The following is a 72,089-nucleotide window of genomic DNA, read 5'->3' on the forward strand; positions in this document are numbered from 1 at the left end:
ATCTGAGCTATTCGAAGTAACCTAGAACCAGGCAGGCGTGGGCGTGATCTCTGAACACGCAGCGTCAGTCTGGAAATTTCGTAGATAGCTTGTAAATAATTGTCAGGAACGCGGGCACTTCCATCATTTGTGCCGCGTTAATAATTGGTTAAGGACAAGGAACCTTGAGCGCGTCTGTAGTAAGGCTTCTGTAGACGGTGCTCGAAGTATTTTCATGTGGTAAAGAGATATACGCGTGTATTTCGTTCAGCTGCAAGCAAAAAGAAGACAGAAGCCAATAAATAATACGCGCTCTCGGAAGGATTTCCGAAAACGCGTTTGGAACTAATGGCGAGATTAAAACATAGCACGCATAATAAAAGGCGTCCAAGTGTAAATAGCTTCAAAAGGCAAAAGTTAAAGGCGAGCTTTCTTCTCATTCGAGCCGCTGTTTAACTAGTGTTACCCTAGTCATGAGCTTAAATTAAATTCACCGCAAAAGGGTTTAGAGCAGCTAAGGAAATTATAAATGATTTGCTGACACGAACCTTGGCATGTAGCACCCCCTGCTGCCCTTAAACAAAATTAAAACTAGTGGGAAATTTTCAGATTTATTGAAGTGATACCACATGCTGGTAATTCTGAGTCTGCTAATTAAAAGAAGGAACAGGATAAATAAGTCAGCTATAACAATACAAGGCTTCGCTTTCAGTTCGTCACTGTGAGTAAACCAGTAAGAAGGGAATTATAGAACCACACACATTACTAGACAATAAAGAGTTCATACTCACCAATTTATTCTTACCTCATGACAGTGCAGAATTCAGGAGCTGAAGAAACCTGAAAGAGGCAAGCAAAAGAACTGAGTGAAGACTTCTCTAATAAAAGCCAACACACTTATGAGAAGTAAGAAGAGGGGCAAGCCCAAAAATCCTTCCTGGTAAAATAAGTAATCCATTGCCTGAAAATAAAAGTAAGTTAAGGTACACAATTGTTATTGATTAATGTAAATGTTATAGCCTAGACGGAGAGTAAGAAGAAGACGAAGCTGTTCTGGCGGAGTTTTGGAGCTGTCTCTTCTTTGTCCCAACCCCTTTTCCCCCCTTAGGACTTACCTGCGATGGAATCCTAAATACCTAGCAGGGAAAGTTCTGAGAGGGGCATTGGCACCTAGCGTCATTCTGCTCCTGTGCGGTTACTCACTAATTGGAGGTACCGACCTGACAGAGTGAAGTGCCCACGTTGTCATAAGCACCCGAGCAGATTGGCGGAAGGATTAGATCTAAAAAAATTAGGGGAGATTCCGAGCAATATACAAAGAGACTTGGAGGCAGTCAGAGAGGAAAATAAAATATTAAGACAAGAGATCATAACCTTTAAAACAGGAGCCTCAGTTCAAGGTACTAGTCAAGGTACCACACCCTTCGGAGCCCAGAATCTCAACCCTAGTACTTCGACCCTTGCCCCCACTCAAGTCATCCACTCCTTATCCCCTGTAATTCTTCTTTGTTCAGTAATTGGGATATATCCGCACCTCTTGGTGGAATTTTAACAACTGAAACGACTGTCCAACGAATGTCATCCTCAGTATGGCCAGTACTCTCAAAATGTTCTACCAACGGTGCATTAGGCGTTTTGCACCTCAGTCTGCTTCTGTGTTGGCAGATTCTGATCCGGATTTTTTGTGTTGTTTGACCTATGTAAATCAATCCGCAGGGGCATAAAATTGCATAAATGACATTACAGGTGTTACAGTTACTGAAGTGATTATGAGGTTTACGTATGGTGCCAAATACGAACTCTTTACAATCAGTAGTGAATTCACAAACAGAGCAATTGCCGCATTTGTTATGCCCAACAACAGCCGGTAAGGACCAATGGTCAAGGAGTGTGCCGTTGTTCTTGGTGTCAGGGAGTGCTGCTCTGATCAAATGGTCTTTAATATTTTTGCTTCTCTTAAAAGCAAAAAGAGGTCTCTCGATGTTCAATATTCCTGCATTCAACACACCCCAATGTTTGAGAATACTTTTGCGTAATTTATTGGAGGAAGGACAGAAAGTCGTGACGCAAACTATGCGGTTCTCCCTTTTCTTAGTTTTAGGTTCCAGAAGGACATCCCTTGGACAGTCCCATGCTCTCTTCAAGGCACTGCGGATCAGCTTTTTTGGGTATCCTCTAGAAGTTAGTTTATTGCTTAGTGTTTTTGCCTCCCTGAAGTAGTCCTCTTTCAGGGTACAATTACGTCTAATACGTAAGTATTGTGAATAGGGAAGGGAGTCTCTTAAGGCCCTGGGGTGATTGCTATTGTACTTTAATAGAGTATTTCGCTCTGTGGGTTTCCTAAAGAGGCTGGTGATCAGGTGTCCATCATCATGTGTTATGTTCAAGTCCAAAAATGGGATAGATGTATTGTTGTGTGTGAGTGTGAATTTGAGACCTCCACAATTATTGTTGAGCCAGTGTAGAAAATTCTCAAGCATGGTTTCAGTGTCGTGCCAAATAAAAAAGATGTCATCTATATAGCGTTTCCAATGTGTCATTGCAGAGTGGAAGGGATTCTCTTGGACCATTATGTGATTCACCTCAAGGGCATTCATGTATAGAATGGCCAGATTCAGTGCAAAAACTGCTCCCATGGATGTACCCTTGGTCTGTTGGTAATAATGGCCGTCAAATAAAAAGAAGTTTCTGGTCAGGCAGATCTCTAGGAGTTGTAAAATGAAGACAGTTGGGACAGCGTGTGGTCTGATGCGGCTATCTAGAGTAGTCTCAATGATAAGTAATGCGTCTCGCTGGGGGATGTTTGTGTATAGTGATTCCACATCTAGGGTGTAGAGTATGTCGGTTGATGGATTGAAACTGTGATTTTCTACTAGGGTAATCATCTGCATACTGTCTCTAACGTAATAAGGAGTGGATGGGACAAAATTTTTTATGAAGTAGTCCACATATAGACCCAGTGGCTCTAGGATAGACCCGCAGCCTGATACAATGGGCCGTCCGGGTGGATTCGAACTGTCCTTGTGGATCTTTGGTAGAGTATAAATGACTGGTATGCGTGGAGCCTTGGCATTAAGAAAATCGTATTCATGTTTGGATAGGAAGCCTTGTTCCAGACCTGATTTAGTTGTCTGCTGTATAATTTGTTTAAGTTCATTTGTAGGATTGGTAGGAAGTTTGCAATAGTGATCTGTATTGCCTAGTTGCCTCAGTATTTCGTTTCTATAGGTGGTGGTATCCTGTAGTACTATTCCACCGCCTTTGTCGGCAGGTTTGATGACCATCATGTTATTGGACTTGAGAGTTTGCAGTGCTGTTTTCTCTTCCAGTGCAATGTTGTAAGGAATGAACTGGCGTTCTGTCGCTAGTTGAGAGAGGTCATTTAGGACCAATTTCTCAAAGGAGGAAACCTCAGGTGGGACCATGCTTGCTGATGGAGAAAAAGTGGATGGAGGTCTAAGGGGGGTATTAGATGTTTTGGATTAGGATTAAGTAAGAAATAACTCTGTAGTCTAATCTTCCTGAAGAACCTGAGTACTTCAGTCTGCAGGTCGAGAAAGTTGGTCCTAGTTGTGGGTACAAATGAGAGGCCCTTGCTAAGTATGGACAGTTCACAGTCATTCAGTTGATACTTAGTAAGATTAAATATGGGGAGTAGAAGGTTGGTTTGTGTCTGGTTAGAGGAATTACTACTATATAGTTCTGAGGGACAATTTACCAACGGTAGTAATTGCGTCGGGTTTGTCGTTCTCCTGGAGGGTTTTGCCAGTGAGCATGTTTCAACCCACCTCTTCTTGGTGGTTCGTTGGGGCCGCGGCCTAAAAAAGAGGGCGCTGAGGATTGTGGATTGGGGAGTGCCCTGTTCGCACTGCTAGTCCCTTCACCGGGATCTGAGTTATCGGACGAATCAACTGAAGTGTCAGAAAATCCGACTAGGGTATTTCCTCTGTTAAATCTACCCCAAGGGCGATTATAACGTTGATTGTTGTAGGACCTGTTGGTATAATAATCCTTAGTCAGGTAAGGGTAAGTGCGTTCGGTGGAGTAGGATTTTATGTCTTTTTTAACTTTGATGGATTTTTTGTTCTGTTCTATTCTGTAGAATTCGTCCACTGTTTTCTGTATTTGTTCTAGCAGTTTCTTGCTATCTGAAATAGTGTCACTGGTTGTAATTTGTCTTTCAATGTCTGTTATCTCATCCAGAGTTTTTTTGAGTTCTTCTGTCGCTGTGTCTATGCCTAGAACTAGCCAATGTCTCGAGCAGGTTGTACTAATATAGCTAAAGTTAGTGATGTATTTTGGGATATCTGTGAAAATACCAGGTACGTTTCTAACTTGGAGGCCGGTAGGAATAATATTCGCTTTTAAGTACTCTGTAAGCATCCGTATCATGAGTTGTAACCTGACAGACTTTTTCTTGGTTTTTTCCAGTTGTTCAGACAAAGTGGAACTGATTTCTTGGGGAACATTAGTGGAGTCAGTAAAGAGGGAAGGGCCTTCTAGAATTCTCTTAATGTATTCATCTGTGTAGAGAGGTGCGTGATCTGACATGACAAGGAAAGGGGAGAGAGTGGGGGGAATCTAGATATGGTAGTCAGAAGGAGAGGAAAGTGACCCACTTTCAAAAGGAAGGGAGAATAAGAGCGTGAGCCCTTGCAATCCAGCGATTGCGCTTAATCAGTAAAAGAAACACAAGGGCACCCAAAGCAATAGGACAGGGACCTTGGGGAGTAACGTATTATAGGAGACACTGGTCCCTGAAAGCGAGGAATATTAACAAAAAACAATGAATATAGCCAAAATTGGTGCTATATTATAGCCTATGTCCATCCGGACAAGGCAACTTTAATAAGAAACAATAGTTAGCAGTGATCAAAGGGATGTAAGCAAAAATGTTGGTGGGACACAAGCCTGTATCCTGTGGCTTACATATCAAGAGGACATAATGTTTCAGAAAAACATACAGGCAATTGCAGTGATTTTTCTATGTCAGAGAATAATAGGTAGTGAAACATCTTAGTATAAAACTTGCCACCTTCACAACATTTCATACACATAGATTGTTAATGTGTAAGGTGAACCACAAATGAGAGGCGCTTGCTAAGTATGGACAGTTCACAGTCATTCAGTTGATACTTAGTAAGATTAAATATGGGGAGTAGAAGGTTGGTTTGTGTCTGGTTAGAGGAATTACTACTATATAGTTCTGAGGGACAATTTACCAACGGTAGTAATTGCGTCGGGTTTGTCGTTCTCCTGGAGGGTTTTGCCAGTGAGCACGTTTCAACCCACCTCTTTTCCCTCGATAGATACCGCATCAAAGTGTTGACTCGATTGTACCTTCATTGCCCAAGGTAAGCCTGTCACCCCTTAGACACGGTCCCTCTCACTTTTCCTACTTCGATTTTTTACAATTCGAATTTCCTCCGCAAGCTCATTGCTTGGAATCTCTAATTCGCTCAGGTCATCGAACCCAGACGAATTCCATTCTTGTTTTAAACTCCTCCAACTCGAGGTAAATTTTTCCCGCTTTGTATTCGCCCCACCTTTTTCACCATTCCCGCCTCGGTTTTTACATTTAGAATTTCCTCCGCAGGCCGATCTTTCGGAACCCTAATTCGTTCATGTCATTGGACCCAGACGAATCACCAATTTTTGTAACTCGTCGCAACCCGAGGTAACGCTTCCCGTCTTACTCACAATACCCCCGCTCCACTCGCCGATACCATCTTGCCGCACCTGTATTTTTAATTCACCGTCTTTCACACACGTTATTAAATTGCCTCCGGCGCGCATTACCCTGAGAGCATGTTCACCACCACTTATTCCTTTTTCCATTGTCCATGAAATTGAATGCTACAATTCAGTCATGCTGTATCCATATAGAGATTGGTCCGTGTTCTGACAGTTTTGTCTTATGTTGTATAATTAACTTAATTTAAATTAACCCTTAACCACCATGTTTCCTTTTTCTTTCTCCCCATTTTTCTCCTGCCTCATTGTTTATGTTGTTTTTTGTATTAATTGTGTTAATTCAGGCATTTCTAAATTGGCAATTCATCCTAATTAGTCCTGATGATGATCCTAAAAACCCCCCGTTAAGGATCGAAACGTCGTCGACTATGTGGTTCACCTTACACATTAACAATCTATGTGTATGAAATGTTGTGAAGGTGGCAAGTTTTATACTAAGATGTTTCACTACCTATTATTCTCTGACATAGAAACATCACTGCAATTGCCTGTATGTTTTTCTGAAATATAAAGTCCTCTTGATATGTAAGCCACAGGATACAGGCTTGTGTCCCACCAACATTTTTGCTTACATCCCTTTGATCACTGCTAACTATTGTTTCTTATTAAAGTTGCCTTGTCCGGCTGGACATAGGCTATAATATAGCACCAATTTTGGCTATATTCATTGGAGCTCATTTATGAGCCCCTGCGTCACTTTTGCGCCGCCGGTGCGTCACTTTTTGTGACGCACCAGTGGCGTAAAACATGTGCCATGTTGCGCCATATTTACAAAGTGACGCATCTAGGTAGATGCGTCACTTTGTAAACCCCTGCGCCACATTATACCTGCGCCAGGTATAATGTATGCAAGGGGGGCGTTTTGACGCAACAAAGGGTCGTAGAAGTGACGCAGTGAAATCTACGAGATTTCACTGCGCCACTTCTAGGGTGCAAATGCGTCAATTTCTTGCGCCTGCCTCAAGGCAGGCGTAAGACTGACGCAGGCCCTTTCACATGGGGCTTGCCCCATGTGAAAGGACACATTGCTGGAGTTGCGTCACTTTTGTGACACACTCCAGCGATGCGTCACTTTTGCGCCTACAGATACGTCAGAAATACTGACGTATCTGTGACTCCTTGCGACATGATGCGTCATACTGTAAATATGACGCATCACTGGAGTCGCAGGGAGGGCGCAGTGAAAAGTGGCGCATCACTGTTTTCACGCAGTGATGCGTCACTTTTCATAAATGAGGCCCATTGTTTTTTGTTAATATTCCTCGCTTTCAGGGACCAGTGTCTCCTATAATACGTTACTCCCCAAGGTCCCTGTCCTACTGCTTTGGGTGCCCTTGTGTTTCTTTTACTGATTAAGCGCAATCGCTGGATTGCAAGGGCTCACGCTCTTATTCCCCCTTCCTTTTGAAAGTGGGTCACTTTCCTCTCCTTCTGACTACCATATCTAGATTCCCCCCACTCTCTCCCCTTTCCTTGTCATGTCAGATCACGCACCTCTCTACACAGATGAATACATTAAGAGAATTCTAGAAGGCCCTTCCCTCTTTACTGACTCCACTAATGTTCCCCAAGAAATCAGTTCCACTTTGTCTGAACAACTGGAAAAAACCAAGAAAAAGTCTGTCAGGTTACAACTCATGATACGGATGCTTACAGAGTACTTAAAAGCGAATATTATTCCTACCGGCCTCCAAGTTAGAAACGTACCTGGTATTTTCACAGATATCCCAAAATACATCACTAACTTTAGCTATATTAGTACAACCTGCTCAAAACATTGGCTAGTTCTAGGCATAGACACAGCGACAGAAGAACTCAAAAAAACTCTGGATGAGATAACAGACATTGAAAGACAAATTACAACCAGTGACACTATTTCAGATAGCTAGAAACTGCTAGAACAAATACAGAAAACAGTGGACGAATTCTACAGAATAGAACAGAACAAAAAATCCATCAAAGTTAAAAAAGACATAAAATCCTACTCCACCGAACGCACTTACCCTTACCTGACTAAGGATTATTATACCAACAGGTCCTACAACAATCAACGTTATAATCGCCCTTGGGGTAGATTTAACAGAGGAAATACCCTAGTCGGATTTTCTGACACTTCAGTTGATTCGTCCGATAACTCAGATCCCGGTGAAGGGACTAGCAGTGCGAACAGGGCACTCCCCAATCCACAATCCTCAGCGCCCTCTTTTTTAGGCCGCGGCCCCAACGAACCACCAAGAAGAGGTGGGTTGAAACGTGCTCACTGGCAAAACCCTCCAGGAGAACGACAAACCCGACGCAATTACTACCGTTGGTAAATTGTCCCTCAGAACTATATAGTAGTAATTCCTCTAACCAGACACAAACCAACCTTCTACTCCCCATATTTAATCTTACTAAGTATCAACTGAATGACTGTGAACTGTCCATACTTAGCAAGGGCCTCTCATTTGTACCCACAACTAGGACCAACTTTCTCGACCTGCAGACTGAAGTACTCAGGTTCTTCAGGAAGATTAGACTACAGAGTTATTTCTTACTTAATCCTAATCCAAAACATCTAATACCCCCCTTAGACCTCCATCCACTTTTTCTCCATCAGCAAGCATGGTCCCACCTGAGGTTTCCTCCTTTGAGAAATTGGTCCTAAATGACCTCTCTCAACTAGCAACAGAACGCCAGTTCATTCCTTACAACATTGCACTGGAAGAGAAAACAGCACTGCAAACTCTCAAGTCCAATAACATGATGGTCATAACATGATGGTCATCAAACCTGCCGACAAAGGCGGTGGAATAGTACTACAGGATACCACCACCTATAGAAACGAAATACTGAGGCAACTAGGCAATACAGATCACTATTGCAAACTTCCTACCAATCCTACAAATGAACTTAAACAAATTATACAGCAGACAACTAAATCAGGTCTGGAACAAGGCTTCCTATCCAAACATGAATACGATTTTCTTAATGCCAAGGCTCCACGCATACCAGTCATTTATACTCTACCAAAGATCCACAAGGACAGTTCAAATCCACCCGGACGGCCCATTGTATCAGGCTGCGGGTCTATCCTAGAGCCACTGGGTCTATATGTGGACTACTTCATGAAAAATTTTGTCCCATCCACTCCTTATTACGTTAGAGACAGTATGCAGATGATTACCCTAGTAGAAAATCACAGTTTCAATCCATCAACCGACATACTCTGCACCCTAGATGTGGAATCACTATACACAAACATCCCCCAGCGAGACGCATTACTTATCATTGAGACTACTCTAGATAGCCGCATCAGACCACACGCTGTCCCAACTGTCTTCATTTTACAACTCCTAGAGATCTGCCTGACCAGAAACTTCTTTTTATTTGACGGCCATTATTACCAACAGACCAAGGGTACATCCATGGGAGCAGTTTTTGCACCGAATCTAGCCATTCTATACATGAATGCCCTTGAGGTGAATCACATAATGGTCCAAGAGAATCCCTTCCACTCTGCAATGACACATTGGAAACGCTATATAGATGACATCTTTTTTATTTGGCACGACACTGAAACCATGCTTGAGAATTTTCTACACTGGCTCAACAATAATTGTGGAGGTCTCAAATTCACACTCACACACAACAATACATCTATCCCATTTTTGGACTTGAACATAACACATGATGATGGACACCTGATCACCAGCCTCTTTAGGAAACCCACAGAGCGAAATACTCTATTAAAGTACAATAGCAATCACCCCAGGGCCTTAAGAGACTCCCTTCCCTATTCACAATACTTACGTATTAGACGTAATTGTACCCTGAAAGAGGACTACTTCAGGGAGGCAAAAACACTAAGCAATAAACTAACTTCTAGAGGATACCCAAAAAAGCTGATCCGCAGTGCCTTGATGAGAGCATGGTACTGTCCAAGGGATGTCCTTCTGGAACCTAAAACTAAGAAAAGGGAGAACCGCATAGTTTGCGTCACGACTTTCTGTCCTTCCTCCAATAAATTACGCAAAAGTATTCTCAAACATTGGGGTGTGTTGAATGCAGGAATATTGAACATCGAGAGACCTCTTTTTGCTTTTAAGAGAAGCAAAAATATTAAAGACCATTTGATCAGAGCAGCACTCCCTGACACCAAGAACACCGGCACACTCCTTGACCATTGGTCCTTACCGGCTGTTGTTGGGCATAACAAATGCAGCAATTGCTCTGTTTGTGAATTCACTACTGATTGTAAAGAGTTCGTATTTGGCACCATACGTAAACCTCATAATCACTTCAGTAACTGTAACACCTGTAATGTCATTTATGCAATTTTATGCCCCTGCGGATTGATTTACATAGGTCAAACAACACAAAAAATCCAGATCAGAATCTGCCAACACAGAAGCAGACTGAGGTGCAAAACGCCTAATGCACCGTTGGTAGAACATTTTGAGAGTACTGGCCATACTGAGGATGACATTCGTTGGACAGTCGTTTCAGTTGTTAAAATTCCACCAAGAGGTGCGGATATATCCCAATTACTGAACAAAGAAGAATTAAAATGGATTTTGAAAACGGAAAGCATACACAAAGGATTAAATCGCTTAGAGGATTGGACATCCTTACTATGATCTCACAGTCTCCTCCCTATGGACCTGTCCGTAACTCATGGAGCAAACGCAGAGCCTCTGCTCATCTGAAGAACTATGACTTTACCTTTCGCACCAGCTGAACTATTGAAAAAGTCACGCTTACTATGTTAAACAACTGTTTTATTATTATTTATGTTCTTTTACTCAATATGGTTGCTCCCTCAATTTTCCTTTTCCTGACCTTTTACTTTTGTTACACTGTCGGTCTTTCTTCTTGGTATGGGTGTTATTCAGCCTTTTTGCTCTCACCCAATATGGCGCCCAAATTCTCCAGCTCTCCTTCACTTGTCCTCACTTCCTAGATCACATGACCACCATGTGATTGATCACCTGATCCTCCGCACTCACAAGATAGCGGCAAACGAACTCCCTCTTCACAGCCTATCCGGGATTGTCCGACCGCGCTGTCCTGCAGACCCCCACTGAACGCATCTCCTTCATTGTATCGAGGTATGTCAACCACGATCTCGATGCCGGCTACTCACCACGCCGTCACATTGTGAGACCCTCTCTCATTTTCCCTTTTCCCTCGATAGATACCGCATCACCGTGTTGACTCGATTGTACCTTCATTGCCCAAGGTAAGCCTGTCACCCCTTAGACACGGTCCCTCTCACTTTTCCTACTTCGATTTTTTACAATTCGAATTTCCTCCGCAGGCTCATTGCTTGGAATCTCTAATTCGCTCAGGTCATCGAACCCAGACGAATTCCATTCTTGTTTTAAACTCCTCCAACTCGAGGTAAATTTTTCCCGCTTTGTATTCGCCCCACCTTTTTCACAATTCCCGCCTCGGTTTTTACATTTAGAATTTCCTCCGCAGGCCGATCTTTCGGAACCCTAATTCGTTCATGTCATTGGACCCAGACGAATCACCAATTTTTGTAACTCGTCGCAACCCGAGGTAACGCTTCCCGTCTTACTCACAATACCCCCGCTCCACTCGCCGATACCATCTTGCCGCACCTGTATTTTTAATTCACCGTCTTTCACACACGTTATTAAATTGCCTCCGGCGCGCATTACCCTGAGAGCATGTTCACCACCACTTATTCCTTTTTCCATTGTCCATGAAATTGAATGCTACAATTCAGTCATGCTGTATCCATATAGAGATTGGTCCGTGTTCTGACAGTTTTGTCTTATGTTGTATAATTAACTTAATTTAAATTAACCCTTAACCACCATGTTTCCTTTTTCTTTCTCCCCATTTTTCTCCTGCCTCATTGTTTATGTTGTTTTTTGTATTAATTGTGTTAATTCAGGCATTTCTAAATTGGCAATTCATACTAATTAGTCCTGATGATGATCCTAAAAACCCCCGTTAAGGATCGAAACGTCGTCGACTATGTGGTTCACCTTACACATTAACAATCTATGTGTATGAAATGTTGTGAAGGTGGCAAGTTTTATACTAAGATGTTTCACTACCTATTATTCTCTGACATAGAAACATCACTGCAATTGCCTGTATGTTTTTCTGAAATATTATGTCCTCTTGATATGTAAGCCACAGGATACAGGCTTGTGTCCCACCAACATTTTTGCTTACATCCCTTTGATCACTGCTAACTATTGTTTCTTATTAAAGTTGCCTTGTCCGGCTGGACATAGGCTATAATATAGCACCAATTTTGGCTATATTCATTGTTTTTTGTTAATATTCCTCGCTTTCAGGGACCAGTGTCTCCTATAATATCGATGTAAACTATAGCACATCGATCAATGAATTCACTTAAGACATCGTTAATAAAATACTGGAAGGCTGCGGGTGCGTTACAAAGACCGTACGGCATTACCAAGTATTCGTAAAGCCCAAATTTGGTTCTGAATGTGGTCTTCCACTCATCACCTTCTCGGAGTCTAATGAGATGGTACGCCCCTCGTAGATCTAAGCGAGTGTAGATTTTTGCTTCCTTCACTTGGTCAATCAGAACTGATATGAGAGGTAATGGGTATCGATTTTTGACGGTTATCCTGTTGATTGCCCTAAAGTCGATGCAAGTCCTGAGATCCCGCCCTTCCTTTGGAACAAAAAAAAGGGGGGAAGAGACTTGGGGACTGAGACGGTCTAATAAATCCATTCTCCAGGTTTTTTGTTAGATATTCCTTCAAGTGGATATTTTCCTTCTCAGTTAAGGCGTACACTCTGCTACAGGGTAGGTTAGCTCCCGGCTCCAGGTCGATTTTGCAGTCATAAGGCCTATGGGGAGGTAGTGTCTCGGCCTTGATTTCATCAAAGACATCTGCGAAATCTTGATATGGTTCTGGTATCTCAGTTGTTTGAATCACGCATACAGAACTGCCATTAGTGCATAAGTGAGTAACCGCGCCGGGTAATGTAGGAATTGTTAAATCTTCAAAACAATGTCTTGTACAGTATTTTGAATTTAATTGAATAGTTCGGGCTCCCCAATTAATCAATGGGTTGTGTTCGGTCAGCCATGGAAGACCTAAAATGAGTTGAAATTGGGGGGCGTCTATTAAATTAAACTGTAATATCTCTTGATGTCCTTCAATTGTAGTCATATGTACTGATTCTGTGTGACTAGTGATTGGTCCTGAAGTTAACTCAGTACCATCCACTGCACGGACCTTTTCGCTTTTCTCTTTTTTGACAACTTGTAATCCGATTTGGCCGGCAAATTTGTGGTCGCAAAAGTTTCCTGTAGCTCCTGAATCCACCATGACGATTACTCCAGTTAAAACTTTACCTCCGAACCTTAACGTTACAGTCATTACCAAATGGGGTGAAGAGACTTGTAGTGTGGTTGCCAATTGGTGACTTATTGGAGTTGTTGTTCCATTCGCATCCACAGGTCCAACTCCGCCTACCTGTGGTGCCTCTAGTTTCCCTTCTCCTTGGTCGGCAACTTAGGTCTTTTTAAACAGTTCTCGACAAAATGTCCACTTCTGCCACAATACAAACACAGCTTATTTAATCTTCTTTTTTCTTTTTCCTCCTTAGAAAGTGGACCTCTGACTACTCCGATCTGCATTGGCTCAGTTCCTGAAGTACTCTCTGTTGTCCGCGTGGTTTCAGTCTTGACTCGGTCGAAGCGAGGTACACTTGATCTAAACTCCCTCTTTCGTTCTCCTCTCCATTCACTTTGCCTATAATCAATCTCTAGGGTTAAATCCACCAATGCAGAAATGTCTGTGGGACGATTTGGAATTTGCGATAGAGCGTCCTTCAGCTCCTCTCGCAATCCCCTGTAAAATACTGCTGCTTTTTTATCTTCGGGGAAGTTGGTCTCTACTACAGGGAAAGGAGAGTTGGAAAGAGAGTCAGGTGATTCTTTTTTCTTACCGAGAGAGGCTTCAAGAGAAACATTGAGAGCTTCAGAGGAGAGTTCGGATTCTGTAAGAGTGCCTGAAGTTCCAACAAGCAGTGGAGAAAATAAAGGAGGAAAGAGGAAAGAAAAGAGCAATTCCACAGAGACTACACCTGAATCAGATGAGGAGATTGAGGATCCACCTGAGATTACTTCTGGAGAAGTAGGGTCAGAAGAAGATAGAGAGGGACAGATTGCGGAAGACCCCCGAGGAGGTGTAGGGAACATTCCTGATAAGCTAGGTGAAGGGACAAGTAGACAGCAAGAAGATTGCGTGTTGGAAACCCGAGGAGGGACAGTAGTAGGGAAATCTCAATCGGTGGAGAAGAAGTCAGTGGAGCAAAAGAAAATTGTTGATGAACAAGAGGCAAATGAGACAGAATCAGATGAGAGTGAGAATGGGAAATCAGAAGGTCGAGTTCTGAGAAAGAGAACTTGGATCGGAGAAATAAATAATAAAGAAGTGAGACCGAAAAGGAGTGTAAAGGGAGATCTTTGGCCTAACAAGATAAAGAGGCTGAGGTACAGACTGACACGAGCGAATTCATCAAAAGCTGAACAGGTGAACGAGGTGTCGAGTCAGAATCAAGCAAAGGGTGAAAAACAAAAGGAATCAAAAGAACCAGAGGAGATCAAGAGAATCAGAAAGCCCAACCAGAAGTATAGGTCACCGGAATGGACGTATGTAGCACTGTCTGCAGAAGAAGAGGCAGAGAGTCAAGGAAATCCAGAGGGGACCTTACGGGAAGTGGTTGAGGAGGAGAAAACTGTTGGAGTCCTGAAAGTTATCTTGACTGACATTGGAGAAGAGTCAGATGCTCAGGATATTGAAGATCTGATACAATTTGATGTTGCTGAAGAAGAAGTAAAAAGTGATGAAAATCCAAATTGAGTGAACTAAAAGAGACACTTGGAGAAAAGTGAAGAAGAAGAGTTTTAAAATTAGCAGATTGAAATAATCTAGTGTTCTAGTGATTCAGTAGTGGAGTAGTAGAGGCTAAGTCAAAAGACACTGCCAAAGTAATAAGATGCCTAACACAGAAAATAATCAAAGTAGATGTACCTTCTTGAAAAGATGGTGTAGAATGTGCTGCTGCTGTACAGGATTATTAATGCTACTATGGAGTGTGCTTGCTTTATTAGTTACTTTTAGGGTTACAATAGACACTTTTGGAATACATACTGAGAATATGACTAACATAGGGAAGAGTTCACAGAAAATAGTGCCAACTAGAATTAGTAACATTTACATACATAAAGATAGATCGATTAATGATTTTTCTAGCAATGTTTTTTCAAAGTTGTTGTATGAATACGTAAAGACAATGGAAGTAAGGGATTGCTACGTCTGTATGCAATTGCCTGCATCCGTTTCAGAGGGAGTTACTTATCATCATCTTCCAGCTACGTATGGGATTTCATGTAGTGTGTTGAGTAGTATTTTCTATCTGTTAGGGAAAATAGATTATGAAATGTCTAATAAAGATAACATTTTTGGGCAATTGCCTATGAATAGGAAACTGAATCCTGCAAAAGAAGCTAACATTTTTGGTGAGATTTTTATTGAGACAGAAGAATTAACATTAGATTACATTTTTAGAAACAATTTAACTTGCAGTTTGAAAGAAGAAGAAAAGGCTTTCCTAGACATGGTAGAGAAAAGGAGAATGAGCATGCATGAAAAGGCAGGAGAATATAAAATGAGTGAGACAGTGTGGGACATTGAGATGGGAAAGGAGTTGAAGAATGGGGCCAGTCCAACTTTGGCTTTAGATGCACCACAGAAGGGTAAATTATGCGTTGCCAGAAGGAAATCCCAATATGATAGCTATTTCGTTGGGACTAGTGAGTGTCATGATACATACTTTATTGCAACAGGATGGAGATTCAAGGGAGGAGAAGATCCAGTTTTCCCGGGAGTGTACTATATTTGTGGGAATAAGGCTTATTACAGGTTGCCTGACCATTGGTATGGCACATGTTATGTTGGCCTGGTCTTTCCAAAGATTTTTCATATAGATAAGATAGAGGATGTAGAACAAATTAATTTACTAACACGCTTTAAGAGAGAAACTTGGTCAGAAATTGTAGGAGATATTTTTGGAGCTTTGATTCCAGCAGTGGGAATTTCATTAAATGCATATGGAATTCGGAAGCTGTCAACAGTGGTGGATCGCTTATCGACAAGCACCGCTGGAGGGTTTCTATTGGTAAATACGGAGATGGTTGCCTTACGCGCCATGTCTATGCAAAATCGACTTGCCCTTGATATTCTATTGGCCAAAGAGGGTGGAGTCTGTGGAATGCTGAAGGTTCAACATTGTTGCACTTACATTCCTGACGAAAGCAAAGATCTAAAGATCTATATAAAAAATATTACTGATTTGCATGAAGAATTAGTACCACTGGAAGCTGAAAGTATCTGGACTAAAATGGCTAATAAGATGATTGCTGTTAAGAACTTTATTGCTAAGATAGGTAGTACCATATTTGGTAAGATATTGTTTTCATTGACATGTGTGATTGTTGCTTTATTGATACTTAGATTAGGGTGTTTGTGTTGTAAAAACAGGAGAGGGAAAAAGAAAATAATAAAAGAAAATACTGAAAAGAAACAAAAGAGGTCAAAGAGAGACCCACAAGAAATAGAATTAGAAGAATTTAGGGAGAGTGTGTACCTAGAATCGAAAAGAGATGATGAAAGGGAGACTGGTGTGTAGTGTAATACAAAAAGACATTTGAATTTCTCCTAAGAAATGGGGACAACATTTTTTTTTTGGGTTGGTTTTTTGTGGTGATAATATATCACCAAAGGGGGGATTGCTGGAGCAGGGTTTTCTGTTTAAACCCGAACATCAGCTTATATTTTTATATGTCATAATTAAAATTACTAATAATTAATTACTAGATATTCATTTTGTCGAAGTTTCTGACTAATCAACCTTACTAATGAAAGAATTACACGTGGGAATGCATTTGTGTTGCTTTATTAATACGTGAACTAAGTTGATGAGCAAATTAATTAAATATGTGTGGCTAAAGTGCTATTTGTTATGTGTTTGCGCTTTGAAATAATACGTTTTAATGCTTCTTTATGTCGCAGATGGCTAGATAATTACATACACATAAGGGTATTAGTGGGAATTAACACTGTATCATTACGATGTAGTAACATTGTTTTGTGTTTCTTTCAATTAAGATTGTCCATTCTGGCCTAGTGAAAGATGGCCGATATTTACAGCCTGCATTTTAGTAGATGAAATACGAAAAGAGGCCTCGCTGAATATGGTTGAAGATCTGACCTCGGCCTCTGTCTGAATTAAAAGTTTCCGTGTGGACAGCAGCTCCGGGCTCGACGCCAGTTATCCTTGGGAGAGAATAAGAGCCACAATGAACATTTGATAAACTTGCGGTGGCTTCACTATGATTCCGAGGAAGAGCATTCATGGATGTTGCATTTTTTAGTTTGTGCTTCCTTCTTCCGTGTTTTTATTTTTGAGATATTCGAGAGCGGAGGTTTTTTTCTAAATGTTGCGAGCCAACATCCTTTCCTGCTCGCTCTGCTCAACGGACGTTTAGAGCTTGTTTGTAACTTTTAATGTGTACGTTTTGCTATAAATATTGTTAGACTAGAGAGGGTCTAAGGCCACTTCTTCCCGAACCTATGCTCGAGAGGATTGACGCTGATTGAGAGGACGGCGACTCGGGAGACTTTACTGAGAGACCTGTCCTGACCCAAATACAACATTTAGCTAGAATAGGTAACTTTGAGAATAATGACTTTGCTATTGATTGACTTTCATTTGAACTAATTTAGATAAAATAACCTTTTGTTTGAATCACAGTGTCTGGTGGTTATTTCTTTGTCAATTTATTAAGATCTTGGATATGTTCTTATTGTTTAAATCATGACTCGAGACAAATCAATTAGGTTACATTGACCTCAGTTTAGATGCAGATTGATTTAGGTTTTCTCTCGTATATTCAGTGTGGATAGGGTAATAGTATGAATGTTAGTGTGATGGGCCCTAGCGTATGGTGAGTGTATGTGCGTATGACTGTGGAATTACTCTGTCCGTGGAAGTAGGGAGAATTTATATGCTTCGATCTGCAACACTCTCTGTTGTCCGCGTGGTTTCAGTCTTGACTCGGTCGAAGCGAGGTACACTTGATCTAAACTCCATCTTTCGTTCTCCTCTTCGTTCACTTTGCCTATAATCAATCTCTAGGGTTAAATTCAGCAATGCAGAAATGTCTGTGGGACGATTTGGAATTTGCGATAGAGCGTCCTTCAGCTCCTCTCGGAATCCCCTGTAAAATACTGCTGATTTTTTATCTTCGGGCCAGTTGGTCTCTACTACTAGCTTGTTAAATTGCGCTAGGTAAGCCACGAGTTCCCGGTTTCCCTGTTTCAGCTCTAACAATTCATTGTCCGATGCCTGAGAGGCTGTTCTTTGGTCAAAAATTCGAAGAAATTCTTTTTTGAAAGCATCCAAACTATACAATATTGGGTCATCCTTGGTCACCAATGGCATGGACCATGAGGCGGCGTCTCCACTAAGGTAGGATAAGATGAATGCCACTCTGGACTGAGCATCGGGGAAAATCGTGGGGCGGCACATAAAGTGGAGTGAACATTGTGTCAAAAAAATGTGGGCCTTTTGCGGGTCTCCATTAAATCTTTCTGGAGGGGCTAGAGGAATTACAGGGGCTAAGGAGTGGATGACTTGAGTGGGGGCAAGGGTCGAAGTACTAGGGTTGAGATTCTGGGCTCCGAAGGGTGTGGTACCTTGACTAGTACCTTGAACTGAGGCTCCTGTTTTAAAGGTTATGATCTCTTGTCTTAATATTTTATTTTCCTCTCTGACTGCCTCCAAGTCTCTTTGTATATTGCTCGGAATCTCCCCTAATTTTTTTAGATCTAATCCTTCCGCCAATCTGCTCGGGTGCTTATGACAACGTGGGCACTTCACTCTGTCAGGTCGGTACCTCCAATTAGTGAGTAACCGCACAGGAGCAGAATGACGCTAGGTGCCAATGCCCCTCTCAGAACTTTCCCTGCTAGGTATTTAGGATTCCATCGCAGGTAAGTCCTAAGGGGGGAAAAGGGGTTGGGACAAAGAAGAGACAGCTCCAAAACTCCGCCAGAACAGCTTCGTCTTCTTCTTACTCTCCGTCTAGGCTATAACATTTACATTCATCAATAACAATTGTGTACCTTAACTTACTTTTATTTTCAGGCAATGGATTACTTATTTTACCAGGAAGGATTTTTGGGCTTGCCCCTCTTCTTACTTCTCATAAGTGTGTTGGCTTTTATTAGAGAAGTCTTCACTCAGTTCTTTTGCTTGCCTCTTTCAGGTTTCTTCAGCTCCTGAATTCTGCACTGTCATGAGGTAAGAATAAATTGGTGAGTATGAACTCTTTATTGTCTAGTAATGTGTGTGGTTCTATTATTCCCTTCTTACTGGTTTACTCACAGTGACGAACTGAAAGCGAAGCCTTGTATTGTTATAGCTGACTTATTTATCCTGTTCCTTCTTTTAATTAGCAGACTCAGAATTACCAGCATGTGGTATCACTTCAATAAATCTGAAAATTTCCCACTAGTTTTAATTTTGTTTAAGGGCAGCAGGGGGTGCTACATGCCAAGGTTCGTGTCAGCAAATCATTTATAATTTCCTTAGCTGCTCTAAACCCTTTTGCGGTGAATTTAATTTAAGCTCATGACTAGGGTAACACTAGTTAAACAGCGGCTCGAATGAGAAGAAAGCTCGCCTTTAACTTTTGCCTTTTGAAGCTATTTACACTTGGACGCCTTTTATTATGCGTGCTATGTTTTAATCTCGCCACTAGTTCCAAACGCGTTTTCGGAAATCCTTCCGAGAGCGCGTATTATTTATTGGCTTCTGTCTTCTTTTTGCTTGCAGCTGAACGAAATACACGCGTATATCTCTTTACCACATGAAAATACTTCGAGCACCGTCTACAGAAGCCTTACTACAGACGCGCTCAAGGTTCCTTGTCCTTAACCAATTATTAACGCGGCACAAATGATGGAAGTGCCCGCGTTCCTGACAATTATTTACAAGCTATCTACGAAATTTCCAGACTGACGCTGCGTGTTCAGAGATCACGCCCACGCCTGCCTGGTTCTAGGTTACTTCGAATAGCTCAGATAACAGACCAACGGAATGCCTTAGGAAATAATAGGAATACTACTAGGTCTTTTCCTACCCTCCTATTATCGCATGTTAACCTTATACCTACAGGAATTCCTCACAGAATTTTAGTTCTTAAACTAATTTAAATATGCTGGTTCTGAGAATGTAAGTTGACCGGCGACTCCAACCCCGTGAATTCCGCGACTACCCTGACTAACTTCCACGACGCTTGGGTAACAGGTGCTCTTCCGATGAATCCCTCAAGTGAAGTGCGCAGTGGAATGTTGACGCACACTCCTCAGGCAATCAATGCTAGAAGACTAGACCGCTAAACATCGGAGTGCTGTTGCAGTGTCAGGATGTTGGCAGCCATGTTGGAATTTCTGCGGTGCCAACTAGCACTCCAGCTAAAGGGATTATTTGCTCTTTGATAGTTTGTAGCGAGAAAGTGGTAGCCACGGTGGGGGTAGAGGGAGGAAACCTCCAGTGATTCCTGACACCTGAGGTTTAGGTTTAGGTACCAGCACCACTGAACTGGCCCATGGACTCTCAGATGGTTCAATTACCCCCAATTCCAGCATCTTAGCAACCTCCGCTTTAATGCTGGCTCTGACATGGTCAGACAACCTGTACAGATTATTTTTGACAGGTAGGCTGTCACCAGTGTCAATGTGGTGCACACACCACTCAGTGATGCATGGGGCCAAAGAGAACTGGCCAGCAAATTACTCCAGCACTTGCTTACAGTCTCTGTCCTGCTGGTCTGTCAATTTGGGAGAGAGTACAATTCCCTCCACTGACCCATCTTGCACATTAGTGGAGAGGAGGTCAGGCACAGGCTCAGTTTCCTCCTTCACACCCTCATCAGTGACCAGTAACATGGTCATGTCTGACCTGTCATGGTGGGGTTTCAATCTATTAACATGCAGGACCCTTTGAGAGTTCCTGAGGGCGCCAAGGTCAACCAAATAGGTAACCTCACCCTTCTTTTCTAAGATCGGATAGGGCCCACTCCACTTGTCATGGAGGGTCCTGGGAGCCACGGGCTCCAACACCCACACCAAATGTCCTGGAGTATTCTCAGGCATATTAGCCTTTTGATCATACTAGTACTTTATGAGCTCCTGGCTGGCCTCCAGTTTCCTGTTTGCCTTGTACATGTACTCTGCCATTCTAGATCTCAGGCCTAGCACGCAGTCAAGCACATTGTCCTTAGCTTCTTTAAGAGGCTTCTCTAAAGACTCTATTAGCAGGCTCAATGGCCCACTCACAGGGTGTCCAAACAACAACTCAAAGGGACTGAAACCAACCCCTTTCTGTGGCCCCTCCATGTAGGCAAACAGTAAGCATGGGAGGAGAACATCCCATCTCCTCCTGAGTTTCTCTGACAACCCGTTGATCATGCCCTTCAGGGTTTTGTTGAATCTCTCAACAAGACCATTTGCTTGTGGGTGATAGGGGGTGGTGAACTTGTAGTTGACACCACACTCATCCCACATAGCAGTCAGATAGCTGGACAGGAAGTTCATGACCCTATCTGACACCACCTCTTTTGGAAAACCCACTCTGGTGAAGACATCAAGCAGTGCTCTAGCCACCGCAGGAGCATCAATGGTTCTAAGAGGTATGGCCTCAGTGTATCTAGTGGCATGGTCCAATTCCACTAAGATATACCTATTCCCTGATGCAGTAGGTGGGTCCAGGGAACCAACAATGTCCATTCCCACCCTTTCAAAAGTAACCCCAACCACTGGCAGTGGTCTTAGGGGAGCCTTTGTCTTGCTCCCTGCCTTGCCACTGGCCTGACAGGTGGCACAGAAGCTGCAATACTCCTTTACCTTTTCAGACATATGGGGCCAGTAGAAATGGTTCACCAATCGGTTCCATGTCTTTGTCTGTCCCAAATGTCCTGCCAAGGGGATATCATGACCCTAAGTCAGGATGAACTCTCTGTACTTTTGGGGCACCACCAACCTCCTGGTGGCCCCCTCCTTGAGGTTTCTGGCCTCAGTATAAAGCAGTCCATCTTCCCAGTAGAGTGTCATCCCCCTCCTCTTGCTTAGAAGCAATCCACCTCAAGCTCTCAGGGGTGAGACAGTCACGCCGTTCCTTACTGAACTCCCCTCTGGAGGGTCCACTTGCTCCTGTCAGTTCTGCCAAATCTGACAACTCTGGCAGGGATGGAGTCCCTCCCTCAGAGGCCAGATCCTCCCCATCAGAGTGTAACGCCCTGAACGTCTCAGGATCGTTTAACAGACACGACAATGAGGACGCAACCACTAGTGAAGGGTTAGTTGTTTTAATGAAGGCAAATATAATACAAAGAATAAACAAAAGTTATAGTCACTGGAATCCTCCAGGCTAAGTACGTTACCAGCCCACAGCACGGATGGTCCTAACCGTCCTCTGCATATACGCCGGTCCCGGCGTATGCCAACAGAGGGCAGAAATGAAATGGCCGACAATGCCAATCGGTAGGCTGTGAGGGGCACGAAGAGTGTTGGGGAGAATCGAGGAGTCAGGGAAACACCCAGCCGGGGTCTCTACCTGAAGGGAGCAGCCGCTCAACCTCTTCCTCAGACTGCACCGGGACGCGGAGTCACCTCCTGGTGATGCGTCACCGATACCCCAATCACAAGCAAGAAGACTGAACCGAGAGCAGCCGCTCGATCGATCCTGTGGACTTCCGAGTCTGTAACGCGGCAAACACCTCCTGGTGTGCGTTACAGCTGGCAGTCCCTGTGTCTCTGGTCGGGCTGGGAGTTACGACTCCAACCAGCAAAAGCGCCACTGCGCTTGGACTCAGCCGAGTCAAAAAGCGAAGCTCAATGGTTGACCGGTAGAGCTTCCGGGTCCTTCACAGGTGACGATGGGGCAAGACACGGCCCAGGGAGTAACGACTCGACCTACCTCCGTTCTTGCCTTACTGGAGCACCACTCCGGAACACTGCTCTTCACGAAGCAGGTACGTCGGTGTGAACACAATATCCGACAGCGTTGTACCTCCCGGTTCCTCCCTTTATAGGGAGTGTTTTCCTTGAGTTATGTAACAGCTCTCCTGTTTACATAAGGGCGTGTTTCCTTGAGTTATGTAACAGCTCTCCTGTTTACATAAGGGCGTGTTTTCCTTGAGTTATGTAACAGCTCTCCTGTTTACATAAGGGCGTGTTTCCCTTGAGTTATGTAACAGCTCTCCTGTTTACATAACCTCTCAACCGCTAAGCATCCTGGGAGATGTAGTCCGTTTTCGCCGGTTACCGTTTTCCTCCCCTCGTATGACAGGAATTCTTGACACAGAGTTAGATTTTTCCAGCACCTCTAGAGTTCCCTGGGCTGGCTCACCAGGCCCAGTAGCCTTGTCCTTGGCTGCTTGACCCTTTGTTCCAGGGTCCAAGTGTCCAGCCCCTCCCTTCTGGCTAGTCTGTGACCTAGTCACAGCACATACCCACTCAGGGAGCTCCAATATTTTCATATGGAGTCCTCTCTCCACCTCTGACCACACAGAGGCTTCAAGATCATTACCAAGTAAACACTGGACTGGGAGCAACTTTGACACAGCTACCTTCATAGGGCCTGTCACACCTCCCCATTCCAAATCCGCCACAGCCACAGGATGGAGTTTGATAGTGCTGTCTGCATAAGTCACCTGGTGAAACTCACCAGGTAACAACCTCTCTGGAGGCACCAGCTCATCCAGGACCATAGTTACACTAGCCCAGGTGTCTCTGATAGCCTCAACCTCAGTCCCATTCACTTTAGGCCTCTGCCTGTACTTGTCCATGTTTGAAGGTAAGGCAGCAAGGGTTGCAATATTCACCCTACCCAGGGACACTAAGGTTGCTCCCACCACCTGACTACCCCTCTCTAGGGCACCACTCTCCACCCCTACACTGACACTGGCAATCCCTGTGGATCGCCCCTTAGGGGGGAGCTTCTTGTCACAGACAGCATCTCCCTGCTTGTGCCCCGGCTGGTTACAGTCAAAGCACTTACCCACCTTTGAGGGATCAAAGAACCTACCAGGCTTTCCCTGAAACCCCCCTCCCTTTGAATTTGGGTTGGCTCTGGCCCCCCTCCTTGTGCAGGTTTTTGAGGGTCTTTGGAGGACTCCTTAGGTTTTTGACCTTCACCTTGGGAAAGGACCTGTCCTTTCTTCTGGTCACCCCACTGGTGCTGAATGGAAACCCGGGTTCTCACCCGCTCACCAGCTGATTCCTCCAACTCTCTGGGGTCTGTCAGCTTAGAGTCCACTAGATACTGGCGTAACTTCTCTTCTGCACAATGTGTCAAAATATATATACAATCCCTCATATGTGTCAACTTTGTTACCAACAATCCAGCCTTCCAGTGCCTTTACTGAAATGTCCACAAAGTCTACCCAAGACTTTGAACTCAATTTCTGGGTGCCTCTAAACTTCACCCTGTACTGTACTGGAGTCAGACCAAATCTCTTGACTAAGCATGCCTTCATCTGCTGGTATGATTCTGCATCCTCTCCCTTCAGGGTCAGGAGCCTATCTCTCCCAGCTACTGGAATCAACTCCCACAGGAGTGCACCCCAATACCTAGAATGGACCCTACTCATTTTAAGGGCCCTTTCAAAAGCTGCTAGCCACCTATCAATGTCCTCCCCCTCTGTGTACTTGGGCACTATGCCCTTGGGAAGTTTAGGTTCAAATCTACCACCCCTGGACATCTCAACATCTTCTTCACTTTTGCTGCCACCATTCCTCTTCTCCTCTTCCCTCTCCCATTTTCTCCTAGCCAATTCCAATTTCTCCATCTCCAATGCAATAAACTTTAATTGAGCCTGAAGCTGTCTCTCTGCAAGAGATGGTAGTGGTGCCTGCGTAAGGGACCCTTCCCCACTCCCACCACCACCTTGATTCACTTGGCTAACACTAGTCACAATGGAAGAGGTCTCATCCTCATCCCCCTCATGGGTGAGGTTGAGGGGAACATCCTCCCACCCCCCTAGGTTCTCCTCAGCTGCCCCAGCCCAGTCCTGTAGGGACTCAAGCAAACCCTGCCTTCCTCATCTTCTTAGTGAAAACAAGGAAGGCTTGCGTCCTGTACTCCCCAGAATGGACCACCCAAATATTGAAATCACAGAAAGGTGTCAAGGGAGGTTAATTTTAAATATTCGCGATAAACATTAGACCACTAATTCTGAGGTTTTTGAGCATTTATTCTGCTTAGTTTTGATAATTCAAAAAGACATTCATAAATCAATTGGACATGTCTTTTAAAAGGAAACACCACATTAGTAAATCACACAATTGTAACACATTTGTATGCGTGATTTAGAACCATTTCTTTTGTGAGTCAATATATACAACACATACATAACACCAAACGTTATTTGTGACAAAAATATATACAACAAACCAATGATTACAAGACAAACATCGATACATTATGTCTGCCATTCTGAAATTAATTTCTATTCAGTCCCTTCGTTGGACACCCTGTTCTACCGTCCCCCACACTCAACAGCCAACGCGTTTCGGATTCTCTCCAGGACTCGGACTTGGTTTGGTTTGGTACAGGTATATCGACGATGTTTGGTGCCTGTGGGAGGGGCCCGCCGACATCCTACAAGAATTCCACACATGGTTGAATGATCGCTGCCCAGACATCAAATTTAGCCTTGAATACAGCAAGCAGATTCTTGGTTCTAAATCAGGCATACAAATGTGTTGCAATCGTGTGATTTACTAATGTGGTGTTTCCTTTTAAAAGACATGTCCAATTGATTTATGAATGTCTTTTTGAACTAGCAAAACTAAGCAGAATCAAAGCTCAAAAACCTCAGAATAAGTGGTCTCAGGTTTATCGCGAATATTTAAATAAACCTCCCTTGACACCTTTCTGTGATTTCCTCATCTTCTTGGCAGCAGGCAGCCCCCTAAGCCTACACTGTGCCCTAAAATCCGCTATCTTAAACTGGGACAGTTTAGCCAGGTCATGCTCCATGGTTCCCTAGTTTTGGGTCACTAAACCAGGCACAACAGACAATTTGGAAAAAATCAAAACCATGGATTAAAAACTGTTTAGTTCAAATTCCCAAAATCAAACTCAAAAGTTTTGTTCTAAGGCAATTTGGAGGATTTTTAGAATCTTAAAACATTGAAAGGTGTACTTTTTAAACCCAAGTCCTCATCCACACCGCTGAGCACAAAATGTTGGAAAGTGGCTTATTGGTAGGGGCAAATGTAGATCTGCCACTGGTAAGAAGGCCACTAACACATGGAAGAACGTGCTGTGGCTGCGAGCAGACAGGCTTCAAAGACAGGTATGTAAAGCATTTAAAAACACCATTTCAGTAAATAATTAAGATACAACACATAATGAAAATCCAATACAACCCATAAATCCAGGCCAGCACACGATGGAAGGCAGGAGGCTTGGCGTTCGCAGTTGCTCCCGGTCACCTTTCCTACAAGCGGACTTAGAAACTTTTCTGGAACTTTTTCTCACGGGGTCTCTCGATGCTCCTCATGTTGCCAGATCCGGTGAGGGTTCTTCGGCTTCAGTTTCTTCTAGTCCTGGTCAAACTCTGGAAGTTGGATCTATGGAGCTTTTAGCGGGACGAACCTGGATGGCTTGGCCGGCTCACGGTTGAAGTCAGGAGGCCTGGCTGGCCAGGTTGAGTCAGTCCCTCTATAGAGCTTTTTTTCAGAGTTGCTCCAAAGATCTCCAAACTTCTTAAAATTCTTTCTGAAGTTCCTCAATGGGTCTCAAAGTGTCTCAAACTCACTCCAAGGGTCTGGAAGCTCCAAGATGGTCCTTGAAAGTTGAAGACTTCAGTTCCCACAATCCACTGGTACAAAACCCTTCCAAATCCACTGGTAGTTCTCCAAGGTGTAGATTTAGTTGGAGATGTTCCAGTTGAGCTCTTTTAACCTGTTGCTTTCAGGGAGTCCACTCTTTAGTTATTTTTCAGCAAAATAATCCACAGAGCTGTAGTTTGCCACTGGTGCAGTCTTCAGAGGTCAGGCCTTAGAAATCTTTGCACAGCAAAACTTCTCAATAGGGCACTTCTTGATTCAGTAAGTTTCAAGCAGCAGATCTGGAGGGCTCTGCCCCTCACAGATACTTATTCATAGTTCTCTAGGTCAAGCAGGAGGTCACTTCTGACCAATAGAAGCAGGGTAACTCCTCACATATATGACCACAGCCTGTAGAGTGTGCATTATTTTGTCCCAGAGTGCATCAAATCTTCCAAATCCATAATGGCTGATTTTCCAGCACGGAGGTAAGAGCTGGCTAAACACACCCTTAGGATGGCTAATTTACTTAGACTCTCCCCCCTGTATTTGCTCATACCTTCCTTAATCATACCATCTGCTTAAGGTGGGAAGTTCAGAGCTGTAACTGACACTGGTCTCTACTCTACTCTTTGAAGAACATAGTTTACGACTCCTCCCTCTGGCCTGGCATTCCTATGGAACAGCACACTGCCCTGCCAGCAGAGCTGGTTAACCCCAGAGGCTCTTTATCACCTCTTCGAGGCAGCCTGGCTAATCAACTTAACTCTGACCAATCAGGCAGACCACTGGAAGGCTGAATTTGGACTTACAAACAAGAAAGTCTTATAACTTCTTGTATGTACACTTTAGGAGAAATTCAACACTATGATATTGTTTGATTTAGTAATGCCATTCTTGGAAGTCTTTGAATGTCATCTCTAGCCCTCTCCTATCAAGATGTATTAATCAATAACATCCTCCCATGTTAACCTATGTGACAGGGGATTTGCAATGGGAAAAATGACTTGAGCCATTTTTCCAGCACCAGTACTTACAAATACATATTGTATAAGTAATTGTCTTACATCCACAGTGCTCCTAGCATCAAAGTCGAACTTGAGCAGTACTTTACCACAATGTGGGGAGTGAAATGTAAAATGTCACTTTACCCAGGCATATAAAAACTCACTTTATAAGGGTGTACCTTATAAATACCTGACCCCCACCCCTGGGATAATTAGGGGAGACCCTCGGGGTCATTGTAGGTTATATCCATGTTTAAGTGCGCCAAACACCAAAGTCGAATTTAGGGAACAATTTACTTTTTTAACAGCAGTCCAGGCACCCAGGGCTGTTTTTAAATTGACCTCAGGCTTCAGCAGTGCACACATGCAGGGAAGAAGAGGTCCTTGCTATATTATCTAAACTTCCAGCCGGCAAAGCGCCTGGGCTGGATAAAGTCCCTGGTGACCTCTTCAAACATGAACCCAAGGTTTGGGCCCCTTATTTAACGGCTCTATTTAATGTAGTCCAGAGGGGCATGGTGATACCCAGTACTTGGCTGGGAGCTGAGATAGTCCCAATCTTTAAGAAGGGCTCACCTCTCCTCCCAGCCAACTACAGGCCTATCAGCCTTATTGATGTACCTCAAAAGTTTTTTGCAAGGCTGATCTTAGATCGCCTTTGGGACTGGATAGAAGAGTATTCCATTCTGAGCCCTTACCAGGCTGGATTCAGGAAAAACGTGTCTACCACGGATCAGATTTTCCGCCTGACCCTGCTATTTTGGAAAATTGTTCAAACTGAGGGTGGCTCGTTATACACTGTCTTTGTGAACCTCCGTGCAGCGTTTGACCTGGTTCCCAGGGTCAAACTATGGTCTGTCCTTTTACAACTGGGCATTCCTGTCCCCCTATTGAGCATGATAATCCGACTGCATAAGGGAAATTTCGCACAGGTCAGGTGTGGGAAAAATGGTGCTTTAACATCAAGATTTCCCGTTGACAGGGGAGTCAGACAGGGGTGTGTTCTGGCTCCCCCCCTGTTTTGCCTCTATGTCAACGGAGTATTTACACACCTGAATGAGGTCATAAATAGTGATGCCCCCAAGCTTGCTGGATGTCGGGTTCCTGCGATTATGTTCGCAGATGACACCCTACTACTCTCGAAGTCTCCGATGGGCATTCAACGAGTGTTGGACGGTTTTGAGATATTTTGCCTCGAGCGAGGCTTAGAAATAAATACTCTCAAAACAAAATATATTATCTTTAATCCACCAGTAACGACACGCCCTAACCCGACCATAGGGAGAGTTAGTCTGGAAAGGGTTCAGACCTTCGAGTACTTGGGGCTCACTCTAAATGAAACGATGACATGGGTGCCACACCAAATTAAAGCCCAATTTAAACTAGCCCAAGCTGCGGGGGGATCATAAGACTCCTAAATAAATCATGTGCCAAACCAATTGGCCCACCCCTAGAAATATACAAACTACAGGCAAGGGGGGGGGGGGAGTAATCTATGGCGGTGAACTCTGGGGCTTTCATTGCGGTCCAGAGATCACAGTCATAGAAAATAAATTCTTAAGGCAATTGTTGGCCCTCCCCCCTAGTACTCCCTTACTGCCTCTGAGACTCGATCTGGGCCTCATATCTATAGATGAAGAACTGGGTCTCAAACCTCTAACATTCTGGCCGAGGATTTGGATCACCCCAGAGTTTCGAGACTATAAGAAATAACTTTTGGAAGTCCTAGGGCTCCCTAATGCAGGGAAACACCCTTGGTTGAGGTACGTGAAAGAGGAATTGGGGAGAATAGGCCTTCCGCTGCTCTGGTCTGACCGGGTGACAGCATGTACCAGTGTTTCACGTAAGCAGTTGGTAAACTTGTATTACGAAACCAAACTCACTGCCTCTACACAGAAATCCCAATCTTCCACTTTAACACAAACCTTCTTAATGTTCAAAGATTTTTACTACTTTGAGGATGTTTTAAATGACATTAGACCATATTTTGCTAGAAAATTGTATTTGCAGTGGAGATACGGCACTTTACCATTAAGAGCCTTTACGAGTAAATGGTCTCCGCTTTCTCCCAAAAATTTTCCTGGTTGTGATGCCGATCAGGAAAATGATCTTCACATACTATTTTTCTGCCCTGCTTACAAAAATATTAGAAGGTGCTGGATTGTTCCCGTGTGTAAACATTTGGGGCTCACGCACTGTATGCACGCTTATCGAATTTTTAAAACAGATTTAACTACCGTAATAGTTTGTGCTGTGTCATCATTTCTGGCAGCCATGTGGAGGAAAAGAAGGATTTGCGATATCTCTGCTTGAAACTATATCCTCCCATTATATTATATTATAGTGTCATAGTTGCCATGACGAGGTTCCCCGCCGAAATAATTGGTCTATGTATATTCTTATTACATTTTAACTATCATTCAATGATGCATGATCTTGTTTATATGCACTAATTTCATCGTTTTTTAATGTTAATTGTATGGATACTTTTATGACTATTGTCGAAATAAAGTTTGATGATGATGCAATGGGAAAAATGACTTGAGCCATTTTTCCAGCACCAGTACTTACAAATACATATTGTATAAGTAATTGTCTTACATCCACAGTGCTCCTAGCATCAAAGTCGAACTTGAGCCGTACTTTACCACAATGTGGGGAGTGAAATGTAAAAGTTCACTTTACCCAGGTATATAAAAACTCACTTTATAAGGGTGTACCTTATAAATACCTGACCCCCCACCCCTGGGATACTTAGGGGAGACCCTGGGGGTCATTGTAGGTTATATCCATGTTTAAGTGCGCCAAACACCAAAGTCGAATCTAGGGAACAATTTACTTTTTTAAAAGCAGTCCAGGCACCCAGGGCTGTTTGTAAATTGACCTCAGGCTTCAGCAGTGCACACATGCAGGTTCAGAAAAAGGCTGCTGGCCTCTAAACTGCCATGCCCCAGGGTACTGGGGATTCTAGGTAGTTTCAATCGCCCTGCCCTATTATATACTAGGGGCCTATAGGGGAGGCCATGCCAATCACAGGGTTACCCCACCATACCATTGTGTACCCTAATGTATGTAGGTGTTTTAACTGTATTCTATTGTGTCTCTTTCAGCATAGCACTGGCCCTGGGCCTGGTTAGGCAGAGCCCAGGGTCAGTCAGAGTCAGTTACCACCAGTATCAGTCTGCAAAAGGTTGGAGGGTGCCCAGGGCACAGGATGACTTTGCAACAAGTATAAACTCCAGACTAGAAAAGTCTGGATCTAACAGCCACACAATTATCTATCCTGTCAACCTCTCCAAAAATGCGATCAAAACTCTGAAACATAGACTCCTCAAAGTCAATACAGAAACCCTTATCTATGACCCCTACCTCTGCCCAAAAAATATACTATTACAAGCAACCTGATCTTCTGCACTAAAAGAAGAGCTCAGTGGAGATCTACGTTCCACTCCCTATTCGGAATCACTTCAACCAAAAAATTACCGCACGGTCTGCAACTTTTGGTCACAAAGTCTCGCACTTTTAGAGCAAATGCCACTATATCCATCTACAACAATGGGACTATACTCATTCAGTCCACCTATCGGAACCTAGACATCTTTGATGACAGGATTGCACTCTTTAAAAGATCTCTGGTCCCTAGCGACTCCCCATCTCAATCCAGGTACGAACTTTCCCTTACCCCATTTCAGGAGGCCCCTGATCTCTCTTTAACGGACCACAGCCTGAAGACTGCCTCACCTACCCCGATCAACACATACTGGACCATTGCTCCTCCAACACCAGGCTCCCCTAACTCACCCACCGTGCCACGACCTGACCAGACTTTGGCCAATAATCACGGTGTACTCCTCTCTCGCTCCGTCCACCTCTCCCACACTTTCCCCACCCCCTCTCCCAATAGCCCTCACCTACATTACTCCCTCACTAGACAGCGGGCTTGCTCACTTTCCAACAGTAACTCATTCAACCTGCCTTCCCTTAACCTCCCTTACATCACCCACTCGCCTCGCGCACCATTACTTCGGAGAGGGACCTCTCCATTAGTGGACTTCCCCCATACCTCCCGTTCACCTGCACTGATCTCCCCTCCATCCTCCCCATTGACCAACCCTCCTCCTCCCCTCCACGTGACCCATAATCCACACTCTGATCCTTCTTCTAAACTCAAGAAAATAAATCTCACATATGAAACCCACTGCCCAAAAGTCGAACACCACTCCCTACCCTAATGCCCCGTCTAGACCTGCCAGATCCTCAAATCCATATTCAGAAGCTGATATTCTCTCCCTCCGCCTTGACTACACCTCTCCATACTCAGAAGCTGATATTCTCTCCCTCCTCCTTGAGTACGCCTCTCCTCCTTCGGCCATCTCAGGCCCTGCAATATGCTCTCAAACAGCCCCACTCATTGCATCTAACTCGACACTCCCTAAACACGCTAATGCAGATCCCATCCAAACCATCACGCCCAACCCCCATAGAGCGCACAGACTCAACGCCAATTCCATAAACATAAATAACTTCTTGCAGATCCCCACTACACAACCCGCGCCCACAGACACCCTGCATAAATCACACCTGAAAAGCATGTCACTTAACTGTAGATCAGCAGTGAAACATGCCACAGACCTTGCCGATCTCTTCCTTTCCCAAGATCTGGACCTCCTTATCCTCACAGAAACTTGGCTCAACGACTCCTCTGGCCCTATCCTTGACCTATTAGTCCCTCCTAGTCACAACATTATCAGACTTGACCGAGTTAAGAAATTGGGAGGTGGCATAGCCTGTATCTTCTGCAACTCTCTCACAGCAAAACATTCCCCTTCAGCTAATCTCTCCTGTGAATACCTACGCACAGATATCACTAGCACACACAGACCCTTATGCACCCTTCACATCTTCTACCATCCCCCAGGTGATAACCTCAATCTAATCGAACAAGTTATGGAAACCATCTCCTCCAACTTGGGCTGACACTCCCCCCAGATCTTCCTTGGTGACTTCAATCTCTACTGGAATGACCTGCACAATCTGGCGGTTACAACACTCAAAAAATTCCTAACCAACCTATCTCTGACCCAACTCTGCGACAGCCCCACTCACAACTTAGGCTCGACACTGGATCTCATCTTCTCTAACCCCAACTCCATTCATCTCGAATCCATTCTCCCCTGTGACTGTTTTATCAACTTCCTGATAACTGAAAGTTGGAACCACAAAACTGCTCAACCACTGAAACTAAAACACTGTAAAAGACCGCTCCATACAAACGTTAATGAGTTCACAGAGCGCTGCAATCTCTCCCTTCCACCGCCTTTTAACATGATTGACGTTCACGACCTCACCGACCACTATAACAACACCATGCTATCTGCCTTGAATGATTCGGCCCCCCCTTCAACTAAAAAGAATTCCCACAATAGACTCCAAACCGTGGTTCAATGACAGACTAAATGCGGACAGACACAGTCTTAAACTAGCTGAACGCAAGTGGAGATCCACTCCCTCCACGGATCTTCTAAAAACTCTAAGATCCCATAGAAGTGGATACAACAAACTCATTAGATCGGTGAAAGCCAACTTCCTCAAATACCAACTTGACAAAGCCAAAAATCACCCGAAACGACTTTTTGAGCTCATTAAATCACAATCCAACAACACATCTACCCAATCTCAGCACCCCGCTCGCCCGCAACCAAACTGCAATGCTGTGGCTGAATTCTTCCTCAAAAAGACAAATAAAATTGAATCATATTTAATGTCTGCTGCACTCACTCTCTCGCCCTCTCATGACTTCTCTTTCTCCACACCCCTGCCCTCGCCTCAGGGTATCTCACTCAAAAACAATGCGTCATGGAGTCATTACACTCCCCTCAATGACATTACCATCCTCAACATTCTCTCTACCCTTAAACCCTCAAATCACTTCAATGACCCCCTTCCCTCCTAACTTCTTCACAGAAATGATAGGTTCACTAGCACCACTCTGGTCCAAGATCATCAACGCCTCACTTCTTCAAGGTGAGAACCTAGACTGTGGAAGGCGGGCCTAGTGCTCCCTATTCTCAAAAAACCCTTGGCTGACCCTGCTGACGTGAACAACTACCGCCCAATCACAAACATACCCATCCTGGCTAAACATTTGGAGAAATGTGTTCATGAACAACTACGCAACCACATTGAGCAATTCCAGCTTCTTGACCTATTCCAATCGGGCATCCACATTGGCCACAGCACCGAAACGGCCAACACTCACATTGTAGATGACGCTCTCACTTTACTTGACCAAAATGAAGCCTGTCTTTTAATTCTGCTCGATCTCTCATCGACGTTTGACACTGTCAAACATGACAATCTACTCTTCCTCTTGGAACGTAGGAAGGGGCTCTCAGGGACGGTCCTTAAATGGTTTGCCTCTTTCCTCAACAACAGAACACAAAGAGGCAAATCCAACCAGTCTCTACAACCCTTGTCCCTGCACACTTGATGTCCCCAAGGATCCTCACTCTCCCCCACACTCTTCAACTTTTTCCTGGATCCACTGACTGTAATTCTTAAAGCCTCTAACATCCAACATCACATGTATGCGGGACGACACCCAACTCTACATGAAAGTCTCCTCCCCTGTAGACATTAAATCTCTGAACAGAACCCTGCTCAAAACCCTTAACTGGCTAACCCCCAACCATCTCAAATTAAACACCCTCAAGACGGAATTCCTCCTCATTGCACCTGCTAGGCAAACCCCCACTGTGGTGAAATTTCTCTGTAACCTCACTGCCCTGAACTGCACACCTCACATCAGGGACTACAATAAATCACTGGAAGTTTTGCTAGACAAAAACCTAAACATGCAAGACCAGATCAGATCATCGACCAAAGGAGCGAACGCAAGTCCTATCCTCACCGCTGACAACCAATGTTAGAAATGGGATTTCTGGTTGGCTAGGACTTGCGCCTAAGCCAGGCAGAAACCACCACTTAAGTCAGGGAAAGGGAATTACACGCTGAAGATAACCACTGCTCACCCCCTTGGTAGCTTGGCACGAGCAGTCAGGCTTATCCCAGAGGCAATGTGTAAAGCGTTTGCGCAACACACACACAGCAACAACATACTAGGCACACCAAAAAAGGAACTCCATACAAGGTTATATATAAAAATAGCCTTTGTATGATCACCAACACATTAGAATAGTAATAATAAAATATACACTGTGCCAACTGGCACTAGGCAATATTTACAGGGGATATTATATACACATGACAGGGCCAAATGGGCCACTGTCAGAACCATCACAAAGTAAAGATAGTAAATGTAGAACGAAATATTAGATAGTAAATGTAGAACCAAGTACCACTGTACTCAGCATTATCCTGCAACATAAATCATATTATGCATTCTGTATCACATTAGGCGTGAAATACATTCTGCGCCAACCTCATAAGCATAAACACTTTATGCCATAACCTCATAAGCCTAAACGCATTAGACCATAACCTCCCAGCATAAACACAGTATGCTATCACCTCATAAGCATCAACACATTATGCGAAAGCACCTAAATCACATGGATCACTGACATAATATCGACTACAAAAATATAGACTTACAAAAATATCGATGCCAAAATATAGAATACCAAAATATCGACTCCCTATCTCCAAACAGGAAACTACAAAAATATAGAATCCAAAATATCGTTGTAAATAATATAGTTAGTCAAAATATCGAATTTTTTAAATGTTTTAAAAGTAATGTAAAATTAATGAAATAATACATATAATTAACTGACACATACTTAAAAATACTTAAATAACATTAAAATTAATAAATAATTAATGTAAGTAAAAAAAAAATTTAATACATATATATTGACGTAATATTTATTAAAAATATTCAATATTTTCTGCGTAGGATAGCGGGCGGGTAAAATTTACTATTACCACTCCAGTAAGTGCAATAGTAGGGAAAGCGTTGGATAGCGGGAGGGTAAAAATTACTATTCCCACTCCAGAGAATGCAACAGTAGGGAAAGCGTTGGATAGCGGGAGAGTAAAAATTACTATTCTCACTCCAAAGAGTGCAACAGTAGGGAAAACGTTGGATAGCGTAGGGGTAAAAATTACTATTCCCACTCCAGAGAGTGCAAACGTAGGGAAAGCATTGGATAGCGGAAGGATAAAATTTACTATTCCCACTCCAGTGAGTGCAACAGTAGGGAAAGCGTTGGATAGCGTAGGGGTAAAAATTACTATTCCCACTCCAGAGAGTGCAACAGTAGGGAAAGCGCTGGATAGCGGGAGGGTAAAATTTACTATTCCCACTCCAGCGAGTGCAATAGTAGGGAATGCGTTGGATAGCGTAGGGGTAAAAATTACTATTCCCACTCCAGTGAGTGCAACAGTAGGGAAAGCATTGGATAGCGTAGGGGTAAAAATTACTATTCCCACTCCAGAGAGTGCAACAGTAGGGAAAGCGTTGGATAGCGTAGGGATAACAATTACTATTCCCACTCCAGAGAGTGCAACAGTAGGGAAAGCGTTGGATAGCGGCAGGGTAAAAATTACTATTTCCACTCCAGAGAGTGCAACAGTAGGGAAAGCATTGAATAGCGTAGGGAGAAAAATTACTATTCCCACTCCAGAGAGTGCAACAGTAGGGAAAGCGTTGGATAGCGGGAGGGTAAAATTTACTATTCCCACTCCAGTGAGTGCAACAGTAGGGAAAGCGTTGGATAGCGTAGGGGTAAAAATTTCTATTCCCACTCCAGTGAGTGCAACAGTAGGGAAAGCATTGGATAGCGTAGGGGTAAAAATTAATATTCCCACTCCAGAGAGTGCAACAGTAGGGAAAGCGTTGGATAGCGTAGGGATAAAAATTACTATTCCCACTCCAGAGAGTGCAACAGTAGGGTAAGCGTTGGATAGCGGGAGGGTAAAATTTACTATTCCCACTCCAGCGAGTGCAACAGTAGGGAAAGCGTTGGATAGCGTAGGGGTAAAAATTACTATTCCCACTCCAGAGAGTGCAACAGTAGGGAAAGCATTGGATAGCGTAGGGATACAAATTACTATTCCCACTCCAGAGAGTGCAACAGTAGGGAAAGCATTGCAAAGCAGTAGGGTAAAAATTACTATTCCCACTCAAGTAAGTGCAAAAGTAGGGAAAATAATACATTAATATTTTGTTAACAATTAATTATTAATACCAAAACAAGTATTACAATTAATTACCAATCACACAAGATTTAATAATTGATTATTTATAAATACCAATATATTTTTGTTTAATTAATTACCTATTAATAATTAATTAACAACCAATTGTTTTTCAATAACAAACATTAATAAATGCTAATACCAATTAATCATTAATTAATAATATATTGATTAACGATATACACAAATTATTTAAATAATTAATTTTTTACAATTATATTACTTCCCACCATATTCCCCTATAAACACACTACCCACTACAAATATTAAATAAATACAATTAATATAATTATCAATTAAACAATTAATACAAATTAATTACCAATTAATACAAATTATTTACCAATTAATAATTAATCAACCACCAATTAATTTTCAATACCAATTAATAATTAACTAATAACAATTAAATTACTTCCCACCCTATTCCCCTATAAACCCACAACCCGCTACAGAAGTAAAACGCTAAATTAAATTAAAGATATATTAATTAACAATATACACACATCAATTAAATAATTAATTATTTACAATTATATTACTTCCCACCATATTCCCCTATAAACACACTACCCACTACAAATATTAAATAAATACAATTAACATAATTATCAATTAAACAATTAATACAAATTAATTACCAATTAATACTAATTATTTACCAATTAATAATTAATCAACAACCAATTAATTTTCAATACCAATTAATAATTAACTAATAACAATTAAATTACTTCCCACCCTATTCCCCTATAAGCCCACAACCCGCTACAGAAGTAAAACGCAAAATTAAATTTAAAATTATTAATAATTCCAATAAATTATTAAATTACTTCCCACCCTACTCCCCTATAAACCCACAACCCGCTACGGAATTAAATTACACAAAAATAAAATAACATAAAATTCATTACTTTAAAAATATTCTAACATACATTACAATATTAATACATACTTTTAACACATATACTAACACTTAAAACACTATAAAAAATTCGATATTTTTAACAACTATATTATGACTGTCGATATTATTTACTTCTATATTATTGCAATCGATATTTCTTACCTGTTTTTCAATATTCTTCACCACTATATTTTGGTAATTCGATATTCTGTCCATTCTATATTTAAAACTCGATATTCTGTCCACTCGATATTTTTTTTTCGATATTATGTCTATTTACCAAATCACATTAGGGCCTGACGCCCTCTCAACCTCACACAATCTGTCTGGCCAACTGGCCTTCTCAGAGGGCTCAAATGTCCTATGTCTATAATGTCAGGGCTGCCAATGCAGTAGGAACCAAAAGTGCGCAATTGCGCTGGGGCAGAGGAGAATATCTCACTCCTGTCTCATCCAAAATGCCCCTAAAGAAATAATAGCCTAAACGATGCAGCTGCCGCTAATTGTTGTGCAGCTGTGATGAAGAAAATTAGGCAATGGCACCGACTGTGCCCTGAAAGCCCGAGTTGGACTCTATAAACAACTATGCCAAAACTTTGCAGCTGCCCGCGCATGTGCAGCGCAGCTGTGAATAAAATAAAGGGGCCCTGGCACGACTGTGCCCTCGGGGCCTCCACTGGGGCCCTCTGAAGAAAACTGCCACCATCGCTGCCGCTCCCCTCTATTAGGCGGGGCAGCTGTGGAAAATGTCCTGAGTCCCACTCTGGGACTCGCATTACAACAACTCCCAAAGTAACCTTTGCCAACTTTGCAGCTGCCCTCTGTCTAGTGGGGCAGCTGTGAAGGACAATCAGCGACTGGTACCACCCGGGCCTTAGGAGCGACCACAGGGGGTGGCCACCGACAATCTGCGCCGACATACCACCCACCCACTGGACTCCCAACACGGCTCCACTCACCGGAGTCTTCTTTGTGGCTTTCTGCCTCCTCCGGTCACCGACGATCTCAGTGGCCTTCCTCCCCTCTGCCAGGTGGGGGAAGGCTAAATCACCGCCACTGGAGCACACGAGGCTTCGTCCTCTCTTTACCGGGGCTTCCTCTGGCCATTACCACGGGGCTCTCCCACTCTCACGGGATCCCCGCACAGAATTCTGGCCATACGCTGCAGGCCCGCCCACAGTCAGGCGTGGGCGCCTGTCTTCCGGTTTTGGTGCCGCGGCGGTGATCTCATTGGCAAACGCGGGGTGGGCACCCGCCGTAATTAAAGAAAACACCACATGCAGGGTGGGCACCTGCCATTAAAGAATCCCATAAGCGGGGTGGGCACCCGCCAACATAGCTGCAATGCGGGGTGGGCACCGTTGAAATATTCCTAAAGCGGGGTAGGCTTCCGTTCGGTTGTGCAAAATGTTGGGGAATCTCCACGTCGGGATTCCCTCTGAAAGGGTTGCAGCTCAGCGCTGCGAAGCACACGTTTTCCGTTCTTTAGGAAAATTAGAATATAGCACTCACAGGGCGCAAGGATAACAAAAAGTCCTTAGAGATGAAGGAGCAAGGCTGGGCCCAGGGAGGCAAGCCCTCATGATGGTTCCTCTTGGACCCCAGCAGCAGCACGCCCCAGCAGGGGAACAGCCATTACAACGCGGTTTTTACCACGCGCAGCTTTTACATCGCATGCGTTACAACGCATGCGATGTTACAACGCAATGCCATTACAACGCAAGTCTTTACATCGACTTGCGCTAGATGGCGTGCTACCATTACAAATAGTGTAGTTTACTATCCCAACACCTTCCCTACTGTTACGTGGACTGGAGTTGGAATAGTAAATTACACTTTTCTAATGTTAGCACGCCATCTAGTGCAAGTCGATGTAAAGACTTGCGTTGTAATGGCATAGCGTTGTAACATCGCATGCGTTGTAACGCATGCGATGTAACTGCACGCGTTGTAATGACACGCGTTGTAATGTCATACATCTGCACCAGCAGGTTCAGGAACAAGCACAAGCACCCTATCATGGGGTCACAGCCCCTATACTTATAATACCTCTCTCCTTTGTCTGCAGTGTAGGGTTTGGGGGAACCAGCAAAAACTGGTTCAGGGGGGAATTGGAGCACTTTGTTTACCAGGGTCCTCTTCCCCTTTGTCAGGTGGGGGCTAGGTGATCAGACAGACCACAGGGGGCGGAGCCAGCATTGTACAGGGCAGGCACAATTCTATTCAGGGACAGGGGACTACGTCTCCCACCACTCCAAATGTAGATGTCCTATTCAGCCTAGTGCTGACTCACCGTGCCCCTTCTGGAGCCACACACACCTCCCAGACCCTGTCACTCAAAAGCCAGACATGCAATTCACATCAGGCAGACAGACACATAGCACACAGAAATGCCAACTTCTAAAAGTGGCATTTCTAAAATCGTCATAATAAATCTACGCACACCATTGCGCAGCATTTATTATTACAATTCCAACTATACTAAACTCGACCACGCTGCTCCTCTCATATCAGGGATTACCACTGAGACACTTATCAGGGAATCCCCAATGCATTCCTATGGGAGGGCAGGCCAATCTTACATATGTAACAGAGAGCACATGCACTTTACACTGGACAGCAGTGCTAAAGTGCCCAGAGGCCTAAAACTTCCAACACTATGTCAGAGAAAAGGCTAGGAGAAAGGCAAATAGTTTAGGGATGATCCAGCAAAAAGGGCCAAGTCCAACAGTTGCACTACCTGTCGCTCTCACCCATCCTGCTTCCTATGCCCACCACAATTTCATTTTGCCCCTGTTGTATATTGTCCCACTGTTTCCATGATTTCTTTCCCCTAGCTGTTTTCCTTTGTCTACCTAAACCGTATGTAAAGCGCTCTGATACCCACCTGGGTCATGTTCGTGCTATACATAACTTTAAATAAATACATAAATAGTTAAATAAATAAATCAACATAGTGTACAGCCCATATAGACAGCCTAATGGTTACTGGGTCCAGTTATCAAGAAGGCACGTATCACCACCTTTCTCCAGTGCTCTGCTGGGTTTTAGAATGATGCTTGAGGTGGTTCTTTTGCCATCGAAAAGGAGAGTTGTGAGGTTTTAAGAAGTCACTTGCATCTTGTTATGCTTCAGTTCCAGGAAGGTCAGTTTCATATCAATAGCACAGAAGAGTTTGTGACACATAAATATCTTTTAGGGTTTGGACTTTCACTCATAAAGTTTGATGCAGAACTATCATTCAAAATGTTTGAACTCCATGAATCTCTTGCCAGTATTCTTTATCACCAAGAAGCCAGACTCCTATCCCCACCGTCAAACTTTGCCTCCGAAGGATTAAAAAATGGAGCCCCGATAACCTCCTACAACTGGGACATCACTATAAAGTTCTGGAAAAGTGATGGGTAGTTTGATCCCCTTGACTTTTGGGCACCCTCAAGAGACTACACCTCTGCATATTCTAGAGCTAAGAAGGATTACATTCAATCATCCTTTGAGAAATTTTCAAACTCAAAAAAGGAACTTTTCACACCTGTACAGAGCTTATTATTTTTGTTAAGGAGTTTTATATAGCGCTAGCCTGACCCGAGGGTATCGGTGCGCTTCACAACAGTTTTTGAGCAAGATTAATTCAATAAGCAGTAATCTACATAAAGGTTCGGCAGTCCAAGTGTGCTGAGCAGCATTGAGGTAGTACGTGAGTCCTGAGATAACCTCATAGAGTGCACGTTGTCTTGGGGTTGAACCAATTAAGTGGGGGAGGAGCAGTTGGGGGACAGATAGCAGGGAGGAGGTCAGTTTTAGAGCTACAATGTCAGAAAGAGACGGCGAGCAGGGAATAGCGTTTTGATGGCGGGAGCAGTTGAGGAAAAGGACTTTAAGTTGTTTTTTGAATTTTGTGAAGGACGAGATAGTCCTATTCGGCTCACTATGCCGAATGCCAGCGTCTTCAGTACACCTTTCTTATTATAAGAATTGACACCTCAGAGCCTTGTACCACTACCTTTACCCCATGAGCCAGGGGGTTTAGCCCACACCCTTCTACATTGGTCTGTGCTAACTCCTCTGCAAGCTGGAAATAATTTCTGAAACCAACATTAGCAATATCCTGACCTCGTTCTTAGGAAATGTCACCTCCTCTGGATACCTGTAATGCCAAAGTTAATAAACCATGTGATCCATGTGTCCAGTCATCACCAGCCTTTTCAACTCCTTCCTCTCCAGTGGAGTTTTTATTCATACTTTCAAACATTTACTCTAAAGAAACCTTATGTGTGACCCATCTGCAGGATCATATCTGGCATACAATGTGTTGCCATTTAAACCCATTGTCACTAATCTGCTTGCCCCCTGGAGCCAAATGGTCACCTAAATAACATTCTGTCAGTCTTTAGTCTATGACTGAGCGGAGAAGCCACTCTATTAAATATAAGTGTGAAGCTACTCATCACCAGTCAACAGAGCAACCCCGTGCTTTGATCCTATTAGCCGATTAAGCCACTTTTGACACAATGGACTCTCAGATGCTAATCAAAGGTGTCCTGCTCATTCTACATCAGAGAATGAAGGGAACGAGATTTATGTGGTTTGAACCATTATTAAATAATATCTCCCATCAGGTCAAATTGAAATCATTCCTCTCAGGAAAAAACCTACATTAAACATGGTGTGCTTCATCTTTCACAAAATCAAGGGGGAATGAATCACTTACTTCTTTTTTTTAACTTTATTTACCAGTTTCAGAATGAATAACAATATATTTTTCCAGCTCCAGTTCCATGAGAGTTAAGACAATACAGTGCTTGTTGCCTAATTTTTGCAATGCATGACATTCATCACCACAGAAAGGTAGACAGTCTGTTCAATCGAAGTTACATTTGCGTCGTATGCACCTTCGTTAATCCCAGCATTCAGTGCCTGTACCTGCGATGCAGTCAAAGTGCAATATGGGTAACAATCTTAGGGGCATATCAACAAGGGCTTTATCTCTGCTTTTTTGGCTTTAAAAGCCAAAAAAGCTGAGATTAAACTAGCGTCCTATCAACAACAGGGTGCTAACACGCAAATTTGCATGTTAGCACCCTTTTACTCTACGCTTCCCCTTGCATCTCTAATGAGATGCAAAGGGGGCGTTCCAGAGTAAAATAATAGGAGAAATGTCGCTAAGCGACCTTTCTCCTATTATCAAGAATGTCGCTAACCCTGTTAGAGACAAAAAAAGCAGCGCTAACCGCGGTTAACGCTGCTTTTTTACATCTGGTATTTTTCTGACTTAGCCATGATATCCTATGTAAGGTGGATATCATGGCTAAGTTTGCCTGTCCCTATCAACAAGGTAACGTGAGATTATCGCTGGGTTTCCAGTGATAATCTCACGTTAGCCTGTTAGCGTGAGGATTTTTATCGCTATTGAGATAAGCGTTGCTAATAGCACGCTATCTCAGCGATAAAAATTCACGCTAGCCTGCGATAATTATCCTAGCGCTAAGTGCGCTTAGAGATAATTATCGCCGGTTGTTGTTGATATGCCCAATAGTTTCAATTGAAATAGCACAGATCTGTGTCCATCGTGCAGGTGAAAGTGGATCAACCAATACCCGCAGGTACCAGTCCAGATTCCAGCCGTGTGGTAGGTTGTGAATGTAACATTGCTGTGTATTGTTTAAGAGGGCCTCAAATGTCTTGTGGGCCAGATGTGCTGGGCAAAGTGGAGGCATAAAAATCGTAGTTTAGGTTACAATATGCCAAACTGTTTAGCCAGTCTTTACACGTCAGTACAGCCTTCCGCCCCCATTTTAAGGCTATTTCCCTCTTAGCCAGTAATAACCCCAAGGCGGTGAATTTACGGACTGACTTTGGGATGTTGTTCACATACCCTAATAAATCCACTTCCGGTTTGGGGTCTAGGTCTAAGTTTATCATTGCCCCGATTGTGCGGTGTATTTCAGTCCAATATGTGTTGATTTTACTGCAGGTCCAAATAAGGTGCGCAAAATCTGCGTGTGGGGATTTACATTTTAGGCAGCTGTGGGGCGTGTCTGGGTCTGTTCTGTGTGTCATCTCAGGTGTGATGTAAATTCTGCGTAGGAACTTAAAGTTGATGAGTTTGTGGTGGCTATTCAGGGAAACCGCCTTGGTTTGCAGGCAGCACGCAGCCCACTGGTCATCAGTAATTGGGTGACCCAGATCCGCCTCCCAAGCGGCACGTATCTTAGCATCGTGGATTGGAATCATCTCTGTTCATGATCTGTATAGTTTGGAAATCAAGTGGTCCCCGGTGTCACTGTCTATAACTGTGAACAATGGAGGGAATGGGTCGGGTCCGATGGGGAAGCCAGGGATCTTGGCTCTTAAGGTGGCACAAAGTCGGGCAAGCACAAATTTGTCCATAAACGATGCCTCATTAAACTTATCTCCGTCCGAGACAGAAAAAACTTGGCCATCAGTGTAAAGGTCCCCCATAGTAGTCATGTCAAACCAAGAAAGGGTGCGTTGCACTATCCTCTCCCCATTAATGGGTCTCCAATGTTGATTCGGGATCGGTAGGCTCAGGGAGTACAGAATCAGCGATCCCAGTATCCTAACCAGTTTTAGCCAAGTCCAGCTGGCAGTGGAGACCGTCTGAATGTCTGGAGGGTCGCAAGGGTAGCTGAGGGGTAAGACCGTGTTTAGTGTAGCTGGCTAAATCTGCCTCAGGTCGTAAATAGGGGATTCTGGTGTCAGGGTGGAACCAGGAGTGAGCATAGCTGCACTGAGCGACCAAATAATATAACTGAAAGTTAGGGCCTCCCAAGCCACCACTATGGTATGGGAGTGTTATGACCTCCCATCGTACCCTGGGGTGTTTGCCCCCCAAAATCAGCCATATAAGGTTGGTGTGAATGGATTTGAAAAAACGATTTGGAAGCGGAATAGGAATATTATTAAATAAATACAGGGATTTGGGCAGGACAATCATTTTAATCAGCGCGATACGCCCAGCAATCGAGAATGGGAGTCTGACCACCTGTTCACCTGTTTCTTTAGTGTGTGAATCGCCGTGCCACAGTTCGATAGTATGATTTCGTTGGTGTTTAAGTGTATGTTTATCCCCAAGTGCTTAACAAAGTCCGAACACCAGGTTAGTGGGTAGTCACACTCCCAGCGGACCGTGTCGTGGTGAGGGGGAATATCACAGATTTGTGCCAGTTTACACCAAGGCCAGAGAAGCCGCCAAATCTAATGATCTCTCGAATGAGTGGATCTAAATTGTTTTGGGGGTCCAGGACATATAAGATATTATCGTCCGCATATAACGACGCTAATAGCAGCCCTGTGTTAAATTGGATCCCTCTCTGTAGATGACGCTCCTGGAACTGTCGAATGAGTGGGTCTATCGCTAGTATGAAAAGCAGCGGGGACAGGGAGCAGCCTGGTCTGGTACCTCGGGATAACATGAAGGAATGGGAGAGCGTACCGTTTAAGCGCAGTCTGCCAGCAGGGGCCGAGTATAGCAGTGCCGTGTGATTGACAAACCCAAAGGGCATGCCCAATCTGTGCATAACTGTCCCTATAAATGGGCACTCTAGGGAGTCAAATGCTTTCTCTGCGTCCAGCAGAACGGTAGAGCCGGGTTGACTCCGTGCAGGTTTGCGAAGAGAGTGCACAGGTTTAGGGAAGTACATCTATGGGGAATAAACCCTGACTAGGCAGGGGATATTATTTTGTCCAACAGCAGAGCGAGACGCACTAAGATCGTTTTCGCCAGTATTTTATAGTCAAAGTTTAATAGTGATTGTTGCCTGTACAACCCGCAGTGCAAGGGATCCTTGCCAAGTTTTGGTAATAAGACAATCACTGCTTCTCGCAAAGTAGGCGGTAACTAGTTCCGTTCTAAAGATTCATGGTAGACGTCTATGAGCTTCGGGGCTAATATGTCTTTATATAGTTTATAAAAGTTCCCTGTGAAGCCATCAATACTGGGTGCAATGGAACCGTTTAGCGCATCTATTGCATCTATTATTTTGTCTTTCGAAAATGCCTCTTCAAGGAAGTCCTGCATGTATTTATCCATGTACACCAGTGCAATCTCAGCAAAATACTCGTCTCGCTCAGCCGAGGTGTGTACTAGTTTGGAAGTGTATAGTCGTTCATAATAGGCCAAGAATGCGGCCCAGATATCAGATGTATCTGTTAAAGTAACCCCTGATTCAGACCGGAGTTCAGTGATGTATGATTTGGAATATGGGGGGGGTCTCAGCAGTTGTACTAATGTGCGCCCTGGTCTCTTGCCCTCGCCATACCTGTGAGCCACCACATATTTGCTGAGGAAGTGAGTTTCTCGCTCCGCAGATTCCCGAAACGCTAACAGTAATGCCAACCGTCGCCGCGCGCCCTCGGAGGTGTCAGGGGAGCAAAGCATAGCGGCATCGGTAGCGATTAGTTGCTGCTCGATGTTGGCTAGAGTTTTCCTCAGATCTTTCAGGACCCCAGCGTGCTTTGCGATGGCAATGCCCCTAATGTACACCTTAAAGTCCTCCCAGAGCTTTGCCCATGTGTTAACTGATCCCGTGTTCAATTCGAAAAAATCTTCAATGTCTTCTCTAATTTCGGAGTCAAATAGGTCATCATTTAACGCCCTACCCGGGAATCTCCACTGACACTCATGTCCCTCAGGTCTGGGGATGCGAAGCTTAAGCAGGACAGGGGCATGGTCGGAGTATGTCCGGGAGAGTATCGTTATTGTTGTGTACCAGGTGATGGGGATTGGGGTGAGTAGCCAAAAATCTAGTCTGGTCCAGGTGTTGTGCTGGGCTGAGTAATGCGTGTATCCCAGATTCGCCGGGTTCCAGACTCTCCATGCTTCGCATGTTTCTGATAATACTTTGCGCGCCCGGGGCTTGAAGTCAGCCGTGCTGGATGTGCTATAAATAGTACAATCTAGGAGCAAATTAAAATCCCCACCCAGTAGCAAACTGCCAGTACCCACGCGTAATAGTTTGGCGTCCAGCTCGTGGAAGAAGTCAGGGCTGTCAACGTTTGGGGCGTATACGCATACCAGAGTAACCGTGTGGTCCATCAGTCTGCCTATTACTATAGTATATCGGCCCTCCTGGTCAGATTGGCAGCAAGTCAAGGAGAAAGATAGTCTTTTTTGTACTAAAATTGCAGTGCCTCGGGCACAGATACTGTAGTTGGAGAAGAAACGGTGAGCACCCCAGCCTGCCGCAAATTGTGTGGAATCGGACCTGGGTAAATGAGTCTCCTGCAAAAAGGCTATGTCGACGTTCTGCCGCTGCAAATATTGTAAAACGTGTTTGCATTTTTTAAGGTTGTTGAGTCCTCTTACATTCCAGGTGATTAGAACGAGATTCAAATGGTCAACTAGATCAGGGGCTGTGGTCATTTATGCCATGTGGTAGTTTAGTGAAAGAGTGGAGAGTGGTGAGTAATAAGTGAGTGTCATACGTGGAGCTGGTATTGAAGTAACATCTAACGAGTCGGAGAACTTCCCTTACCCCCACCCCACTCCCAACCTCACGACCCAATTCGCAAGGCAAACAACCAAATAACCAAGCATCTAGTTCATCCTGTATACATCCTATTTGGAAATGCAAAGACGTAGACTGATGCATTGTAATCCTTGTGAACAACAGCGTGCTATGCACCAAGGGGGGAGGCAACGCTCCAGTGGCGCCCAGCATATTCAGAACAATGTAAATGAACTATATTTATACTGCCTCAAATATTATAGTAGCATCATTATTGCCAAAGACCACTATATGCAAAAAAGTGAAGTCAATGACAATCTCAGAACAGTCTCTATGGTCATTTGCTGGAAAAAAGTTTTACACTGGTAACAGAGCTGCTGTGGGGAGGGGAAGAGACATTTCCAACATCTCTCCGCTGGTTGTCAGAGCACCTGTAGGACAAAATGCTTCAGCATCAGTGGGATTGTCATGGGACCGTCCGTTGACGTCGACCCGCAGTCATGCAGGAAACAGCATTCCATATCGGAGCCCCAAATTCCGCAGTGCTGCCTTGACACCTGTAAACTTACCGCAAGCTTCTTGGACCATGATTGTGAAGTCTGGGTATAATGACACATTGGAACCTTTTTATGTTAGCGCACTACGATCTCTGGCCAGCCTTAGCACGGTGTCCCTGTCGCGAAAGTTCATGATGCGAGCTATAATAGGCCTAGGAGGGCTGGGAGGGTTGGGATGAGAGCCCAAGGATCGATGCGCTCTTTCCACCACAAATCCGGGGGTGAATTTCTCCTTCCCAAAAATGTCTATCAGCAAGGATTCCACGAAGATGTCCATTCTTCCCGTGTTCGTCGACTCCGGAACTCCAGTAATGCGGAGGTTTTTGCGGCAGCCGCGTGCTTCCAAATCTCATTTTAATTGTAATGTCTTTTAAGATTTTTTCCATGCGCTCCAGCATTTTCTTCGATTGAGCGGCCCCATCTTCAAAGTCTGAGATCAGACTTTCAGCAGTGTCCAAGCATCGATTATGGATATCTAATTTGGCCCCAAATGAATCCAGGTGTTTTTCCAGCATTTAAAATCTGTTGTCTAGTGATTTGAAACCAGCCCTGAGTTCCGCAAGTAAATCAGGGTTGGAGGAGGCAGTATCAGGTACAGCGGTCGAGACCTGGCAACCCTACGCCATGTTGGTGCTGTGGCCTTTTGATCCTTCTATGGCCACAGGAAATGAGAGCACTCTCTTCTTGGGATCTTTTTTGTCCATAACTGTATACCCTGAGACAGATGAACAGTACGCCGCAGGCAACTCCAGTAGGCACAGAGTGGAGCGACGGCACGGCGCGATAGCACCAATGTGAGGCCATAGGTGCACCGCAGAGAGCCAAGTGGAAGATGTGAGGTACTAGCCGCTAGCGTATGTCCGAAGAGGTGTCTACAAGGTGGTCCGACCGCCCCGGCAGGCAGCAGAAGCCGGCACAGGTGTCAAATGGCCAGGGATCGGAAAGAGAGCCCCACTGCAATGGATGTGCCTGGGCCGTAGAAGGAGAAGCAGCTAGGCAGGCCTCAGGTACAGTGAGCCCAAGACGACCATCGTATTCAGCATGAGGAGGGATTTCAGAGTCCCGGCGGGTCCCGCAGCATCCCCCCTGGGATGGGTCATTCCGCATCAGTTCACTCTGCCTCTGCTGGCATAGTCGGAGCATCTTCCCAACGCATTCGCACTTCAGGGCAAGGAGCGGGGGCCGAGTGCGGCTGCTACATGTGTGCGGGAGTGGGCTCGCTGTGTCCCAAACAGCTCTGCCCCCCACAGCCGCCGAGCGCAGCCGGATGGCTGCCTCCCTGGCACTCCCAAGGACCCTTTCTCCCCGGAGGCCTACGGGAGCATTGTCGAAATAGTGCATGGCCCCCGTGAGTGCTGGAGAAGGGGGGAGCAACGTGACAGCCGTAGTGGGTCAGGAGGTGAGGGGGAGCTAACGACACAGTCACCGCTGTCCGGGCCGAGGTCAGGAGGTCTTCAGCGGTCTCCCGCATGGGACACAGGCGCGATCTTGGGGACGACCGTGCGGGAGTTCCAGCAGGCTGCTTCTTGGGCCGCAGCGCGCTCTGCCCCTCCAGGTCTCGGAGCAGGTTTTAGCAGGTTTTGGGTGGTTTATGCAGCTGGAAACAACACCGCTGTAGCACCATCGGAAGAGGGTCACCGCCTGGCGTTTCAGCGTCTTGGCGACCCATAGTTTCGGAGTCAGCCGGGTTTGTGCTGGGCCACCAAACGGAGTGTAGTGAGGGTAGTTGGTATCACACGCCATGTTAGATTGTTAGGCGCGTGATGCCTGACATATGTGTTCATGATTTCTGTACTTTCAAACAGGGGCTCGGGGCATGGCATTTTGCTGGAAGGACATTCGAGCGGCATTAATCAGTTGCCGTTTGGACGGTTGACCACGAGGACGCTACTTGCCACGGGTGGAGTGAATCTGGATATCTAATAAAAGGATTATCTTACTCTGGATTCCTTTTGAAGCTCATTTCATCTGGCGACAAGGATGGGATATCCTTTTGAAGCTCATTTCACGGAGCTTCAACGCCACGTGGCCATCTTGGTCCGTGGCTTGGCCACACCCCAATCACTTATGTTAATATTCAAGAGTCTCAAGAGAATTGTATCAGAGACCCTCAGCCGTTCATCCACAGTATGCGGTGTATATTTATTCTCTGCTCATGTGATAAGGTGGATACCATCATCATCGGGTCTATCACTTGAGTGGTCAGTTCTTCAAGTGATCTACTGTCCTCCACCAGGAGGGAGACTGTCTGGGTAACAACAGTCATGAAGGAGGTTAAAATTATCTCCTTTCTTATATGTAGTAGTTTATTAGTCAAGAAAGGGATAAGGTTAAAACAGGGGTCTCCAACCGGTCGATCGCGAGCTACCAGTAGCTCGCCAAGGCCCCATGAGTAGCTCGCGCCGGTAAGGTCTCAATTTAGTAGCCCATCAACGTTGTTATAGCATTTAGGCCTTTTTTAGGCGACGTTCCCCCCTACCCCAAACCAGCTGCTCAGATTGACTTAACTGAGCCAATCAGGGCTGTAGTAGTTTTGTAGGTCTCGCTGGCTATCGCGTAAGCGATAGCTCAGCAAGACTTTAGTAAGGGGCTCCCAAAAGTGCTCCCAAAAGCGGACTGCATGGCGAGCACACGCACAATCACGTGCATCGTGCCGCCATGCAATCCGTTTGGCAATCTAACTTCAAAGGGTCCGCTCCCCCGCCTGGAATGCGCTCCCCGCCAAGCGCACGCGACACTCTCCGCCGGGCTTGTCTTGTTTTTTTTTGTGCATATTTATATAGCGCCAACTCGACCCGAAGTTATTGGAGCGCTTTACATAGCACCGTATTTACATTACACATTCAGGAGGCGGCAGCGCAGCCGACGGGCCACATCCTCTCCCATTCTCCCATTCTCTCCCTCCTGCCACGTATTCCATTACATGCATTGCCCTCTTCTTCCTCTCGTTCCACTTTCTGTTTGTTTGTACCATTCGCTCTCCCCTGCCTCGTTCTCTGGCCTCTCTATCTGGCAGATTTTTTTTCATATTTCCCTCCATTTCTTTCTCTCTCAATCTTTCTGTCTCCATCTCTCTGTTTCTCCCAACCACTATCTATTAATTCTACTTCTTTTTTTCTTTTACTCATTCTTTCCATTTCCTCCCCAGCTGTCTGTCTGCACATATTTCTTCTTCTGTGTATATTGTACTTTCTTCTATGTGCTGTCTATGTCTCGCTGTCCACCTCTCTCTCTCCGTCTTATTTAGCCCCCTCTTCTCCATTGTGTGTTTCCGCTGTCCCCGCACCCCCTGCTCTACCGGCCCCCCTCCCTCCATCTGTACAAGGGGGTAGGGGATCAGATAAGCCCCAACAGACACTAAGGACGCGATAGGTCACCAGGGTCAAAGGGGAGCCAGCCTTTCCAGGGAAGAGAACAAGCGACTAAAATACAGATTCCAGGTTGCCTTCGAGATAGATAGCGCCTTGTTGCATGTTGCATCCTCACCAGGATATTTTCGATATCAGAAAGTATCGGAGCATCAGCAAGGCCCTGCAAGCCTCTTCGCCACTCAATATCACTTTCATATTTAGCCCCAAAGACAACATATAACTTAGTAACGAACAATGTTTAACTCTGCAAAACAACGTTGGCATAGATGTAAACACAACAGCACAACATCTTGCAAACTCTTGAAAAGATAACTTTTTAGTACTTTTATATAGCGCAAACTTGACCCGCGTTACATGAGGACACATTCATTTTTGTTTGGCACAGAGAGATTAAGTGATTTGCCCAAAATCACAGGATGTTCAGCGTCATTGCCGAGACTCGAACTCGGTTCCCCGATTCGAGGTCGACCGCCCTAGCCGTTAGGCCAACTCCTCTCCCGTTTTAGAAAGATAAAGCAAGAGTGATACGCTACAATTAAAAACTACTTTGGAAAATGAGGACATATGGTTGGACTATTTCACCTAGAAGCAATATCTGCTTACAGACGAGCTGGTCCGGGTTTTAGACTCACCAGGATGTCTTCTGTTAGGGATAAGGGGGTAAATCCATCAGCATCTTTTAGCCCAAAAACACTCCTAGATGTGGCTTGAGTTAGTTGTGAAATACGAAATCTACTTAAAACTCAGAGAAAGCTTAAAGAGTTTGCCTTCATCTTACCACACCTGTCACCCTGGGAGCAAATTGTTGCTCTTTTAAAAATACAGAATATTTCTTATTTGATGGCTGTCTGAGAAAAAAGCAAAAACTGTTTTTTGTTTCTCATAGAATGGCAAAACACACTGTGCAATGAAGTGAGTGTTTTTTTTCTAGAAATGTCATCAACGAAAGTACAATTGCAGGCTAAAAGAGAAAATAACTGTTCACTCTTATGATTGCTTTTTTATATCTGGCCTAAAGATAGCTTTAGCTGTCTTGCTGGTCTTTGCTTTTCCCAAAAAATAATGATGCTCCCTCCACACAGTACAAGATATTGGGTCGTCCAGCTCCAGACATTGGATACCTTCAATTTGAGAGACTGCATTTAGCTTTTCACAACACAGCCGCTGAAAAAGAAATCCTCCTTTGTTAAACAACTGCAGGGACTTGTATTCCCCAGTGGCTACTAGTATCTATGTATAGTAGGGTGTCATCACTTTAATAAAATATTTGTTTCTTAAATTGAAGCCTATGATATCGACTCACTATCTTAAACCAGTTTTGGCATATTTATATTGGATGGAAAACAAGTATAAATTAAGATTTAAAAAAACAAAAACACGTATTGAGCCATGACATGCAGTCTTTTAATTTTGAGACATCATCAAACTTATCGCCGATCCTTTCTGCCGAACTTGAGTAAGTCTCTTTGCGCCCAACTTGCTCTTCTTTCTGTGGTTTTTATTTACTATTTTTTTTTTGCATAGGCGAGGAGATGTGAGCCGCTTGTCGAGCCTGGGGTTCTGCATTCTTTGTAGTTTTGCCGTGAACGGCATATGGGCATTCTCTTTGTGGCGAGGCGCATGCCTTTGGTTTCAGCTTTACATAGTACCAGAGTGTTTACGATTTATTCTGTGTCGCTCTTCGGCAGTGTATTCGTTTGTTTCCATCTGCGTTCATTTTTGAGTGGCACATCCCTCCGCTTCAAATTACGGACTGCAGCAGAACCGCGCACGCTAAAATATATGGCTCTGATAAACCACACTGTATTCAGCTAGGCTTGGGTTGGGTTGCATATCACACAAGCCACATGTCTTTGTCTCTGCAGAGAGCATACGTTATATCCCGGGCATCCTGCAGCGTCATTTGGTGGAGGCAGAATGTTTAAAATGTGTGCAGTAAATGTCACATTTTGTAACACGCATTTGCAATGCAATAGGTCTCGCAATTGCGAGATTTAGAGCTATTGGCATTGTAAATGACAAGGCCTTTTATTTATGTTTTAAAAACCAAAACATAAATAAAAGTAATTGTCAATTACAATGCCAATAGCTCAAACTCGCGTGAATGCGAGACCTATTCCATTGCAAATGCTTGTGCTGCTTCCCGCAAAGCAAAGATGGTGCTAATCTTTATAGCACATCACGTTTTTTTCATGTGGATTGCCATATTTCTACAAGTCATCGAGTCATTTATTACAAATGACCCAACTGCTAGTAATGAAACCAGTATGGCAGCCTTCAATAGCATACCGTTCAATAACGGGCCGAATACTGCTTTTCACTTAATACTAACAAGAAAAATCCCGAGATGTGTTTTCTGAGGTTTTCCTAACTTTTAAATGAATGGCATGAAATAAGTGGTGCGCTCTGTGTTGCGCAACTGAAAAGCAGCGATGGCAGGCCTGTGTGTACATTCTGAATGGAAAATAAAAAGCGTTGAATCTGAACAACTCTCTTATTGATACCGATGTCTGCAGCACAGATTTAAGCAGGATTAATGTCCGAGTGACCTTGACCGAAGGATACGGAGCGCCAAGCAAAGTAAACGGTAAGGCTATGTAAAAAAATGTAGGCTTTGTTATATTATTAATGTTCCACACTCGAGGACTGATATTTTGCTGCTCTTTTTTTGTTTACTGTCTGCAGTTAGAAATTCGATCATTCATGTATTCTGCTGAAAAGTTGATGTAAACTTTAAGATGAGGAGCCTGCATGAAGTACAGTGCATAAAGTGTAGTTTTGTGCTCATTTGGAAAGATTGCCCCCGTCGAATTTGGATTATGTCCCATCACTTGAACTTTAAATTCTTGATAATAACCCCTGTCTGTGCGCTGTCTGTACTGTCGCAGCAATCCATCTTTCAGCACCTGTGAAATCAAAATGGCGTCATGTGCTGGGCAGATGACATGCAGTAATAGCCTTATTATCAAGACGTTATGATGTGCTGACAACATGAACGATTCTTAAAACATCATCAACAAAAACTCACAAGATGACAAGCACATTGTTAAAAAAGCGATCAATGCGTGACTTGCTTGGCCTTAAGTAGCTCACGACGATTGTCGCTGATCAGAAATAGCTCTCATTACAGAAAAGGTTGGAGACCCCTGGGTTAAAAGAAACAACGGTGTTGACGTCTATGAATTATTGATCCACAACACCTAGAGATAGGTTGACATGTTTCCACCAGTGGGTGCCCCAATAGGTCAGGTGGCCTTCATCAGAACCAGTGTGTAAGAGGTCTAAAGTTTTTAGAACACTCTCAACGTTGAATAGGTAAGTTGGCTCGCTCGTCACTCTTCGTCAATGAGCACTATTGCTCAGGATCTGGCCCAGGAGAGGTATGGCACAGCGGCCAGGGTTGCTTACTCCAGAGCGTGGGGCTCATGATTTGATCCCCAGTGTTGGAGGCAGATCAGCTCAGCATGATGTGACTCTGCACAATAGCTTGTTTCTCCCAACGGCCCCCAGTGCCTTGGGACCCTTACGAGTGATTAGCTCGTGCTTTACAAATACAGGGTTATTATTATTATTATTTAGGTGCCGACGTTTGACCATAGCTTCTGTTGGAGGAAAAGAGTACCCCTTGAGGTGCAGGAAGGGAGTGGGCGATCCTTAATGTTGGTCATCTTTTGCTGGCAGCGGTGTTGTGGATCAATAACTGAACACTCAAGTGATAGACCCGATGATTACACTACCTACCTAATCACACGATCATAAAATAAATATAGACCGCATTCTGTGGATGAGTGATTGAGGGTCTTTGATACAATTCTCTTCAGACTCTGGAATATTGTCACAAGTGATTTATTCACCCTTGATTTTGAGCTTGCTAACTTCAGAAGCTGAAAACATCTCTGCTTCTCTCTCCCCTCTATTTTGAGCAGTGCTTCTGTTGTAACCTATATTGTGGTTATTTGAATGTTAACCTTACTTTATCAGTGGCATGCACTTTGTTTGCTTTCAGGTTATGTTCTAAGTTCTAGTGTAGAACTGATTATGTATACTGCCAGTAAGAGACTCAGTTGGTCTAGGAGTCTGGAGCTGGGAGGAGGTCTGCCGTGCTGTTTGATTAAAGCTATTCAAGCTTACAACGTCTCTTTGTGAAATTTAATATTGGCGACGAGTTACAGTCTCTCCAGTCAGAGAAGGCACGGGAACGGAGAGCAGAAGAATCCACAAAAGAAAATTCACTTAAGGACAGTAGCAAGCGGATTACGTGAAGTAAAGAACATCGTTTTGGAAGAGGAGCGTTTGAGAGGAAGAAAGAAGATTTACTGTGGCAAGATATTCGAGGGAAGAGGCGAAATCACAAGAGTAAAGCTCTTTCTATTTCCCCAAAAATATTTTGGCAACGCACCTTACGAAGAAAAGAACGTTTGGGTGGAACGTTAGGCGTATCCAAGCACCACTGTAGGTAAGCGGAAGAGAAGGGTATGTGAAGGAGCGTACTTCAGGAGCATCAGTACGTGAACGCACTGTGACGTATGGAGCGTGTTGATCAAGCGTTTCCAGGTGACGGGAAGAGTGAGGAAGTACTACGCGTGTGCGCGTAAAATGAAACGCGAATAGGAAAACATTTGTGTTGTCGTAGTGAGCAGTAAATCGGATCTGTTAGCAGTGTGAGCTGTGCACAGAAAACATTTCAGAGGGGAAGAAAGGAACAATACAAGGTGGGAATACATCTAACGTTTAAATATTCAATTTTTGGCCCAAAGTTAAACTGAGTTCATTTACATCAGATATTAACCGAAGTATATAAGACGATTTATTTGACTGAGTGACAAAGGAAGTATATTTCAAAACTCAAAGGAGGAAGCTAATAATTATTTCATTTATCCTTCCATTTTGTAAGGCCAGTTTGTTAGTAGGTCATTATCCAGCAATTTCAAGTGTAGATTGATAAAATGCAGTTCGACTCTCCTGCAAAGTTTTTACAAAGTAAGGGAGATCCACCCCTACCGTGGTCAAGGTGGAAAGAAGAGTTTTTGACTTACATGAAGGCAATTGATGGAGAACGGATGGGGGCAGAGAGGAAAAAAAGCATCCTACTATATTGCTTAGGATCGGAAGGTCAAGACATTTTTAGAGCGCTTCCACAAATTACGGCACAAGTGGGAGAAGAGAATTTGAATGTGTATAATGAGGCACTGCAGAGACTAGAAAAACGTTTCAAACCAACAACAAGTATTGCTTTGAACAGGTTTAAGTTCTATACGAGGGCGCAGAAGGAGGAGGAATCCTTTGATGACTTTTTAACGTCTCTAAGATCCTTATGTGTACATTGCAAATTTGGGGCAATGGCGGACGAAATGATTAGGGATCAAATTATTGTGCATATAAAAAACAAGAAAGTCCAAGAAAATTTGTGGGTGATGGGAGATCCTAGCTTGTCAGAAGCAATAGCTAATGCGAAAGCAGTGGAACAATCAGAAAGTTGGATGCAAACCATTAGGCAAAGTACTAAGAAGGGTGAATGTGTGGAAGAAGTGTGTGCTTTAAAAAATAATTCAGGAAGCAGTACGCAGTTTAAAAAAGACAATGTGGAAGTTGTTCAAAAGAAAGTTATAAACAATAGATACAACGGTGGGAGTTCGTTTAGAAGTAATGTGAACATGGGAGGACAAAATATGTGTTTTAGATGTGGAAGTAGGTCACATTTTGCATCATTTGCAGGTTGTCCGGCTATTAATAGACAGTGTAGGAAGTGTGGAAGGATGGGCCATTTTAGTACCGTTTGCAGGGAGTTTAGGAGAAATAGTCCATCAACATCTGCGTCTGGTTCAATCTCGACCATTAGTGGTACAGAAATAGTTCATAGTGAGGAAGGTAAAGAAGAGAATTGTGTTAACAATGAGTGTGAAAGAGGATTTGTTGTTTCCATTGTTAATAGAGGTTTAGTAGAAGAGAAGGAAGTGCTTTTGGAGGCTCCAAAATGTAAAGTCGAGGTTTTGGGTGTCGAGCTTCACTTTATGGCTGATTCTGGATCGCCATGGACTATAATCTCGAGAGATTACTTCATGGATAAATTGCAAGACGTATGCTTTGGAAAAGTTCTACATGCAAACGATGTTATTGCTGAAAGCTTTGATGGTACAAGAATTGATATGGAAGGATATTTTAATGTTTCTTTACAGTTTAAGGGCAGAGTTGCAGAGATTAAGTTATACATCGCTGTAAAGGGTGTAAATGTGTTAGGATGGCGTGATCAGTGGAAGTTAGGCATTATGTTAAACCCACGAGCTGTAGATCCTGTCATTTTAGGGGACAAATGTGAGATAGGGAACATTGCTGTTTTGGATTCAAATGTCAGAATGGGAAAGTTGGTAAACAAATTTAAGAAGGTCTTCTGTGATAAATTAGGAAAACTTAAAGATTTCGAACACAAAATCATCCTAAAATCCAATGCACGTCCAGTTGTACAAAAATTAGGAGGGGTACCCATTAATGTGAGAGAAGAGCTCAGAGTAATGTTGAAACAACTTACGGATGAGGGCATTATTGAAGAAATCGAGTCTTCAGAATGGGTTTCACCCATTGTTTTAGTACGCAAGGCTGATAAGAATTTGAGGGTATGTGTTGATCTCAGATCGCTTAATTCTAACATAGTGATTGATTGCCATCCTCTTTCAAACATAAACGAGATGGTGTCTATGTTGGAAGGAGCAAATGTATTTTCAACTTTGGATCTGCGGTCTGCTTATCATCAAATCTGTCTGTCTGAAGAGTCAAAAAATCTAACGGCATTTATTACCCCACAAGCTCTGTTTCGTAAAACCAGGATGCCGTTTGGTTTAGCTTCAGCAGCATCTGTTTTTCAAAGGGTGATGTTTAGAGTTTTTAGAGATATCAATCATTTTGTAAAGTGTTTTCAGGATGATATCTTGATTTTTTCCAAAAATGATGAAGAACATGATTGCCATCTTAAAGAAGTCTGCAGTAGGTTGGAAAGGAACGGTCTCATGCTCAAAGAAAGTAAATGTAAATTGTACAAGAGATCTGTAGAGTATTTAGGGCATACATTATCAGGCAATGGGGTTGTCCCAAAGAAATCCAATGTGGACACTATTATCAATGCTCCGGCACCCACAAACAAGGAACAGTTATTGAGTTTTGCTGGTATGTGCGAGTACTATAGTAAGTTTGTTAGTAACTTTGCAAACAAAATGGAACCGTTGAGAGAGTTACTTAGGAAGAATGCAGATTACATTTGGAGTAGAATCCAACAAAGAGCGTTTGAAAACATTAAGCAAGAAATTGTGCAGGCACCCACTTTGAGGCCATTTTGTGTTAAGAAAGAATGCATTATCACTGTGGATGCAAGTTTGTATGGTATTGGGGGTGTACTATCGCAGAGGCACGGAAGGGAAGAGTGGAATGTGGCCTTTGCTTCAAGAACACTCAATGAGTCAGAGAGAAAGTACGCTGTGATTGAGAGAGAATTACTTGTGTGTGTGTGGGGCATCGAACATTTCAAACTGTATGTGTGGGGTAGCAAGTTCACGTTAAGAACGGATCATAAGCCTTTAGTCAACATTCTTTCATTTGGTGGAGGGTGGAATTCCACCGCTAGAATTGCTAGGCTTTCTTCTAGGCTTCAAGAGTACAACTTCAAGACAGAATATGTGCCAGGGAAGAAGAATGTTACAGCTGACTTTTTGTCAAGATTACCATGTGGTCCTAGTGGTGTGAATGTGGTAAAAGAGGCGGATTTTGTGCTTCATATTAATGACATTATCCCTGCACAATTCCAGGACATTAGTGAGGAGTTTTGGAAAGAATGTGTGGGTAAGGATGAGGATTTGTTGGAGGTCAAAAAATTTGTGATGGAAGGTTGGCCTAACAAGCGTCAGATCAGACCTGAGTTATTGTTTTTCTTTTCAAGGTTGCAGATGAACTTGAAGTGGAGGGAGACTTTATTTTCAAGAATTCAAAATGTATTCCTTCTAAAGGGATGCGGGATGTTATTCTTAAAATTGCACACAAAACACATCCTGGGATTTCTTCAATGAAACGTCTGGTAAGGAATTTTGTTTGGTGGCCAGGTATTGACAGGTTCATTGATTGCATGGTCAGAGAATGTGAGCTTTGTGTGTCTAGTGAAAGAACGTTGAGCGTTAAGACTCCACCTTTAAGAATGGTAGAATGACCAAAGGTACCTTGGCAAAAGTTAGCTTTCGATATTTCAGGTCCTTTTAATATGCTTCCTGAAAAATGCAGGTTTGCTCTGGTTTTAGTTGATTACCATTCAAAATGGCCGGAGGTAAAGTTTGTGAATAGAATAACAACAGAAATTGTGTTAAATTTCTTAAAAGAAACGTTTGCACGTGAAGGTTGCCCGTCTTACCTTGTCACCGACAACGGGGTGCAGTTTAAGTCTTCAGAGATGAGGAAGTTTGTTGGTGAATGTGGTATAAAGCATATTTTTACATCTCTTTATGGGCCGCATGAAAATGGTCAGGTTGAAAGGTTCAACAGAGTTTTGAAGAAGTTTGTTGTTGATTCCGTAAAGTTTGGTGAGGATTGGTTAAACAGAGTTAGAGAAAAATTATGGCTATACAGGATCACTCCTCATACTACTACTGAGGTTAGTCCGTTCAAATTGTTGAAAGGAAGGGAGCCAGCCTCAAAGATCTGTCCGTGGTGGTTTAGAGAGAAGTGTATGAAACTAGACTCAAACAATGTTTGTATTGATGATATTTCCTTGAAAGTGATGAACAAACAAGAAAAAACTTGTTCTTGGTTTGATAAGAAGTGGAAAACACAAACACCATCATTTATAGTTGGTGATTAGGTTAGGATCCTTAAACCTGGTATTCTTTGCAAGGGGTCTAGTAAATTTGGTAACGCTATACAAATAAAAAGGGTTTTTAAGAATTCTGTAGCTACTCAAGATGGGAAGGTCTGGAATGTCAGAAGAGTTGCAAAGTGTCCACCCAGCGTAAGCAGAAATTTATCTAATCAAGTTTCTGGTGATACTCACCGTGTCAATGAGTACAATGCTGGTACTTCTTGTGAATCTAGCAATGCGGGTGAAAAGGATTCCGTTGGTTTTAAGGTCAGAACCTCAATCCGTGTAAAATATTTTCCTAAACAATTGAATGACTATATTTAGTTTGCTTACATTGTGTTTTTGTTTGTTTTATCCATTTACATTTGTTTTTTTTAGTTTCTTGTATTTTTATTTGTTATGTTATTTTGTGTTTTGGTTTTGTTCAAAGGAGGGGGATTTGTTGTAACCTATATTGTGGTTATTTGAATGTTAACCTTACTTTATCAGTGGCATGCGCTTTGTTTGCTTTCAGGTTATGTTCTAAGTTCTAGTGTAGAACTGATGATGTATACTGCCAGTAAGAGACTCGGTTGGTCTAGGAGTCTGGAGCTGGGAGGAGGTCTGCCGTGCTGTTTGATTAAACCTATTCAAGCTTACAACGTCTCTTTGTGAAATTTAATAGCTTCATCATTCAGCCTTGTCAACAACGCTGTTCAAAGTTTACATGCTCCCATGTGTTGGCAACATCTTTAGTGAGATTTTGCTCCCAATTCAAAATAGTTCCTCCAGCAAACCCCATGGACAGAGAGTGTAAATTGAAGTAGTTATTCATCATTACCTTCCCATTAATTAAATTGGGCAAACAGCATTTTATCATCAATGTCTTCTAAATGGGTTGCATAATTGATGTACTGCTCTCAGAAAATCATTGTAATCCTCACTGTGGTCGTGTCTTGCTAGTCTCGATGCACGATTCCCTAAGATATCTCTATTGGTTTGAAGTGATTTGACCATATGACACAGTCCCTCAGATCTATCCGTTGTCACTCAGTGAAAGAAAGAGCAACCCTCACTCTATACCTTCTACATGTGATGCTCCATGTTTGTTTTGAGCAACTACCTCTATGCGTATGGGCAACGATAGGTTTTTTAAAACTGGTGCTGCTAGATGTTTAGACTCTGTGCTCTGGGACACTGCTAAGCAGGTATCTGTGCATTGACTCCTGAAGAATGTCAAAATTGTCAAACGTTCCTAAAAGTCCATAGTATATGGTGCCCAGAGTACACCCATGGAATGGAAAGGTAAATGTTACCAACGGACTAAAGCACTTCTATGCCATTCACTACTGTGACAAGACAAACATGACTCCAGAATCACCACTGAAGTCTGGCTGCTCCAGGTTTAAATCTGCAACCCAACCTTTCAAATGGGCAGCAGCTCAGTAGCCATCTGCGGCGGAATGGGCACAATTCGCATAGACAGACAATGTTTTGTATGGTACATCAAGGAACCTGTTATGGCTCGGGCGAGTTGCGCCGCCATGGGGGAGGGAGCGCTTCGTCGGGCGTGATTGTGTGGGATGAGAGTGTGGCAGCCTGTGCAGTCATGTCTTGTTTATTGCTCTGCCTAGGGCAGCGCATGCGCTTGTGGGGGATGTCTGCATCCTCTGAGAGTGGCGCACTCGTCGCTTTCCACTTCCTGGGTGCACATGTAATAGGGGACACGCACCACCTTTCATCATTCCCTCGACTCCCAGGCTGCAAAGCAGATACGTTCCCTAGATCTCCCATGCCAATGTTCTCCCCTGCAGTCCTTCTTGGTTTCTCTGACTCTTGTTTTGAAACAAGGTTACCGATTGCATGAAATCAGAATGTAGGCATCGCAAGGGCGAGGCTAGCTTCAAGGTTTGAGATGACGACTTGGGAGCCGGGTAACCTGTGATTTTGTGCAAACCACTTAAAATCTAGCTTTGTTATGTGTAGGTAGTTCTTTGGAAAGACAACCTCTGGAGGATCATTTCATGGAAAGGAGATCCATTAGGTAACTTTTGAGCGAGGGTTATATGAACGTGTAGTTTCAGGGCGTGCCAAAATGCATTTCCCGTGTTCTCCCTCCCCCGCCCTGCCCATTGTTGCGTGCGTTTGGGAATGCCGACCTGCTAGTGAGCTGCTACTTGGCTGGGGGGGGGGGGCGTAACACAGGCCATCACATCCCCGCAGTGCGGGGGGGCCCCAAGCTCCAGGGGGCCCCCTCAGCACTGCACTTCGGCCGGGGAGCTCCTGACAGAGCCTGGAGGGGGCCCCTCCACGCACCTTGCAGGGGCCCCCCTCAATTATCGTTACGTCACTGGGGGGCGTGGGCTTTTGCGATTTAGAGCCCCCGTCAACCCCCCTTCAAGTCCCCACATGGGTCATGCTGGGCGCCACGCTGTGGGGCTACCCCCAGTCCGGCATGGAGCAAAGGTTCACGGATGCCGGGCCCGTGCAAGGACCATCGCACATAGGGGCAGATTTATGACGACTGGCGCATCCCTGCATATCAGCAGGGATGCGCCAGTTATTATGCGCCACAGCTGCGCCACCATGGATGCGCCGCATTTATAATGCGGCGCACCATGGGGCAAAAACGGCACAGATGCGTGACGCATCTGTGCCGTAAAAGTGGCGCATTGCTGGAGTTGCGTCGCAAGCGCGACGCAGCTCCAGCAATGATCTGGGGGGCCCTATCTGTACAATGCTGCGTCAATCCTTACGCCTGCTTCAAGCAGGCGCAGGGTTTTGACGCAGCATGGGCCTAAAAGTGACTGAGTGAAATCTTGTAGATTTCACTCAGCCACTTTTAGGAGGCGTTCCTGCGCCGGAACGCCCCCACCTGCCCTGGAACGCCTACATGTGGCGCAGGGCTTTACAACGTGACGCATCTGGGAGATGCGTCACGTTTGTAAATACCCCGCACCATGGCGCAGGATTTGCGCCGCTGCTGCGTCACAAAAGTGACGCAACGGCGGCGTAAATGAGGCGCAAGTGCAACATAAATCTGCCCCATAGACATCTGCGAGCAGAGTTGCTGGACACCAGGGGGCAGATTTATGTTAACTGGCGCATCCCTGCATATCAGCAGGGATGCGCCAATTATTATGCGCCACAGCTGCGCCACCATGGATGCGCCGCATTTATAATGCGGCGCACCATGGGGCAAAAACGGCACAGATGCGTGACGCATCTGTGCCGTAAAAGTGGCGCATTGCTGGAGTTGTGTCGCAAGCGCGACGCAGCTCCAGCAATGTTCTGGGGGGCCCTATCTGTACAATGCTGCGTCAATCCTTACGCCTGCTTCAAGCAGGCGCAGGGTTTTGACGCAGCATGGGCCTAAAAGTGACTGAGTGAAATCTTGTAGATTTCACTCAGCCACTTTTAGGAGGCGTTCCTGCGCCGGAACGCCCCCACCTGCCCTGGAACGCCTACATGTGGCGCAGGGCTTTACAACGTGACGCATCTCCCAGATGCGTCACGTTGTAAATACCCCGCACCATGGCGCAGGATTTGCGCCGCTGCTGCGTCACAAAAGTGACGCAACGGCGGCGCAAAAGTGGCGCAAGTGCAACATAAATCTGCCCCCAGATTAGTAAACATTTTGCGGCCAAACTGGCATAACTGCCAGGAACTGCTTTTTGTCCAGGCGAGTTGCGCTGCCATGGTGGAGGGGGCGCTTAGTCGGGCCAGTCTACCGGTGATCAGCTGGTAGATCGGAGGACAGTAGTCCAATAACAGGTGTCCTTGGGGAGCAGGTTTGAGTCTGTCTCTGTGTTTTTTGCCTCGAGGTGCATGCGCAGGGAGCATTGGCAGGGAGGGGTCAACCGCTCTGCGCTCTGACCCTGGGAGGGACACCTACCTTCTCTTGCTCTGCGCTTTTCCTGTGTGGGGTGGATTTCCCCAGTGGACTCCGTTGGAATACAGACATCGTGGTTCCTGTCCGTCCGTCCCTCCCCCTCTTGCTTCTTCCCCATCATGCCGTGCGGAGTGCTGTGCGGTGCCCTTGGTTGCACGGGCACACAGCTTAGTGGGGGTGGGGGGGGGGACGGTTCAGCCCCCTGTGTCTCCGGGCATATCTTCTGGGCAAGCGAGTCCGGGGGGGCGTGTGCTCCTCCTACTTTGCTTGCTCGATGGGCAGAGTGCCCCGTCACAGGCCCAGGTATCCCCGGGCTCGGGGATTGCAGGGGTCGGCGAGGTCCTCGGGTGCTGCCCAAGGGGCCAGTTCCGTTGGCGCTGCTGCCTCCACTTGGCTCGGGCACACGGGCCTGGGGCAACAGGGGCTCTTGCAGGGAGCGCGGCACTTCATCGCCTCCGCGACTTTCTGGTCTGGTGCCATGCTGAGTGTCCTGCGGTGCTGGGGGAGGTGCGCTGGGCTGGGGCGGGGCGGTTGGCCCTCGAGGACCCGTAGTACTATGGCACGCTTCACTTCCACTCAGGAAGGGACTTAGGGGCATATCAGCAACACCCGGCGATAATTATCGCTCAGCGCTCTTAGCGTGAGGATAATTATCGCCGGGTAACGTGGATTTTTATCACTGAGATAGCGTGCTATTAGCAACGCTTATCTCCTCAGCGATAAAAATCCTCACGCTAACTGCCTAACGTGAGATTATCGCTGGAAACCCAGCGATAATCTCACGCAATGTGGCATTAACTTGCTGATAGGGACTCACAAACTTAGCCATGATATTCACCCTCCATAGGATATCATGGCTAAGTCAGTCCTGAAGCAGGCGTAAGGAAAGTAGCGATAACATGGGTTATCGCTACTTTTCCTGACGCTATGCTTCATAGCGTGGGGCTTGATGATAGGAGAAATGTTTCCTGTCATGTTAGGTCAGGAACGCCCACTTTGCATGTCATTAGAGATGCAAAGCTGGGCGTTAGGAATCCCCACGGTAAAGCAAGATTTCACGCGTTAGCGTGGCCTTGCTAATTAGGCGATAAAATTATCGCCGCTTTTTGGCCAAAAACGGCCGCAAAAGCGGCGATAATTTTGTATCGCCTGCTTGTAAATATGCCCCTTAACTGGTGTTCACCAGGTGTGAGGCTCCTGCTGTGTGCCTGGAATGTGTGCTGAACCAGGCGCATGGAGTGGATTGTATTTTTGTGACGAGGAGCAAACCTGCTGACAGTATTGATCTTGGGGGCACGCTGTGGAATACAGGGGGACTGTGTGGTCTTGCGTCAATGACTATTGACCTTTGGACGTAGTTTTGTTGTTTCTCCCTTCTCGCTAGAGTATTGGTAAAAAAAAAAAAAAAAAAAAAAAGCGCACCTCGGGCCTCGCGCTTAGTACCATGCATAGCAATCTGAAACCTTGGCAGCTATGGGTGGGGGCGACTAGCTCTCAGTTGGCTATGCGACTATTGATTTTATGCAAATAGAAGCATTGATTAAGCCAATAGACAGGCTTGTTGCAGGTGTAGTGCTCCTTTTGTAGTAAATATAGGGATGCTATGACATAGCAGCAAAAACACCAGGCAAGGGCAAGGCATAATCACTCCAGCTTTCTTCACCCGTCCCTGTGGGGACATGCTCCCGGGCATGGGCACCAAAGGAATTGTGCCTGCTGCCATAAAACAGCCTGGGCAGCGTGCTGCTTGCGTGTTCGATAGGTGTCTGGCTCGAACAGGTTTTGTTTTGCTTTTCCCATCAGCCTGTTTTGCGTTATGCGCTGGTGTCTGAGGCAGCTTTGGTTTGCGAGGCGAGCCCGGGCTCGTTGAGGCGGTTGGCACACACCTCCTGGTGTGTGCCCATGGTTTGGGCTTGAAATCTTCTAGGAAGCATTTTCAATTTTCCCCCAACTAAACCATATTTCTTATTTACGCATGTAACCAGCAACCATTGACAATGTCAATAGCTCCGGCTTGCTGTAGGGGTAATGTTACGGGTGCGAAAGTGTGGCTATGGGCTACTAATGCTAAATTGCAGCATCAAGTTTACCTGTGTAATTTGACCGGGCGGTTTCTGGTGCGCTGCACGTCACTTAATTATCACACCGGCGCTTGTGACAGTCTGCCACGAGTTGGCGCTGTCTGTCTATTTTAGAGATGACCACAACAGGCATTGATTAATTCAATTTACATTAAAATCACTATTGCCTGCTGCCCGAGCCATTCTTATAACTTTGAAGGCTTGGAATAGGCGGAATTGTGATGCTTGCACGAGTGTCAGGGTTAATAGTTGTGGTGTTACTAGGATTGGCAGCACGGCAGGAGCAAGGTGTGGTGCAAAAGGAAGTGGCCGCCTGGCATGAGTCCTGTCATATAGTGGCTCAAGTGTCAGGTTTTCTGTAGAACTGCCTTGCTGTAGTGTAGCGCGAGCGGATGCTGATTCTAGTTTTGCGCAAAATTGGGCGTCTCTATGTATGTGTCACCGTGAACAGCTCTAGGTCAGAACTTGTGTTACTCTGCCTTCAGTTGGCGTTGCAGGGCGCCTGCCTTTGCAGCATCCGGACAGGGTGCCCTAAGTGGGGCAAAACAGTATATCAGTTTGGGTTTGATTATTGGTGCGTTAAACCAATTTGTACGGCCAGGGTGCCATAAAGTGGGAAGGCCACTTAGGGGCAGTGTTTCTCACTTTGGCTGCACATGAATGAATAAGATCTTCATTCACTAATACCAATAATGGGCACTGCTCCATCCTTCTCAGCAAGGTAGACCAAAGCGGTTGATATGTCCTTTGACTTTGATGAGCGATTCATTCAATGCTTTTCTTTCAAAGAAGTATTCTCGCCAAATTTTAACTCAGTAGTTTGGATGGCGCCTATGTTTCGAATCCATCAATATTTCTTTCACAATGAGGTTTGGTAGCACAGGGTAACAGGGGCAGATGGTACTAGCCTCTCTTGTATGGACAGTACGAAGGGTAATTGTTAGAAATGGGGGTCTCTAGTTGGCAATGGCTGGCCACTGTCCAAGTAGGGACCCTCCTTCCAAAATCAGAGTAAGCAGCCTACACCCTTTGATAACCCATGCTCAACCCTGTGGTTACGTAGCACGAGCAGCTAGGCTTATCTCAGAGGCAGTGTGTGAAGCATTTATGACCATACACAGTAATACAATGAGGAACACTACAAATGGACACCACTCAAGCAGTTATAAAAAATAAGTATATTTATATAGACTTAATCAAAATACAAATAACAGTAAAAATCCACAATGCTAAGAAAATAGGGTTACTTTAAAAATGCTGCAAAAATAGTTCAAGGTGCATAAAGTGATGTTCAGTTCAATGCAGTAGTCTCTGCAACCCTTTTACTCACAAGGTATCTGGATTCTGTAGCAAAGCAACAAAAATGTCGCTAAGGAGTTGTAGCGATAAATTTCCTCACGCTAACCAGCGATGCGTTGAATCCTTACCGCAAGGGAGGATGATGTGCTGGGTTGCGGGCAGGAGAAAGCGACAAACTTCTTCACGCTAAGCCGGTGATGCGATAAAATCCTTGCCGCTAAGGGAGGATGATGCACCGAGCCTGTTGCGTGTGCGATCTTGCTGCGATAGAAGAAAATGGCCCTCCGCGAGGGAGCGACGATCCAGATGCGATGCCGGGAAAATTGCAAACGCTCGGCGTCCGCTCTGCGATGAACTTGGTGCGATGATTTTTGGTTAGCGAGCGTTTTGGGGCACGCTAACAAACAATGCGACAATCTTCGGGTTAGTGGGCGTTTTCAGGCCCGCAGACAGGTGATGTGACGTACTTGGGTTAGCGGGCGTTTTGGGGCACGCTGACAGGCTCTGCGATGATCTGCGGGATAGCGGGCGTTTTCAGGCCCGCAGACAGGTGATGCGAAGTACTTAGGTTAGCGGGCGTTTTGGGGCCCGCTGACAGGTGATGCTATAATCTTCGGGGTTAGCAAGCGTTTTCAGGCCCGCCAACAGGTGATGCGACGATCTCCGGTAGCGAGCGCTCGGCGGCAGCAGAGCGACGATTTTCCTCACGCTTTCCAGCTGCAGCGGCTCGCTAACGGGGCTTAGCGACGATTTTCAGCACTCTTTTCTCAGCAGTAGAACTAGAGGCCCTCGAACTCACAGGAGCCTCACCTGCAGATAGAAATCCTCGCTGGGAGGAAACAGAAGGCTGGTGGTGGAGTCGGATGTGCCTGAGACTCCTGCAGGAGGCTAGCTCTTTTTTAGCCCTTGGGTGATTGCTGTAGCAAAAATAAAAGTTCCTTCAAAGTCCTTTTCCTCTTCTTCCAAGTCCAGTAGTAACCACTGCAGGCCAGTCCAAGAAACAGCACACAAGCACAAGGACAGTCCTTCTCCTGCAGATTCCTGTAGTTACACGGACAGAGGTTCTTCTTGTTGTCCAGGAGCAATACCAATTGTAGGGGTTTGGGCACAAATATTTATACCCCCAAAGTCTTTGTTCTTAGGAGTCACAAGTCTCTGAACTCAGCCAGAACCAGTTCTGCCCAGCCCTGGAGCACTTTGTTTACCAGGCTGCATCCTTCCTTTCAGAAAGAGGGGGTCTGCCTTCAGACGCACAGTGGGAGGTGGAGCCAGCATTCACCTTGTCAGGCACAGCCCTATTCAAGTGCAGGAGCTACCCCTCCCCTCACTCCAAGGCAGATCTCTCTATTCAACCTAGGTCTGACTCAGGCTGCCCTGTCCCTCCAAAACACAGCCAATACACATAATAGCAGAGCACACTTGAAGGCTTAGGCAAGAAAGTACCTATACTCTAAAAGTGGTAGTTTCAAACACAGAATATAAAAATAACCTTTAACAAAAGATGTATTTTAATATTCTGAGTTCTGGCATACTAAATTCGTTTTTCTACCATGTTCTGTGGGTCAGTTAGGACTATAGAATGTAATAGCCAAAACCTCCCATTCTGGCCTATGGAGAACAGGTAGCCTTACAGTAGTGAAACACGAAATTGGGTGTAATTCACTACTAGGACATGCTACACACATTAGAGCATGTCCTACTTTACACATACAATGCACCCTATCATACGGGAGGCTTACAGGATGCCAAGGGAAGGTTCAGGGGCTGGGAAGTGGGTGCACTTCACAGCCAAGATGGCAGTTCTGGACTGAACGCAGACACTGCAGGGGCAGGTCTGAGACACACTTTACAAGCTGCTTCTGTGGGTGGTACAAACCAGTGCTGCAGGCCCACCAGCAGCATTCGGTTTACCAATCCTGGGCACACACAGGCCACGCTACTAGGGACTAACAGGTAAACCAAATAAGCCAATCATGGATGTACCAATTCACATGTCATCTTTACAAAGGGAGCATTCGCGCTGTGGCACTGAATGGCAGTGGCACAGCGCCCAGAGCATCTATAACCAGCAAAAACAGAGGAGACACAGCGAAAAATAGAAGGGAGACTCACGCCAATGGTGCCAGGTCTAACACGCGTCCCCTCCAGCTGAAATGTGGGGAGAACTACCCATCCCCTTCGGAAGTTCTCATCACTAAGGCGGAAAAATCTGGACAGACCATCAGCGTTGGCGTGTTCTGTACCAGGGCGATGTTCCACCGTGAAGTCCATGCCCTGTAGGGAAATGGACCACCTTAACAACTTGGGATTCTCACCCCTCATCTGCATCAACCATCTGAGGGGCCTGTGGTCTGTCTGAACCCGGAAGTGAGTCCCAAACAGGTATGGTCTCAGCTTCTTCAGTGCCCAGACAACAGCAAATGCCTCACGCTCAATTGCACTCCACCTCTGTTCCCATGGGAGTAGCCTCCTACTGATGAAGGCTACAGGTTGGTCTAGTCCCTCCTCATTCATCTGTGACAGAACAGCCCCCACCCCATGCTCTGAAGCGTCTGTCTGGACAATAAATTCCTTAGCAAAGTTGGGCGCCTGGAGTAAGGGTGCTGTACACATGGCAGTCTTGAGGGCGTCAAAAGCTTTCTGACAGGTGTCAGTCCAGTTCACAGTCTTTGGCCGCTTCTTGGAAGTCAGCTCAGTCAAGGGGGCAACAATGTTGCCATACCTCTTGACAAACCTCCTGTAATAACCCGTGAGTCCTAAGAAGGCCCTCACCTGGGTCTGGGTCCTTGGGGGCTCCCAAGCCAGGATGGTTTCTCTCTTGGGCTGTAGGGGTGCCACCTGGCCACTCCCTACCTGGTGTCCTAAGTACACCACAGAACCCTGCCCAATCTGGGACTTGCTGGCCTTGATTGTGAGGCCTGCTCTGCGCAGCGCCATCAACACTGCCCAGAGGTGGTGTAAGTGGTCCTCCCATGAGGAACTAAACACTGCAATGTCATCCAGGTACGCGACACTGAAATCCTCCAGCCCAGCCAACACCCGGTTGACCAACCTCTGAAAGGTGGCAGGGGCATTCTTCTGCCCAAAGGGCATCACACGGAACTGGTAGTGACCATCTTGTGTGGAGAATGCTGACCTCTCCTTTGCCCCATCAGTTAAGGTGATCTGCCAGTACCCAGATGTTAGATCAAACGTGCTGAGGTACCGGGCAGCCCCTAACCGATCTATGAGCTCATCAGCTCTGGGGATGGGGTGCGCGTCGGTCCTCGTGACCGAATTGAGACCTCGATAGTCCACACAGAACCTAAGTTCTGGAGTGTCACCAGGCGCTGCAGCTTTTGGTACCAAGACCACGGTGCTGGACCAAGGGCTGCTAGAGGACTCAATCACCCCCAGGGAAAACATTTTGGAGACCTCCTCCTTAATGCAGGCCCTTACCCTGTCAGTCGCTCTGTAAGCCTTGTGCTTGACAAAAGGACTGTCCCCGGTGTCTACCTCATGGACGCACCAATCAGTGACACCAGGTACCAGGGAAAATAAATCAGAAAATTGCCCCAACAGCTGGTGGCAATCTCTCTGCTGCTCAGGGGTCAGTGTGGAGGAGAGAACCACACCCTCCACTGACCCATCCTTCTCTCCTGTACACAGGAGGTCAGGAAGAGGCTCACTCTCCTCCTCCATCCCTGCATCTGTGGCAAGAAGCATGCCCACTTCAGACCTCTCAAAGTGGGGCTTTAGGCGATTCACATGCAGGACCCGCAGGGGGTTCCTGGGAGATTTAAAGTCCACCAAATAGGTAACTGGACTTTTGCGCTTCACCACCTCACATGGACCGGTCCACTTATCTTGGAGTGCACAAGGCTCCACTGGGGCCAGTACCCAAACCTTCTGACGAGGTTGAAACTCAACCAGAGTGGCATTCTGGTCGTGCCAATGTTTCATCTCCTCCTGGCTGGCTTCCAGATTTGCCCTAGCAATTTTTCTGAAACGCCGAGTCTGGTTCCTGAAGGCCAGGATGTAGCTAAATACATCCTGGGGAGGTTTCCTGGGAGATTGCTCCCAGCCTTCCTTGACCAGACTCAGAGGCCCTCTTACCGGATGGCCATAGAGCAGTTCAAAGGGACTGAACCCTAAGGACTTCTGTGGCACCTCACGGTATGCAAACAACAGGCATGGCAAGAGGACGTCCCACTTACGCCTTGTCAGAAGGGCCTTCTGGAATCTTCAGTTGCACAGGAGCAGAAAGACGATAATTCCCAATGCCCCACTATGGCCTCCTGCAACTCGTGAAAACACTCAGCTGGCTAAGGAATCCACAGGGGGAAAGGGGGTGGGACAGAGAAGAGACTGCCACTTCAGGATTTCAGATTCCGTTCTGGTCTTCTATCTTTTCTCTTGCCTTCTAGTTCTGAACCAGCCTGCTTCTTCTTGGAACTGAAAGGTAATCTGGTTAAGTAACTTCTATTAAGCTATTAGTACTTAAGAATTATTTATACATTTTTCACCTACCCGACTCCTAGGTGACTTGTGCCTCTCTTCATTCTTCTGTAAGATGTATTTGCTGTTTGTCTGCAACTACAATGACATTGGTGATTACCGCTCTATCTGTTAATGTGCTTGATATTGGTCTCTCAATTTGTTGGGTCTTACCTACTAGTTGTACAGAAGACTCCTAGCGAAAATTCACCAAAAATCCTTCCTCACAGGAATACTAATAGTTAGACCCTACTTGGCTCTTATCTTAGTGCACTGGATATGAAAGCGCTAGAATGCCTACTGCAATGCTAATGTGTACTCTAAACCTAATACCTATGGAAACGACTACTCTAGTT

The sequence above is a fragment of the Triturus cristatus genome, chromosome 3_1, assembly GCF_964204655.1.
Source record: "Triturus cristatus chromosome 3_1, aTriCri1.1, whole genome shotgun sequence".
NCBI lineage: Eukaryota > Metazoa > Chordata > Amphibia > Caudata > Salamandridae > Triturus > Triturus cristatus.